This window comes from Apium graveolens, chromosome 3, assembly GCF_009905375.1.
Source record: "Apium graveolens cultivar Ventura chromosome 3, ASM990537v1, whole genome shotgun sequence".
Lineage (NCBI taxonomy): Eukaryota > Viridiplantae > Streptophyta > Magnoliopsida > Apiales > Apiaceae > Apium > Apium graveolens.
Window position 1 is genome coordinate 278,884,184 of NC_133649.1, and position 72,089 is coordinate 278,956,272.

The window sequence follows — 72,089 nt, forward strand, 5'->3', positions numbered from 1 at the left end:
TGTCTCCTCCATCTCCAGTATACTTGTTCAATCTTCCTTTTCGAATCAAAAACTCAATTTCATCTTTCAACTGCCTACACTCATCGGTGTCATGGCCAACATCTTTGTGAAACCTGCAATACTTGCCCTTATCTAGCTTGGCGGGATCAGCCTTCAAGGGCTTAGGCCAGCGAATATCTCTATCTTTCTCAATCTCCATCAAAATCTGACTTCTGGGAGCATTCAGCTTAGCGTATTCAGTGAACTTTTGCCCAGGTCCTCCCTTCTTGGGGGTTGAATCAGGGTTTTGTTCGGTTCTAGGATATTTGTCCTTAGCGATATACTCCAAATCAGTTTTTCGTTTCTTGCCTCCAGTGGGCTCATTACTTACTATGGTCTTCCTCATACTTTCTTCAACCTTGATATACTTCCCTGCCCTCTCTTGGAGCTGCAACATGCTCTCAGGGGGTCGTTTGGCCAAAGACATCTTAAAAAACTCATCCCTAGTTCCTTGTTGCAGTGCTATCATGGCTACCTTATCATCAAGGTCTGGGACTTTTAAAGCCTCCTTTGTAAAACGATTCAGGTAATCTCTTAAGGATTCCTTAGCTCCCTGCACAAGACTCATAAGAGATGCTGAACTTTTCTCATGGACTCTTCCACTGATGAATTGCTTAATAAAAGCCTGACTTAATTCTCTGAATGATCCAATAGAATTTGGGGGTAGGCGACTGTACCATCTTTGAGCCATACCCGACAGGGTTTGAGGAAAGGCCCGACATTTTATAGCATCATTCACGGGTTGCAGCAGCAGTGCATTAGAGAATGTCCTAACATGATTAGCGGGGTCTCCCGTGCCATCATAGGCTTTGATAGTGGGCATCTTGAATTTCCTTGAGATATGGGCATTCATTATCTCTTCTGTGAAGGGTGGAGTTGGATCATCAGGATCTCCAAGGGGAAGGAGATTGCTTGGATCAGTTCTTGGGACAGCAGCCCTTCTTCTTACCGGACCATCCAGGTCTATGACAGGAGGAGGATTTCTCCCCCTAGGTGGTATGTGGGTTCTGGTGGCTTGGTGAGCCTCCAAGTCACGCCTCAGCCTTTGGATTTCAGCCTCATGAGCCCTGATCTTTTCCTGCACTTCTTGGGGATTCGCCCCTGGGGTGCTTTAGGGGCGTTGCCTTCCATCGGCCATTGGCTCTTTTCCAGGACGCCTCCTTCTCGGGGCCACTTCATCATCCGAAGATTCGGAGTCTCTCTCAGTGTATGGACCAGAAAATTCCCGATCCTCAGGGATAGGATCCAAACCTCGTATATAGGGGGGCGACCGCCCTCGTGCTTCACTTCGCCCAGCATATCCGCTTCCTCCAACCTCAGGGTGAAGGGGCATCCCATAAGGGGGGTTAGTAGTAACAACAGTTGAATATTCATACCCGACGGGTCGAGAATTCACAGGTATATGTACTTGTTGAACTTGAGGATTCGTACCTTGAATAGTCGGGGGAGTTGTCCCTTGTGGCTGAGGTTGAGTTGCCCCTGTCTGGGCTTCCCCCTGAGTAGATGCATAAGTTGAATGGGGAGGAACCTCCACGGTTGATGAAATCACCTGGGTTGTCCCTGATGGTGTTCCCTCCTCCAGAGTGCTGGTTGTTCTCCGTGTTCTCGCCATGGTTGTTGTTCCGTTTTTCCCACAGACGGCGCCAAATGTTATGGATTAAAACTACTATATATAATTGCTGTATTTAATACTAAGGAACGTGAGCTCCAAGGCTCGATTTGACTGCTCTTGTGTTTCGTGACTCAATCTGCCTTAACAAGATGCCTACGTACCTTGCTGATTGCCAAGGATCAAGTCAAAAAACGTAGTTCTGATTTGTGGGGTGAGACCCCTTATATAGATGTTGGTGGTCCTTGAATTGGACTTGGTATAGGAGACTTGGTGGACAAGCCTCTGAATTAGGATAGACTTAGGAGTCCTAGGAAGTAGGAAGCTGATTCCTTATCCTTTTAGGTCCCCTTGAGGCTAATCTCTAAGGATTTATATCCTTATCGGGACTCTTTTCAGCATCTGATTTCTCCCTTATTAATTAATTAATAATCAGGGCTTTTGGGCCTTTTTTATTCCACCAGGCCTGATCTGGTCCATCAGGCTTAACCTTTCTGGTCTGAATATCATATATCTTTTTATTGGGCCTAGCAGCCCACAGCTTGTACAATTAATGCAGTATTTAATTATACAATCATAATTTATTTATCCCTATCATTATTACTTGGGTTCCCCTCACCTTTCTCAATATTTTATATTCCTTTTATGATCCTCTCTTATAATCCTTGAATTAAAATCCTTTTAATCATGTTACCTTATACTCAATTCTGTCGGTATCTGGTGGATTTTTGGGAAAAATCAAAGTGTTCGAATTTGGATTCTGACGATCTTTAGATACACTAATATACTTTATGGAATACTAATATGATCTTAGAATTTCCATAACAAAACTCCTATATAGCGGGGTCTGATAATTTTCTAAATCAGCATCATCAGCAAAAGTTACTATTCATCAGGGTTTTTAAAAATTTCAAAAATTGGGGTTATTACAGATACAAATCTCAGAATTTCAATGGGATGAAGAATATGATTTTATGGTATGGTGGGGGTTGTTGATGGCAGCTACAAATGGAAAAAAATGAGTTGAAGCTATCACATTACTGAAACATGTGGAGATCGCGAAGCGACAAAGTTTGGAACTAAAAAATATTAACAATTACAACAAGGCAGTATATTACACAATGGAAAACATCCAATGTTGATTTTCTACTGCTCCTCTCCAATCACAAGTCGAAGGTGATAGAGCATTTTTTTGGGTTAAACCTTTTGTTACGCCCAGATCTTCTTCAGAATGAATGAACAGGCTTCTACCACTCAGGAACTGCGTTCGGCTGCGACCTGAAATGAAAGAGAATGCGAGAGATTGTCCCCCCGATTCACCTCCGTGTGAGAATGATAATCTGGATGTAAAGTAGGTTCAAGAAATAAAAGAAAATAGAGAGTGTTTGAGAGAATGAATATGTTTGTCATCGTCTCGATATCTCATTAGTAATTCTTGTATTCCCATAGATGGCGCCAAATATTACGCCCAGATCTTCTTCAGAACGAATGAACAGGCTTCGGATACTCAGGAACTGCCTTCAGCTGCGACCTGAAATAGAAAAGAATGCGAGGGATTGTCTCCCCGATTCACCTCCGGTGTGAGAATGAGAACCTGAATGTAAAATAGGTTCAAAAAATACAAGAAAGTAGAGGGTGTTTGATAGAATGAGTATGTGATTTTCTATTTCTTACTTTCCAAGGTATTTTATATCCGATATTTCCATTAATGTCTCATCCGTTACACCTTCGTCATCAAGAGGAGCGAAAAAGGGAGCGCTTTGATTGAGTGATCCCAACGATTGGAACAGAAGTGGGCCTCAGTCTGTTGGGCTGACTAAGCCTTCGGTTCCTGGGCCTGTTGGACCTCGGCCCAACACTATAGTTTCCAAATGGTCCTTCACTCGGTGGGCCGTATTGGGCCCATAGTCAACACCTTTAATAAACGAAGTTAAGATATCAGTTGACGCAACAGTTTTTGAAGATCGTGATGGAGTTGATTTTGATCTAATTACTCGTAATTCTTAGAGTTGGTTAACTTGAAGTCAAGGCTCTATTCTACCATCATATAGTTTCTCCAGTGATTGCTGAGACGATGGAGGTGATAAAGGCCCAGTGATCTTATACTCGATGAACACATTACAATGGAATTTGACTGCTTGGCATACAAGCAATCAAGAGCTCAAGCAATCAAGAGCTCAACTCCTGTGAGGTCTCACCTGGGTTTGATCATTGAAGAGTGTTGTATCCTTTTGAAATAACTTAACAAAATTTCTTTGTTTTTTGTTAAATAATATGCGAATATGAATGTTTATAGACTTGTTAGGAATCAAATATTATAAGTTGTGTTCGTCTTGAAGTTCAAAAGTGTATTCAATCGAATTTGCGTTATTAATAAAACGGTTTGTCTAGTGTGTACTAAGAAAGTGTGATTGATGAGTTGTAAAAATATTATTGATGGAGATTTTTATACATGCAGGGAGGTCCAACATTATTAATGAGTTTTTCACCAATATTTTGCGGACACCTATTAAGCACTAACTATTATCATGGACACGTATTAAAAAAATCGTTAATAAAATTACTGGCTTTTCGTTAAAAAGAAAACCAACTTCTAAACTTCTAAACCAAACACGACTTTCTATTGCCTTAAAAACCAAACACGACGTATGAATACACTTCATCATCCAAGCAATTAGTACAGTAATTTAAATTTTAGCATATTTTGAAGCACGTAAAAATTAAAATAATAGTAAACCAAAAAGAAAAATTATTCCGAACAGCGACTTTATTGAGAGTCGAATTCGTAGAAGCAATCGGTACAAAATAATCGCACTAAAAATCAAAACCTCTTGTCACTCAAAAGCGACATTTTAGATATTTATTAATACCCACCAAGATAACACCGAACACGTGCCCTCATATTACTGGTTAGCACCCCACCTACCATTCTCATACGTTGCCAATATAAACACGACTGTATCCGATACCAAATAAGCCAACCACACAAACAGATTCTTCCTAATGGATCACTTATTAACTCTCTCTCTACTCTCTCTCCTCATATCTTTCGCCGCCGGCGACTTTTCCGACGATCAATTAATCCGTCAAGTAGTGCCGGGGGAGGATCACAAAGCCGTGAATCTCCTCAACGCCGATCATCACTTTTCGCTGTTTAAAGCTAAGTTTGGGAAGACTTACAGTGATGACAAAGAACGTGATTATAGATTCTCGGTTTTTAAGGCGAATCTGCTCCGTGCGAAGCGTAATCAGCTGCTTGATCCGTCGGCTGAGCACGGCGTGACGCAGTTCTCCGATTTAACGCCGAAGGAGTTTAGGGAGAGGTATTTAGGTTTGAAGAAGCCGGAGTTTCTAGAAGGTGCGCAGAAAGCTCCGATTCTTCCGACTAATAATTTGCCGGAGGATTTTGATTGGAGAGATAAAGGTGCTGTCACTGGTGTTAAAAATCAGGTATTTTACCTCGAGTTCGGATACGGTTTTAATAATTGTTGTCACGTATATTTAAGGCTCGATTGGATAAAGGTTTCAATATATTGTTGTCACACTTGAGTTAAATATATTCAAGGTTAGCGGTGTGAGCTAAATATAGTGTTGTCAAGTTAAATATATTTAAGGCTCGCGTTTGAATAATAGTTTTAATATATTGTTGTCAGCTTTTAAGGCTCGCGTTCGGATAACTGTTTTAATTATTGTGATCATGCTAAGATAACTAATTTTGATATGATTTGATTGTAGGGATCATGTGGATCGTGCTGGTCGTTTAGTACCACTGGTGCACTAGAAGGAGCACATTATCTGGCAACTGGTGAACTTGTTAGCCTCAGTGAGCAACAGCTCGTTGACTGTGACCACGAGGTTTTGATCTATTCTCGTGTTGAGTTTTTTTATTCATGAGATGTTTTTACCTTTTTTTAGCTAGTGATGATGATATATGGTAAATATTTGATTGTAAATTGGATGTTATGCTTAATGACTTAGATAATAGAAAGGCGTAGACTTAGATATCCCTATAAAGAGTACATAGGCACCTTGGCGACGATTAATTATTATGTTGGCTAAAGTTTGAATTTTTACTCTAAAGAGCTTGGATTTATGAAACCAACTTTGGAGTGTTGTTTAAATTCAGAGATTGACTCGATGTCAACAATTAATAACTCAAAATTTAATTTTGATCACATACACTAAAAATTCTGTCTAGGTAATGACTCAAACACGGTGACTGTTAATTTTAGCTATGGGCATGTTAATATCAAGTAACCACAACAAAGTGAAGAGACCTTGCCATAGACAGTATTAACATGAGTAACAAGTTAGAAGAACCTAAATTGACATATTTTGTTACCTCTTGGTGGAGGTTCTTCTAGAGATTATATCCTATATTACTATTTATTACATGTATAAAAAAATATGGCCTTGTTAAGTAAAGTTGCTTGACTTCTGATATCATTGCAGTGTGACCAAGATGGAGTGTGTGATGCTGGGTGCAATGGGGGGTTGATGAATACTGCCTTTCAGTATACAGTCAAGGCCGGTGGACTTCAACTTGAAAAAGATTATCCTTACACAGGGAAGGATGGCAAGTGCAAATTTGACAAGAATAAAATTGCAGCATCTGTAGCTAATTACAGTGTGGTTTCCGTCGATGAGGATCAAATTGCTGCAAATTTGGTGAAGAATGGCCCTCTTGCAGGTAACAGTTACCCCTAAAATATTTAATTTTGTAATTTCTTAGGTTTGGGGAACTAAATCTGAAATTAGGATATTTGAAGTTAATCTCCTTTTTTTAAATATATTCAATATCCTTTATGCTAATTCATTTACTCTTGTGCAGTTGGCATCAATGCAGCGTGGATGCAGACTTATGTCAAGGGAGTTTCATGCCCATACATCTGTTCAAAGAACCGTTTGGATCATGGGGTGCTTCTGGTGGGGTATGGAGCTGCCGGATATGCTCCCATTCGTCTCAAGGACAAGCCTTACTGGATCATAAAGAATTCATGGGGAGAAAGTTGGGGAGAAGATGGATACTACAAGATCTGCAGAGGCCAAACACATGATGTTTGCGGGGTAGATTCTATGGTGTCCACAGTAGCAGCATTTCACTCTACTTCAGAGTAGACTCTAAATTAAACCTGCATCTGGCACTTATTATTGCTATGTTGGTTCGTTTAGGGCCTTTCTTGTATATACAAATTGTGTTATCTGTATCTCTGAGATGAATGATTCCAGTCATCACTCTGCTTCAGAGTAGACTCTAAATTAAACATGCATCGGGCACTTATTATTGCTATGTTGGCTCGTTTAGGGCCTTTCTTGTATATACTAATTGTGTTATGTATATTTCTGGGATGAATGATCTCAGTAATGTCAGTTTTCAGACTATTTGTAAACTGGTTTAAAATACTGAAATGTTAATGGCATATTGGCCTTGGTAGGAATTAGCATGCTTGTTTACCATCTCTGTTTCAGTTATATAATTTTTCATTTTTTTACTTGACAGATTCAGATACAGAACTAACTTATAATTTGTTGATTAATAGGCTAAAATTGGGTCATCTTTAAATTTGTGTATTGTCCTTGTAATTTTTAAGTTGTTTCTGATTTTTGGTAATTGATGCTAGTCGTGGCAATTCAATAATATCATCTTGGTACAAGTACTTGGTCCTTGAGTAGCATATAGTATTAGTTTGTAACAATATCATTGTACATCTGGTATATATTTCTCACTGATACAAAATTTTGACTGCGTTTACATGTATACAAAGCACTTTACAAATAAGCAACAAGTACGTAAAAGAGGATGATTTTATTCCTAACATTCCTAGAATTAGTGGTATTTGCAGCAGCAATAAAAAAATTATGAAGGCGGTGTCGTGGGGAGCACACCAAATCTCTGGGGCATTACTTTCCTTGCATTCTTGGAGTCCTCTATCCAGGTTGAATAATTGAACAAGTTCAACCATGATTTCGATTCATGTAACATAATAAATCAACTCGGCCAAGAACTATATCAGTCATTCCTCGTCTTCACTGATTAATGCAAATGAAAAGGGATAGAATTTGTACCCATCACCCTCATAAAACTTGTTCTGAAATTCCACCCAATGAAGTCGTAATGCATGCAGGAATGCACTAAGGGTTTCCATAATTAGAAGAACTCCAACCGTAGCAAAGATAAATACTATAACACCAATCGCTAGGACTATGATATTGTTGAAACTGCAATCACATACTGCACATTAGCTTTTCTTCGTGTATTTTAGCTATCTTGCTTGCGACTTAAAAAATCACAAAATCACAAAAGGTAAGATAGAACGTACCCCCAAGCTAAAAGCAGCACCTTCTCGTAGAAAACACTGGACAACTCGGAATGTGCAAGACTGAACAAGAAATCACATTATAAGTTTTTCAGTGACCTAAAACTAAAGAGAGGCATGTGGCATCATAATATTCATTAAATAATTTAAATACTATTCATTTATTAGTTAAAAAAACCATTAGCAATAATCAATTTAATCGTAGCCATTAACCCAAGGGTTAACCCATTTGCCAGCTTTATGTTTTATTATAAAGAGTAAAGGAGATAAGATCGACCTGTTTTTGCAAGTCCACGAGTTTCAGTGTAACATGAAATTATTGTAGTTATAGTCCATAATTAATTAAAATATGTGAATACCTGAGGGCCCACAAACGAAGGTAAGAAGCTGTATTAGAGACTGCTCCAAGTACAAATTCAATGGTATGTATAAGTTGGTGTACAAAAATCTCGCTGAACTCAAAGTCTCCATGCCCATGAGAACCCTTACTTTTTGATTCCAATTCAGCAGACTCATCCATATTGTAAAGTTGTGTGTAGGATTGACCACGATGTCTCTGCGAATGAATGATAAATATATGTTTAACATATTGAATAAGTAAATATTACACACACACATTTAAATAAAATAAAATTACAGGACGATAAAATGCTATGGACATACTTCCTCATGTTGCTTCTTTAGAAGAAGCGGCTTAGGGAACAGCATCCAGGGTACAGCCACAAGTGCCAACAATAGTAATAAAATCTGTAAATAAAAAGAAATCCCTGGAATTTGTTTTCTAGAAGCAGAATGTTACATATGCACGTCAAGTTTGAAAAGATCAAACCTGAAGGTATTTCTGGCCGATAAAAAGTTGATTGTCACCCAAATCATCAGTAGGGCTTAGGAACATGTAGATCATCACATGATACAGATCAGCTTGGGAACCAGTGCACCATTTCACAATTATGAGAAGTGAAAGGTAACCAAACAGGCTATTTAAAAATATCATCTGTGGAATAAATTGGTACCTGAAAAATGTAGTACTAACGATGACTACAGGAACCAGCATAAGTTGAACAACTAATAACATATGAATTTTATTTACAAACACGTAAGCGCAGATGATTTTGAACTAAATGCTGAAATTTCATAAAAAAGGCAATTAACATATCCGCAAACATTTTCTTCTAAAAGAAACAAACATATGCTAAGGCTCTAACTTGAACATTTGCATGTATAAGTGCATTTCACATTCACTATAAAGAGTGTTTATGGAAATAAGGATTTTCTATCTAATGGTAGTTTTTTTATGTTTTAGCGAATTTCTAATGGTCGTTTCTTTATGTAATAGGGTTTCCATATTACAATGCAGAATTAACATGGACAAAGTCTACTTATCATTAGCTGGAACAAGGGTGCATAATGCTCATGTTTTGAACTACTTGATAGAATGAACGACATCCATATGGAACATAAAAATTGGTGCCTCTATGTGATAGCTGGTTGAATTCTTACCAGATATTTATTTCATTACGGAAGAATTTGGCATTATAATAGCTCAATAGAATTCCAAGATTCATCTGAGCTACACCTAGTAAGATTGACATTTTCATCTTCAGTGAGTTCAGGAATGGCAACTCACTGCGGGTACCATGCCACTTGGGATCCAGGCCAAATGGGTAAGTGTCACGAACTTTGATCAGGCCTATTGTATAGGCCTCGCTGTAACAAAACAAGAATTTAGAGTCTGAGTGAATATATGTAAATTTAAGGTTACTTGGTGAATTAATAAACAAATGTATCACTCCAATACCTGCAAGTAGAATCACGACAGTCGTAGGCAGATCGTCCAAAGAGTTCAAATGGAACAGAAAAAAATTCATTATAAATCAAGCCAGTGTATATCGAGAATATGGACATCATCAAAATAACATAGCGACCACCAAAAGTCATATCCAAGATGTCTCCAAGCTTCTGCACATGGAATGAAAATAATTAAGGCAATTCCGGTATTGCAAAAGGTATAAATGCAAATGAGTAAGAAATCGTGTGTTAGAGGAGACTTTAAAATTGATTATATGTTTAATCTCTTTTGTTTCACCACATGTGATGGCTTCTATACTAATCAGCAATACATATTTGTTTAAAAAAAAGATTTAATGAAACATATACTAGTAAGCATATCTACCTTAGCATACCCGTTTTTCTTTTTCCATTTTTAAACTTTTCTACAGACAAGGCCGCTAATTTGCAATTACTTAGGCCCTATTTGGCAATTAGCGTTTAGTTGTTAGCGGTAGCGGATTGAATTATCTATTTTGACTAGCTGATTGAGTTAACTGTTTTGACTAGCGGATTGAACCTACTTGTTTTAAATGAAACTGTTTGGTAATAGATGTTTCAATTAACTTTATGTATTGTCACTAGACACATGGACAATCATCTAATTGAAAAAACTCCTATAAGTAGCCTTTTCAACGTTAGCTAATTGGGTCCAAACCGCTATTTCAATCTGCTAACTACCAAACACTAATATTAGAGGTTTCATTTGGTCAAACCTCTCTTTTGGTTCAATAAGCTAATTTCTTCCCAAACTGCTAGCTTCCAAATACGGCCTTAAATATGCAACCAGGAAATGAATACCTACATTATCTAATCTCAAAAAAGCTACACCCATTTGCAAATTCAGAGATCATAAAATATGCACCAATGAAGAAAAATTAAGATTACCTGACCAGAAAGTTTCTTCTCTTTCACGATGAAATATAGCGTGGCAAGAAATAAGCATATACCATGACCCCAATCTCCAAACATGACTGCAAAGAGAAATGGAAAGGTAACAATCGTGTACACGCCAGGATTTGCTTCCTGATACTTGGCCACCCTGACATAACAACAACATTAACTTCATTAGAACTGTTCAGCTTGTAGATTCATTTTAAAACAGTTAAAAGAATCATTAGAACCTGTGAAATATTAAACATGTATTCTTTCTTGCAAATTAGAAAGAGTTTCATGTTTAGAAACCTCTATCCCCAATTCAAATAATTACTGACCAATGGCAATAAATTCATGACAGCTATGTCAAGGTCGGCTTGGAGTAGGGAAAGTGCAATAGAAAACAAGTAAAAGAGACGGAGATGGCTTGTATGAAAACAATTTATATACAAATTTCTAGCCTATCCTTTGAGTCTGTTGCTCACCAGTTGAGTTCAGTGTTTATGTGACTTAAAGCTCTGTACAGTCCATTATATATGATAAATGTCATATTAAGTAGGTTGACCTTTTACATTATACTTTTTACTCAACTAAGAATTGCAGCAAGTGCAGAAGTGAGCAAGAGAAAAAATTGAAGTTAAACAAAGAGCAAGTGTACAAAACTAAGTATATATCTGTAACTATTCGCGCCACAGTTAAATTTTACAAAACATTTTCATGTTGCACTTACATATTAAAAAATGCAGTAGGTGCATTTCAACTTCTCTCACTCATGGTTAAAATAACAAAGACAACTAAATAGGCAGAATGAGATATTTATATTTTATACTATAAACATAACATGTATTTATTGCAGCAGCATCAGTTATCCCTACTATTCGAGTGAGAATTTAGGTTAGTTATTAGGGAAAATATAAATTGAGATGCTCACCCATATGCATCTACAATTTCTTGAAAAGCGGAAGTGACCTTGTTCGTGCGAAAAAATGTGGGTGGGGGTTCCTCTGTATGCAAAACCTGGAATATGACCCCTACTTGTGAATTGCTGTCAAAGATTGCTCGGTCCAATACACTTTGAATCTGCACTTTCAAATTAGTCTATTCAAATAACTCCCCACAGGTAGGAAAGGAAAACAAAGAGAAAGTAATACCTGATTTGTAGCGAAAACAGGACACCAGCCTTCTGCCACGAGGCATTTCTTTGTCACATCGATGCTTAGCATGTTCAACACATGATAAATGGACTTCTCCTTCTTCACCTGTAAAAGTTTTATTTTAAGTTAAATACAAAACTTGAATAGTAACAGATCAGCAACAGAAACGCGAGATTGATTCCATGAACTCACCAGAAGGTTCCATTTCTCAAAGTCATATCCAATAGTCTGTAAAAGATTTCCTCGATGCATTTGTCCAACATCTATGGTAGTCTTCAGCTCAGAAAGTTTTGCAGATACCTTTTATCATATATCAACAGATCATAAGAAATACAGTACAGTATTTGCTCATATCTATATCTAAAAAGGAAAAGAAAAAAAGTTGTACATATATAAATCTGTAATGTATGAGTATGCAATTCATTTAACCAGAAGATCCGTGAAAAATAAAGTTGTAGCATTTCCCTGAACTATTGCATTATTGTTATGATTGTAAAAGAATAAAAACAGTGAAACCAAATATTATGTGGTTATAAACTATCCTGGCACAAGTTCCATAGTTTTTTTTGTTCAATGCCTCTAAAAAAACTTTTCCTATTTTAATAAAGAATATACAAGAAATTGCTAAAAAAATTCAAAAAAATAAGATTAGTCGAACTTCTTTGGAAAAATTCAATTTAGACTGTGTTAATTTTACATATCGTATATGAGATATCTTATGGTAAACTAATGACACTTTTAGTGTACACATGTATATACTACCATATATGTAATTTTATAATTCTGATAGAATTGAATATTTTATTAGGCTAACGTTGTTTATATGTGTAACGTTTGATACTTTAATTATTTTAGTGTTTAGATAGGATACAGTATAATTATAATGTTTTAATTAAATACATAGCTGATAACCAATTTCATTATAGATGATTTTAGATTTTTAATAATTTAGTACTAGTAACAAGTTAATGTAACCTCGGTTATATGGCTCATGGTTAATATTTAAAAAATTCAATATTCTAATAAAGGGATTTATGAGATTTTAATTTTCTAAGAGGATTTGGTTAGATTAATGTTGCTTATATCTCTTATGATTGATATTTTAATGGTTTTAAGGTTTAGCGACATCTAGTAAAATTATGTAGGAAAATTATATATAACAAATAAGTAGGTGATAGTGTAAGTTATATATATAAATTTGGAATTCTAATACAATTTTCCATTTACTAGGTTAACATTAGTTTTACGGATGATCATTGGTTTTAATTTTTTTATAAATTATATAAAATCATTGTGTTATAAATTATGAACAAATAGGTGATAACAAAAATCTGGCACCATAGCATTCTAGTTAGTAAATTACTATTGAAAAGGGTTCTGGCTTGAGAGTGAGAGAGAGCAATAAAATCCAGCCTCCCTCCAACCCCCGGCTCCCAAGTATAGAATTTGTATTTGTAATTTATACATGCTTTTGTATCTTCCTGGGGTCCTGTCATCAGAACACATACCTCTGTGATCATCTGAAATTGTTTGCCGACATCATCTGTGAATGGATAACGGTTTGCTCCAAATGCGTCACAAATTTTTAATATTTTGCTCTTTGCTCGTTCTCCAGAATAGAAGACAACAAAGACGTTTTTCTCTGCCTGCAAGTACACAACCATTTCCTCTCAGAGAGAAAAAAGTATATCTCGGGAATGAAGTAATAAACAATAAAGAACATAGAGTAAAGCAAGAAGGCATCTAACGTCAAAAAGAAACTAGAATAAAGTGATCAACAGTCCAAGATTAAACAGCACCACTCAGAAAAAAACCACATTGACAGTGGTGTAGCCACCTTAAAAACAACAGGGGAGATTGGCCCCACAGAATTTACAACTATATTTATCAATTTAACATATGAAACATAGTGAAATCATTTCACACAGAAAGTGAAAATTTATAGTAAATATTGATTTTTGAACCCAATAATTAATTTTCTGGCCACGCTTCTGGCCCTCTGAAAATGAACAGAAGGCCTGTGAGTTAATATACTTATTACACATTTAAGTTCAAATCAACCCATTAATTTAGCTGCAAATTTTAAGATTCTGCATAATTTACCTTCTCTCCAGATACAGGATCTGTTACAGAATCTTCAACAACTGCTTGCTTAAGAAACACATTACCCCTCGTTGCACGAAAAAGAATTTTCTCAAAAGCCATTGACTTTTCTCTAGGAACTAGGCCACTGACTGATCCCAGCTTTACATGGCTTGATAAATCTGTGGACATTTCCTAAAAAAAAGCAAAAGTTTAACCCAGGGATAAAGTAAGAAAGTTTTCATTCATCTTTAGGAATTTCCGTAACTAAAACTTTACTTGTTCTAATAGCAAAGGACTGTCCATTGATCTATCACCAACACGATATTCATCAATGTCTCTTGGCTGAGATACTGCCTTGCTCTGAGCAGAATGGAAAAATTCACCAGCCTAACGTAAAAGCACATAATTAAGTCAGATATACAAGCTCATGCCAACAAACTTTGTCTTTTTGTAAATATTAATGCCCAGGTATATACCTTCTGCAAAACAAGCTTATATTCTAGAAGTTCACTGTAAGCACGTTGTAGTTTTTCATTGTTAGTATTCATCTCTGTCAACTCAGCTTCATAAACTCCGAGGTTCATCTAGACATATTAATTAAAAGATTGATAAACTGAAACGAAGTATGAGAATCTTTAGAGGCAAGGAAATTTAAGCAATCAAAGTGCAGTACCTCCAAGACATCTAAATTGATATCAGTACTCATGTCATATCTTCCTGAGGGTAGGAAACCTGTCTTCGACATTTGTTCCCTAAAAAAACGTAGCTTGCGTGCCATTTCCCCACATCTTTTAATCTAAACAAAAAAAGCGCAAAGATCAAACTGAATCTGATATTCTGGTTACAGAACACATATTTATAGAAGTATTCTTACACTGATAATTTAAGACAGCCTACAACTACCAAGTCTCTATTTAAGTGATGTTTTTTTGTAATTATAACCAAACAAAAATGTCCATCAGTTTGCTAGTTTCTACCATCTATCAAATGGTGTGTCTTGCAGAAAAAACACCACATAACTTCGTGCTACAACATATCTTTCTCTATAAAATTCACTTCTGCCCTACCCCTACCAGATATAAAGAAAATATTGGTTTCAGTTTAATATTTAAGTATTAGACATTTATGGTTCACCATATTTATATAGAAGAATGTACAACCGAATCTAGAATTCTCCTAGTAAGCTTTTCCAGTTATGGTTAGTGGTAAAACAACAATTAAGATTTCAAGTATCCGCATAACCACAAGGATGTAGTTCAGTTATTTACATTATATTATGTAGCAGAAACACACCTGAGCAGCATATGTCCTCTGGAACGGGCTCTTATCAGTATTTAGCTGTAGAAAGAACAATACAACAGTACTATTGCAAATCAGATTCAAAAAAATAGATATTCAATCACATATGCCGTTTTCATCTTTAAACAGAAAAAGGATCAACTTCAATTATTTAGCTCAAAATTAATCATCAAACATAAACATTCTGTTCAATGATGAATAAAAAAACTTGTTTAAACTGAACTTCTAAAATAAAACATAACATTACAAATTTATAGCGTACATCTACATACAGAACAAGAGAAAAGAACACTTTAAACTATAATTAAAAAAACAATGTGATAGCTGTACAATGAGCAAATTGCAGTAAAAAGATGACATGAACCTATATACAATCACAGCTTGGAATATGAGACTTTACGCGCTAGCTTGTACAAATAATGGGAAAAACTAAAAGTTGTTCCTAATAATTCTTAGACAGGACTTGGTAGTAATAATCTACAAACTCTAGGGCCATGTTTGTTTGATGGGATTATAGTCCTGGGATAATAATCCGGGGATAACTAATCCCATCAAAATTAGTTCTATGGATTAAATAATCCTATCCTAAGTTTGTTTGAAAGGATTAGTGTAGGATTGAAATATAATCCTTTAAAATTTTATCCTATGTTTGTTTTGTGGGATAGTACTTGGGATTGGAATATAGTCCTTTAAATTTTCCAATTCTATGTTTGTTTCATATGGGGTAACAATGAGGGGATTATAATCTTTTAAAAAATGACTTGTAGAAGGGGATAAAACAATACCTCCTCCCACCAAGCATTAGATGGGATTATAATGTTAGAAAATTAGGATTTTAGAGCTTAATTTAATTATGTTCTTGATGTTAATCCTAAAATCTAATGATTGGAAATTGTTCAATGATATTTGAACTTAAATTTTCATGTATGGTTTTAAGAATTTTCTTAATGAAATCCATATGAAATGAGAGATGAAAGTAGCTTGGAAAAGCTTGGAAAATTTGAGAATGTTTGTCCCACATTGAAATAAATAAAGGGGGTTGTGTGCTTTATATGGTATTACCCACATGAGTAGTATACAACTACTAAGGTGTGTGATGGTCCATTGTGTTGTTGTGTGCTTCACGCGCGCGCCCCGCCACGCACCGCACCGGACCGGGTCGGGTCGAAGGGCGATTTGGGCGAATGTCTCGGCGTCTCGCGTACGCGAGGCGACCTGGGCGAGGAGTTTATTTATTTGAGAATTATTTTAATTCGAATTTATTTATCGGTGACTGGATTATTGGGCTGGGTACTGAAATAGGCTAAGTCCTGCAAATAATCTGATCTGTAACAAGTTCTGATATAAGAATCAGAACTTAACAAGTTCTGATATCAGAATCAGAACTTAAGAACTGATGAATAAAATCAGAACTTAATAAGTTCTGATATCAGAATCAGAACTTAAGTACTGATGAGTCAAATCAGAACTTAACTTAAGTTCTGATATTAATGTGGGTGTTAATGTGAAAAGTGTTACAAATAATTTAAATTCAAAAGCTGTTCAGTTTTGATTTTTTCATTTATGAATTCAAAATCTGATCAGTTTTGATTTTTTCATTAATGGAGCAGTTTAATTCAGACATTAAGTGTGTGGACAGTTTCATTTTTCCTCTCCTATAAATAGAGGCTAAACTGAATGAATACTACACACTACATTCTCATCTCTTCTCTTCAACCTCTCTGCATTTCTCTCCCATAAGTCCTGAAGTGCTGATATTTTCCGGTGACTGAGGTGCTGGTCGAAGTGGAGGTTTTGTTGCTGCTGTTAACATAAACTCCGAGCTGTTTTATCCTGGTGGAGATATTGCGCACATCCCAAACGCAGCAGGTAGGGGGCAATAATCTCTTCAAGAGCAGCCAGGACTTCGAGCAAGGCCTGGTGACTCAGCTGTAATTATTTTCTTGGCATTTTGTATCTGTAAACCTTTATTTCAGTCACTGTTGAAAGCTATGGTTTCGGGTACATCTCTCTTTCTCTCTTCGTTATTTCAGTTACTGATTTTGTTTACCTGCATGTTTTGTTTTGTTAACTATGGTCTTGGCCTAAACTTGTTAAATTCTTTATACACTTGCCTCTATGTTGCTATACTTGTTAGTAAGTTTCTCAACATTCTTGAAGAGATTATTGGTTATATAGAATTTAGCATAATGGTTAACGAAAGTGAGGTTATCGTTGGTGGTGGTAGCAGTTCCGGTGTAACTGCTGGGGCCATTGATTGGACCACCTATAGTTTCCCACAAGCTGTTGAACTAACCGGTTTACCGGAGAAATTCAACGGTGGCATTGGCTTTTCTCGCTGGCAGAAAAGGATGAAGTTGTGGTTGACTATAAAGGGTCTGTGGCCGGTTGTGGAATATGAGAAACCAGTAGTGGATCAAGAGAAGGCTGACACAGTTAAGGCTTTTGCGAAGTGGGCTGAGAAGGATGGAGTGGCTAGGGCGGCCATTCTGGCGGCACTAACAAACACTTTGTTTGATGTCTATTCTTCTGATGCCTACTCTGCAAAACTCTTATGGGAGAAGCTGGACCAGACACATAATACTGACTCACAAGGTCTAGAAAAGTATTCTGTGGCAAGGTTCCTCGAGTTCAAGCTGGTGGACAATAAGTCCATGACTGAGCAGGTGCATGAGTTCGAGATGATAGTGCATGCTTTGAAGGAGTCTGGAATGAATCTCCCGGAGAAGTTCAAGGTGATGAGTGTGATTGAAAAGCTCCCGAAGTCTTGGGAAGAGTTCTCTCTCTCCCTGAAAAGACAGAAAGGAGAGATCACCTGGACCAACCTTATGCTGGACATCTCGGTACAAGAACAACACAAGTCCAAACAGGGACATGTGATGCCAACTGAACAAGGTACCTCGAAGGTAAACATAGCAACTGTAGGACAAAAGAGGAAGGCTTTTGCTAAGAAAGCTAATAGTAATAAACCTAAGAGTGACAAGGACAAGGCCAAGAAACCCAAGGCAAACAAACCATGCTGGTCTTGTGGGCAGGTTGGGCACTGGAGTAAGGACTGCCCTACGAAGAAAGCGAAGAAAACCGAGGTAGCACAAGCAAATGTTGTGCTTGGAACCGCAAGTGGGCCTGTAGTGAACATGGTTGTTGGTGAGGCTACGGCTTCTGAAACCAACGTTGACCGGTATGTATCCTACAACCCTGTGATATTTTCTACCTATCTGTCAAATGAATGGTTGATAGATACTGGAGCTAATGTACATATTTGTGCTGATATTAGTTTATTTGTATCTTATCAACAGAGTCATAGCTTGACTGTGAAGATGGGGAATGCTAGTGTTGCTCAAGTACATGGAGTTGGAAACGTGGATCTGAAGTTCCCTTCAGGACGTATTCTATCTCTGACGAGAGTGCATCATGTTCCCGACATGCGTAGAAATATAATAAGTGGAAGCTGTTTAGTTTCTAGTGGTTTTGAAATTTCGTTCAAGTGTAATAAAGTAGTTCTTATTCACACTGGTACATTCTTTGGCAAGGGTTACTTGTCAAATGGTTTATTTGTTATTAATGCGGATCCCGTTTTGGGAAGTTTGAATAATAATGTTATTCCTACTGTTAATTGTATTGAATCCTCAAATATATGGCATGCTAGACTAGGTCATTTAAACTTTGGTGCTCTTAAGAACATGATGAACTTAGAGTTGATTCCAAAATATACCATAGAAAAGAATTCTAAATGTCAAGTATGTGTGTCTGCTAAACAGATAAGGAAACCTTTTCATAACGTTGTTAGGGATTCAGACTTGTTAGATTTAGTACACACTGATATTTGTGAATTTGGTGGTGTGTTGACCAAGGACCAGTTTAGATACTTCATTACTTTTATAGATGATAGTAGTAGATATTGTTATGTTTATTTACTTAGACATAAGGATGAAGCACTTAGTAAATTCATTATATATAAAACTGAAGTAGAAAAACAAACTAGTAAGTTACTTAAAAGATTGAGATCTGATAGAGGAGGTGAGTATACGAGTAATGCTTTTAATGAATTTTGTGCAAACAATGGTATAGTTCATGAAGTTACTCCACCATACACACCTGAGTCTAATGGGGTTGCTGAGCGAAAGAACAGAACATTTAAAGATATGATTAATAGTATGCTTATTAACTCTGGGTTGCCTAAATACATGTGGGGAGAGGCCCTAAATACGGCTTGCCATATTTTGAATAGAGTCCCTCTGAAACACATGGATAAAACACCCTTGGAGTTATGGAAAGGCAGGATGACTAGTCTTAAGTATCTTCGTGTGTGGGGGTGCCTTGCTAAGGTGCTTGTTCCTGAACACAAGAGAAAGAAACTAGGTCCAAAGACTGTTGACTGTATCTTTCTGGGCTATCTTGAAACCACTACAGCTATGAGATTTTTAGTGTTAAAATCTGACATAGATGGTATAGTGGCAAACACGATAGTTGAATTTCGAGATGCGACATTCTTTGAGGATGTCTACCCTATGAAGACTGGAATACCTGAAACGACTTCTGAGGAAGATCCTATTCACACATCAAGTTCTATTCCTGATCATGTGGAAAAGATGACAAATGTGGGGGCGGAACCTAGTAGTAGCTCTATTCCTAAGGAATTAGAGAAACCAAGGAGAAGTAAGCGTGCAAAAATAGTCAAGGATTTTGGAGGTGATTTCATCACTTACAATATCGAGGACGAACCTTTAACTTTCCGGCAAGCTATGGATTCTTCTGAGTCAAGGCACTGGAAGGGCGCTGTCAAGAGTGAAATTGACTCTATTGTTTCCAATGGAACATGGGAGTTGGTTGTTCTCCCTCCTGGGTGTTCTACTATTGGGTGCAAATGGGTCTTTAAAAGGAAGTTGAACCCTGACGGCTCAATAGATAAGTACAAAGCTAGACTGGTAGCTAAGGGTTTTAAGCAAAAGGAAGGAATTGATTATTTTGATACATACTCTCCGGTTGCAAGAATGGTAACAATCCGAATGCTTATAGCATTGGCTTCAGTCCATGGTCTTATCATTCATCAGATGGATGTAAAGACAGCTTTTCTTCATGGTGAACTTGAGGAAGAGATTTATATGGATCAGCCTGATGGATTTGTTGCATCAGGCAATGAAAGGAAAGTATGTAAGTTGATCAAGTCCATCTATGGCTTGAAACAAGCTCCCAGAGATTGGCATAAAAAGTTTGATGAAACTATATTGCCTTTCAGTTATAAGATTAATGAAAGTGATAAGTGTGTCTACACTAAAGTTAAAGGTAATGAGTGTGTTATCTTGTGCCTATATGTGGATGATATTTTATTGTTTGGAACCAATATTGAGATTATTAACGAGACTAAAGAATTCTTGAAAAGGCATTTTGAAATGAAGGATATGGGTGAGGCAAGTGTGATTCTTGGAATCAAATTGATTCAGTCCACTGAAGGAATAACCTTGACTCAATCTCATTATATAGAGAAATCTATACTTGAGAAATATGGTTATTCACAGTGTAGAATCGCTAGTACACCTTATGATTCGAAAGTTGCCCTTGTCAAGAATACTTCAGGAGTGCCTGTGTCTCAGTTAAGGTATTCTCAGATTATTGGGAGCTTGCAGTATCTTGCTAACTGTACTAGACCAGATATTTCATATTCTGTGTCTAAATTGGCGAGATATACAAGCTGTCCAAACAGAACTCATTGGGATGCTCTTGATAGAGTACTTAGATATCTAAAAGGCACAATGTACCTTAGTTTACACTACAGGAGATTTCCTGGTGTGCTTGAAGGGTACAGTGATGCAAGTTGGATAGCTAAGAAGTCTGGTTCCAATGGAGTGACTGGATACGTGTTCACCTTGGCTGGTGGAGCAATATCCTGGAAGTCAAGCAGACAGACTATTGTTACTCGGTCTACTTTTGAGGCTGAGTTGTGTGCACTTGATGCCACAGGGACGGAGGCTGAATGGTTACATGGACTTATGTCTGCAATACCTGTAGTAAGCAGACCGCTTCCTGCTATTGCTATTCACTGTGATAGTCGAACAACTATCGACAAGATTAGCAGTAAAAAGCATAATGCTAAAACTAAGAGACACATCCAAGTTAGACTCAAGTCTATAAGGGGTTTAGTGACTGATAGGATCATAGCTATAGAGTTCATAGGAACTCAGAATAATATAGCTGATCCTCTTACTAAAGGACTGGAACCTGCAGTGGTCCTTAAGTCAAGGTTGGGGATGGGATTGTCAACCCATCATAATTCATCAACAGTGGGAACCCAATACACATGAGAGGAGATCCCTCGAAGTGTATTCAATGGGTAATAACAAGCTGTAAGGATGAGTTGGTAGTATCTTTGCTACATAGATGATACTATAGTATCTAAATCTATCCCCTGTAAACCTAGAAGGTACTGACACTGCCAGAAAAGCAAGAGTGTTAAAACTCTGAATGGGATCAAGTCATTTGACGAGATAGAGGCAGTATATCTCTGGAGATGCCCAACTAAGCGAATGTAATTGTGTGGTCGCAATTAGAGGATAGGGTTAATCCTTGAAGCATTCGACGAACAGGATCGAGACATGACCATTAATGTCTCAAAGCCGTAGATTGGCACCATAACCTTTGACTTGTCGTCGTCTATGGAATATGGTTATACTAAACGGATTAAGATTCAAGGTGAAACATTCCATCTGAGTCCGATAGCCATTGAAGTAGAGGAATTAGGAGGGTTCAAACCCGGAAGGGTACCGACTCTGAAAAACAAGTCATGATGGAAAATTGATCACATTTCTGTATGAATTTGTGGGGGATTGTTAGAAAATTAGGATTTTAGAGCTTAATTTAATTATGTTCTTGATGTTAATCCTAAAATCTAATGATTGGAAATTGTTCAATGATATTTGAACTTAAATTTTCATGTATGGTTTTAAGAATTTTCTTAATGAAATCCATATGAAATGAGAGATGAAAGTAGCTTGGAAAAGCTTGGAAAATTTGAGAATGTTTGTCCCACATTGAAATAAATAAAGGGGGTTGTGTGCTTTATATGGTATTACCCACATGAGTAGTATACAACTACTAAGGTGTGTGATGGTCCATTGTGTTGTTGTGTGCTTCACGCGCACACACACACGCGCGCGCCCCGCCCCGCCCCGCCACGCACCGCACCGCACCGGACCGGGTCGGGTCGAAGGGCGATTTGGGCGAATGTCTCGGCGTCTCGCGTACGCGAGGCGACCTGGGCGAGGAGTTTATTTATTTGAGAATTATTTTAATTCGAATTTATTTATCGGTGACTGGATTATTGGGCTGGGTACTGAAATAGGCTAAGTCCTGCAAATAATCTGATCTGTAACAAGTTCTGATATAAGAATCAGAACTTAACAAGTTCTGATATCAGAATCAGAACTTAAGAACTGATGAATAAAATCAGAACTTAATAAGTTCTGATATCAGAATCAGAACTTAAGTACTGATGAGTCAAATCAGAACTTAACTTAAGTTCTGATATTAATGTGGGTGTTAATGTGAAAAGTGTTACAAATAATTTAAATTCAAAAGCTGTTCAGTTTTGATTTTTTCATTTATGAATTCAAAATCTGATCAGTTTTGATTTTTTCATTAATGGAGCAGTTTAATTCAGACATTAAGTGTGTGGACAGTTTCATTTTTCCTCTCCTATAAATAGAGGCTAAACTGAATGAATACTACACACTACATTCTCATCTCTTCTCTTCAACCTCTCTGCATTTCTCTCCCATAAGTCCTGAAGTGCTGATATTTTCCGGTGACTGAGGTGCTGGTCGAAGTGGAGGTTTTGTTGCTGCTGTTAACATAAACTCCGAGCTGTTTTATCCTGGTGGAGATATTGCGCACATCCCAAACGCAGCAGGTAGGGGGCAATAATCTCTTCAAGAGCAGCCAGGACTTCGAGCAAGGCCTGGTGACTCAGCTGTAATTATTTTCTTGGCATTTTGTATCTGTAAACCTTTATTTCAGTCACTGTTGAAAGCTATGGTTTCGGGTACATCTCTCTTTCTCTCTTCGTTATTTCAGTTACTGATTTTGTTTACCTGCATGTTTTGTTTTGTTAACTATGGTCTTGGCCTAAACTTGTTAAATTCTTTATACACTTGCCTCTATGTTGCTATACTTGTTAGTAAGTTTCTCAACATATAATCCTATCATCTACTCCAACAAAACAAACATGGGATAGGATAATTTAAAAGATTATAATCCTTGGATAACCCTTCACTAATTTTTTACAAACCGAACATGGGATTGAAAAATTTAAAGGACTATAATCCTATCTCCTACTTAATACAATTAAACAAACATGGCCTAGAGTTATACAAACTGAAACTCAGATAGATGATCCATGTCTATAACAATTATCAAAAAGCGAAAAAACTTTTACGCAAATAACGCTACTTAGTTCACAAATGCAGGTAACTTCAAAATTCACATAACAACAAAATCGCATCACAACAATTAGAAGCTGATACGAAATAAATAGATTGAACAAAAATGTATTTAGACGTGAAACATACGTCATTAAATTGAAAAAGGCCGAGATCACCGAGATAAGAAATGGTGCGATGAGCCGATTCAATAGGAATAATGAGCTGAACCAATTGCATTGTCTCGGAGCGTAACAGATCCATCGTTGCGGAACTATTTCTCTCTTCCATTACACAATTTCACTTCAATTTACAAAATGCACATGTGTTGATGATTATTTTTACTCCGACGTGATTCCGGCGAGATTTGATCGGAAAGTTTGTTAGATGGATGTGAACACGATCGGGTACCGACAATGTGTTCAAGTTTTGCGTGCTTTGTTCGGCGTCACGTCGTGTTTTAAATAACACGTTTTTGATCCAGCTATGAGCTAACTAATTAGAACAATATGATTCTTTGAAACGACGTCGGTTCACTATTTCTACGCTGAATAGATTTTATTTTTTTAACTTTACGAAATAGGATTGTGTAAATATAGCCCATTAAAAAATTTGTGTCGAAAAGCCCACCAAAGGTTTCAGACAAACGGCCCAAGTTATATTTAACTGGGCTCAGGCCTCAGAATAGAAACCAGCTGTTTTTTTCCCGAGAAATGTAGGCAACTTTAGCCGGTTAATTTTGGAGTGTGTTAGAGTTCCTAAATTGGGTATCAAAAAAATTAAATGGCGTGGCACATGTGATGTGACAGTATCAATTATTTTAATTGATCTTTTTAATGTGAATCCATGAAACCATCTTTTTTTAATTACATTTTAATTAATAAAAAATGCCACGTGATATTTAAGAAACATTTTGAAATCCAATTTGAATACTCTAACATTTTCCTTAATTTTAACCCTGCACTCGATATTCTATATTTGTGTTTTTTGTGAATAGAAAATAAATTAACTTACTTCTTTATACATGCCACGGATTATTACACGAGCCGACAGACAAAAAGAGGGAAAGATGACAAATAATAATATAAAATATATAGATACATAACAATAATATCTTAGTTCATGAGTTATAGACGAACAAGTTTCACGCCTGGTTGATTCTTCTGAAAAATCAGAAGCGAACCGCTATGCCGGGGTGGAAAGACAGGAAAAGAAACCTATTAAGGAAGTTAGGAGCTAGTCTGTCAAACTTGAGAAAAAGTTCAAAGTAGCAAGGTTGTCATGATACATCGAAGCGTTTTCGCGGCTGAATCCACTTTAAATTCTTTAAATGCATTGCTTGGGCTCCTATACTAAAAATTCAAAAAGTTTAACTCCACTAATAAAAATATAAGAATTTGTATGATTTAGGTATATTAAGATCTCATAAACTGATTTCGACTAGGACCCCAAATTTCAGGGTCGGTCATGTCTCAGCCCATACCGGAACCGATAAATAATTAATATCGATATAACACATACCCGATCACAAAGCTTACTATATTTTGCTTATTTTGATACTGTACTGTAATTTATATATTTAACATTGGATTGACAACTCATATTATTGGGCCTCTAAACCTTTACAACAAATATATTGTCAATGACTTCACAATATAGGGTAAGTCTAAGAACTCATTGGCCAATAACATAAGAGAGTATTCACTGATGATAGGTCAGTAGATTATTGGGCTACTTCAAAAGAGTATAATGGGTACAACGACTTTATATCAAGACAACGACAGTTCAATGACGAAGGCGGTAGAAGTATCCAGAATTCCAATAATATTATGTTGACTTGCCGCCAAAGCATTGTCTCTTTCATAATATAATTACTTGCCGCCAAAGCATAGTAATGGGATGGGTTTAACGTCAATTATTACATAATGCGATGGTGGAAGCCAACTCGGCTAATAGGTGCCAAGTCAAGATCAAGTCAACAAGTGTTACTTAGAAATAAGGCGGAAAAAGTTGTTAGGAGTGTGTGTAGTCATTCTGTTATATATACTTGAACATTTTAGTTTTCAGGGTATTATGAGAGTTATGACTTAAGATCTCTCTCTCACTATCTTTCTCCCTCCCTCCCTCTCTCAAAACTCTATGAATGTGTACGAGTTTCATAATGTAAATACAGTTTGATTTATTTCTGTCAATAAATCTACAGTAAGTATAGTCTGATTATAGTACTACTGTAGAATTCAATCTTGTGACATGGTATCAGAGTCAAATCGATCTGAATCTACGCTTAAATCTTCATTATCGTCTTCATCTTTGGGGCTTTGAGCTCAATTTTTAGTGTAATTTCTACAATCTTCTTCTCATCTGTATGTTTGAGATTAGTTTGTGTACTTGATGCAATCTCTTTATTGTTCTTGTTAACATACTGCATCGTATTCAATGTTGTGATTTTTATATGTCGCTCAACTGTTTGTTAATCTCTCTGAGAATACATCATTGTAATTGTTCTTAACATGTGATAGATCTATACTTTTATGCCTAGACAATCTTATTTCGCTGTTGTTTTTCATCTCCTATGGCTAATCAAACAAACAATACAATAAACAATACAACATCTACAAGTAACATAAACACAACTGCTGTCATTGATGCTTTTCATCCATATTATTTACAAAGTTCTGATGATCCTAGAATTGCATTGGTTACACAACCTCTAATTGCTCTTAATTATCAACAATGGAGTCGAGCTGTGAAATTAACATTATCTGTCAAGAATAAATTGGGATTGATTGATGGCTCATTGGATAAACCTGTAACTACTTCACCTCTGCACAATATTTGGCATCAATGTAACCATATGGTGTTGTCCTGGTTACTCAACTCAATTTTAAATGAAATTAGATACATTGTTGTGTATTTTAGCAATGCTAAGGACATCTGAGATGATCTCTCTGTTCACTTTTCTCAGAATAATGTTCCTTGAGTGTTTCAGTTGAAGAAAGATCTTGTTACTCTAAATCAGGGTACTCTGTCAATTACTGCTTACTTCACTAAGATGAGAACATTAACTGATGAACTCGATGCCCTGACTCCTCTTCTTACATGTGTTTGTGTTCAAAATTTCTGTACTTTTGAAGTGAATACGAAACTAGAGACTTATGAGCAACTTAACAGCTTGAGTCTTTTTCTTATGGGTCTCAATGAAGCTTTTACTGGAGTTAGACGACAAATGCTCATGATGAATCCCCTACCTACACTGAGTCAAGATTATTCATTGTTGCTTCAAGAAGAAAGTCAAAGAGTTGCTCATTTGAGTACTGTTTCTGACAATATGGCCACGAATGCCAAGTTTAGTGGACAAAAGTCGAGACCATTTTCTGAGAAAGTGTATGACTATTGTCATAATACAGGATATTCTCAAGATAAATATTTCTTCCTTCATGGATATCCTGATTGGCATCGGTTATATGGTAAACCTAAACCAAAATTGAGATCACCATGTGCTCCTGTCAAAAAGGCTGCTCAAATTACTGTTAAGGCATCAAACTCTGCAGACAAGTCTAGTGATTATGGTTCTACATGAATGTTTTCAGATGCACAATGTGAGCAGCTTACCAAGATGATTCAACACACTATACAGAGTATGAGTAACTGGAATACTGCATCACATCTTTCTGGTAAGATAAACAGTGTTTCTTTTTCCTATACAATATATACAGTTCATACACGGTCTAATATCACTTGGATACTAGATTCAGGTGCCACATATCATATAGTATATGATGAGGCCCTGTTACACACTCTAAACCTTTAAATGATGTCTTGCAGCTACCTAATGGAACCACATCCCCTATCACTCATATTGGTGACTTGTCGTTACATTATCTGAGGTTTCATGTGTTCCTTCTTTAAAGTGTAATCTTGTCTCTATATCCAAACTAACTGCAGATGCTTCTGTTTCTGTTATCGTTTCCAAACACTCTTATTTGTTAAATGACTGTTCAGTGAAGAAGACGGTCGATATTGGTAGCATTGATGTCGGTGTATACACTCATAATGTGTCCTCTTCTCATCATTGCTCAAGCATTTATACAGAACCACCTCTTAAGGCTAAAATCTGGCATACTAGATTAGGTCATCTTGTAGCTAGTGTTCTGAATATGTTGTTTGTTTTTCCTTCTGTCTATTCATATTTGTTTATATGTTGTGATGTTTGTGTTAAAGCTAAACAACAGAGGTTACTTTTTCCTTCCAGTGATATATCTAGTTACAAGTTGTTTGATCTTATCCATATTTACCTATGAGGTCCTTATAAAGTGTATAATCATGGCAAGTGTAATAACCTTCTTACTATAGTGGAAGAATATTCTAAATGTACTTGGGTAATTTTGCTCTCTGACAAGATTCGAGTTCCTACTCTTCTGTAAAATTTTATTCAGTCCATTAAGACTCAATTCAATGCCACAATCAAGACCGTTAGGGTCTGATAATGGCACTGAATTTACCAATCGCATCTTACATAATTTCTTTGCTTCTGTTGGTATTTACCATCAAACCTCTTGCTCACACACCTCTCAACAAAACGGGGTGGTGGAACGCAAGCATCAACATAATTTAGGTGTTGCTAGATCCCCCATGGTACAAGCTTCTGTTCCTAAAACTCTTTGGGGAGACTTTATTTTAACTGTTGTCCATCTTATCACTTTACTTTCAACGCCTCAACTTCAGTATAGGTGGCCATATGAGCTTTTATAGCATAAAAACCCTGATTATCACCAGCTGAAAGTATTTGGATGTTTATGCTATATAGCTAATGTGTCTAGTCTAGCTGACAAGTTAAATCAGAGAGGACTTAAATGTATCTTTTTGTGATATCCAATTGGCAAGAAAGGATACAGAGTCATGCACTTAGATACTAAGAAATGTTACACTTCAAGAGATGTAATATTTGTGGAGAATGTATTTCCATTTACCACTATTGTTCCTCCCTCTGTTGAGCCTGTGTTCCATGTATCCCCTATCTGTTATTTAAATTCTCCTTTTGTTGTTGATACACTTTATTTGCCCTGTGAGACATCTATACTCTCAGATAGCACTTCTGTTGATGTTCTTTCATCTTCTGAGATTGTTCCTTTAGTCGGGACATCTAGACAAAAGTTTTGTCCTCTAAATTCAAGGATTTTACTGGTCTACCTGGCCTAATTTTTAAGCAGGGTCTATTTCTTCCCCTTCTGCTAACCTGTGTGTGCATCCTTTGCACAAATATATTTCCTACCATGTCTTCGGATCACCTCATGTCAAGTTTTTGGCAAACATAAGTGCAGTTCCAACATTTTACACCTACAAACAAAGTGTAACTCATATACCATGGGTTGATGCTATGATGGCTGAAATTACTATACTGGGAGATAATCATACATGGGACATAGTTCTCAGGCCCCCTAACAATAATATAGTTGACTGTAAATGGCTTTTTAAAGTGAAATACACTGTTGAAGGTAATTTGGACAAGTGCATGGCCAGAATTTTCACTAAGGGGTTCACACAAACTATTGGTATGGAGTTTTTGAAACGTATGCACATGTTGCTAAAATGACCATTGTTCGTGTCATGCTTGTTTTGGTAGTAAAGTTTAATTGGCATTTACATCAAATGGATGTTAATAATGTCTTTTTACTTGGGGTATTTTACTGAAGAAATCTACATGAAACTTCCACCGGGTTTTTAACAATTGTCTCCTAGTCCACATAAGTTTCCACCTGGAGTTGAACTGGTCCGTAGGCTGAGAAAGTCTATTTATCGGCTCAAACAGGCACCCGGGGTTTGGAATCACAAATTGGCAACCTCTTTGATCAGGTTTGGTTTCTCTTAGGCTGATTGTGATCATAGTTTATTTAATCTGAAGACAAGTGTTGGTTTTGTGGCTGTTATTGTGTATATCGATGATATTTTAGTCACTGGGAATTCTGATGATCTCATCTCCCAAGTGAAATCTTTCTTACATTCATAGTTTAAGATTAAGGACTTAGGTCCTATGAAATATTTTCTTGGACTGGAACTTGCTCGTTCATCTACTTGCTTTTTTTCTTAATCAGCACAAGTATGCACTTGACATACTTGCAGATACGAGATTGACATGTGTTAAACTTTAGTTGTGCCCATTGAGCAAAATCACTAGCTGATTGACAACACTTCTCATTTGTTGTCTTCTAATGATGTGGCTATCTATCGTCGTCTAGTAGGTCGCTTATTGTATTTGACTATAACTCATCCTGACCTGTTCAATGGAGTATATATGTTGTTCCAATTTATTTCTTGTCCTCAGACTGACCATCTTCTGGCTACTTACAAAATGGTGAAGTTTATTAAAGTCACCATTGGTCAATGTTTATCTTTTGTTCATGATAAACCTTTATAGCTAGTTGTTTACAGTGACTCTGATTGGGGGGGGTGTGCTGAATCTCGTATATCTTTCACCATGTATTGTGTGATATTTGGATCCTCCCTAATCTCTTGAAAGTGTAAGAAATAAGCCATTGTTTCTCGATCTATTCATGAAGCAGAATATTGTGCAATGACTGATATGTCTTGTGAAGTTATGTGGCTTGTTAATCTGCTGAATACTTTACAGTCTTCTACTTCTTTTCTTATGCCTCTCTATTGTGACAATAACTCAACTTTGCACATTGCTTTTAACCCCGTTTTTCATGAGCAAACAAAATACATCGACATTGATTGAGATTTTGTGTGACATCAACTAGAGGCTAGTCTCATTTCTCCTGCCCATATTCATATTGCTATTCAACCTTCCGATATTTTCACCAAGACTCATACATCTTATTAGTTGGCATCTCTACAGTCCAAGTTAGGAGTTGTCAATCTTTGTGACTCTCCTAACTTGAGGGGGGATGTTACAAAATGTGATGATGTGGAAGCTAGCTCAGCTAACAGGGTGCCAAGTCAAGACCAAGTCAACAACTGTTAGTTAAAAATAAGGCGGAAAAAGTTGTTAGTAGTGTGTGCTGTCATTCTGTTATATGTACTTGAACATTTTAGTTTTTAGGATATCGTGAGAGTTATGACTTAAGATCTCTCTCTCATTGTCTCTCTCCCCCTCTCTCTCAAAACTCTATGAATGCATATATGTTTTATTTCGTAACTACGGTTTGATTGATTGCTTTCAATAGTGAATCTACTGTAACGCCCTCCAGATCCGGGGTATAAGTCTGGGGGTTACTAGCTAATCACCAAGCCTGTGCAACTTGAATAACAAATAATTAAGAAATGTATCTAAACCCCTTGAACACTAACCATGATCTTTTTAGGTTGAAGTATGAAAGCAAGAATCACTAACTACTTTATTATAAACCAAATTCAAAATCTTACAAACTCTCTTTATTACAAACTATTGTCTAACCAGTTTTAAACTAATTTAATCTGTTATTCAAACACACACACTAACTATCTACACTCCACCTGTTCGGTAACTCAAAACTTTCTTCTTGGATTGGGATCAACACCTTGGGTATGAGAGGATCCCGAAACTTGACCCGCTTCTTTACCACTCAAGTCCTGATGAGTTTCATATTCCTTCTTAACTGAAAACAATAAGGTGAATAACAACAAAAATGGGTGAGCCAAAAATTGCTCAACAAGTCCACAAAATATAAACAGTGTTAAAGCAGTATAAATGAATTGGTAACCTAGGTACATCTGCAAAGATATAACCCCGCGAGAATAGAAAGAACGTCACTGCTGGCGAATACAAACGAACTAAACTGGACACAAGTTCGCATCTATACCCTGCTGATCAGCCAGGATACAGTGTAGATCTATATCTCACTATATAGATCCAGTCGGGCACCCAGGCACTACGGCCCATCTCAAGGATCCGGTTATGTCCCGGTCCTTAGGATTAAGTAAAACTTAATCCCCAAAATATCATTATCCAGTCCATAACATAGCAACCGGAATAATCAGTATGCTTTGCCATATTCTAATCACCAGAATATATCAATCTATGTGAGTAACAATTGGAATATGAATAAGGAATTCAAAGAAAAAGGAGAAATCAAGAATCGAAATGAAATATGAACAAGAGAATAACAAGTGGGTATCAATATTTATGAACAAGAATTAAAAGAGTGCAAACGTGATAAGAATCTGAAGAAATATCACTATTCTGAAATTAGAATAGGGGAAAAACTTGCCTTCTGCGCGACTCACCTCAAATATGTCTCCTTCATCTATTACCGACTCAACCTGCCTTGCTGGCTTAGCTTCTGTTAGAGAAATAGACTGGCTTAGTCAATTCGTACTTCAATTGCGTCTTGAACCGACTTCACATCGTTCCTATTGCCTACCCATGCGCTTATGACTGACTCGTATATTATATATTAACAAGTAAGACTCGATTAACCACATAATACACATAAGCACATTATCATTTTTATAGTTAAAATAAATTTTAGAATCAAAATTGACTCGCTGATCGCTCAACTGATCATTATCTGACTCGTTTCCTATTTTTCAGAATTTATCGGACTCGTCTCGGCACGCGATTCGGCTGATAATTAAACAAAGAACAAAGTCAACTAATTTCTAGAAGAAATTAGGTTCTAATGTTATTTTTAATGAAATTATTTCATTTTTCTGAGTCAAAGGGCTTTCGTTTCGCTCGAATCAAACTAACGGTCTAATTAATATCAATTAAACACAGACAATTCAATTTATTATTCAATATAAATATTTATCACTAATTTTTAAACCCTAAAATAATTTTAAAATAATTATTTAAGAAAAATCAGAACTAAAAAATGACCTTTCTATAATTTTTGGAATTAAAATGAATTTATTATGATTTATTGAAAATTATTTGATTAATTATAAAAATAATTAATCATTTTTAAATAATAAATAAATAATAAATAAATAATAAATAATTAAGAAAATAATTAAATCTGATTTTTAAAAAATATTTCAGAATTATTTATAATATAAATCAGTTAATTAAATAATTAATTAATCAATTTGTAAAATAAATAAAACTGATTTTTAAAATTAATAAAAATAAAAATAAAATAAAAATCCAGAAACACCTGTCAGAATTCAAACTCTGACAATTTAGGATCAAAGCCGGGTATTTTATACGGGTCAAACGGGTCAATTCCGGGTCATGAAGAATATGAACAAAATTTTCCCAGAAACTGGCCACCGGAGCAGATTCCGGTGAGCCAATTTCAGGCAAAAAACAACACCGTTGGGTGTGTTTTTCACTGGGTTTTCATTCCTGCCAACTACAACAATCTATTCCCGGCCAAAATAAACCAAAAATATCACGGAATCTTCATCTCCGATCACAACCGACATCAACTCCGGCCAAATATCGAACTTTTGATTCTGTACATGAAACTCGATGATTTATAGTGCAAATCAAAGCTAAAGAACAGTATAATCAAACCCCTAACATTACACATACCAAAGATTCACAGAAATTACAGAGTTGTGATTTGAAAATCGAACATAAACCCTAATAATCGAACTTTGCTATCCAAGTATCGTTTGTTCGATTAAACACCATGAATCGATTGCAAATAACATCAGGAAGCTATATCAATCATCAAAACATCATAATAACCCTAGAATCAAAAAGCCCATAGTTCGAACATAAACCCTAGAAATCGAAAATAAAAAACGAAGCATTAAAACATGAAATTGATGCTAGAAACAGAAAGAACAGATGAAAACCTTTGATTTGGATACTCGAAGTGCTTGATTTGATGTTGTATTCAATTCAAAATCACTGATTGATTCTTCGACCCACAACTGTTCTACCCGACCCGGTTTGCAGAGAATTTGTGTATTTTTTGATTTTTAATTACTTAATTAACAATAATTATATAAAAAATTAGGCTATTTATACTAGTAAAATTAATACTCCTAATTAAAATTAAGGACCTAATTCTACACTTTTTAAAATTAATAAGCCCCTATTTTATAATTTTTGAGTATTGAAATTTAATTTATAAATATTTTATATATACAATATATATGCCAAAATTTCCCAAAAATTATGAATAATACAAAAATACAAGAAAATGGTATAAATGAAAGTCCTATAATTTTATAAAAATAAAAATGTGATTTTTGTGAGGCTTTTAACACCCAATGGGGCCCAGAAAAGTCATTTTTCGCGAAACGAGAAAATTTATAAAATACCTAGATGTTCAGAATAATGCGATGGTAAAAGCCGTTTGATGAAAAATAAGGTCCATTGTTTTATTTGAAATACCTGCTTTAAATTCATGATTCTGGTCGTAAAACTTTTGAAATGAAAGCTATGAATGCAAAAATAAAGTATTCGAAAAATATCTTAAAAATACCGGGACGACACAGAATACACATAACACATAGCAATTAGGGTTTGACAGTTAATTTCCCATAAATGACACGTTAACACACATAATTTATTATAAATATGATATTATATAAACGTAATTTTCCCAGACGTTACATCTACAATAAGTATAGTCTGATTATAGTACTACTGTAGAATTTAATCTTGTGACACGGTCATAACCAATATTAAATATAATTACGTGGACTTGATCCTCGTAAATAAGGGTACATAAACACCTTGAGAGTGATCCGAAAATTAATATTGACGGACCTACTCTCAAGAACAGTCCAAATTATCCCAAAATCCCGATCGTATTCTTATTAAATATACTAGCTTAAATTCTGTGCGATGCACGGGTTTCGTTAAAAGTTAAATTTTATTATATTTATATAAATATATAATAATTATAAATTTATAATATAAAATAATAAAAGAATTAGAAGAAACCGTTATCGTAATTTAGTATAATAAGTTTTTGTTGTAGTTTAATGGGATAATGAGACTAAATCTAGAAGTTTAGCAATTTAGTAGTTTAGTAGTTTAATAACTGTATAACACTATTTATTTTTAATAATTAAAATAGAGAAATAACCGTTGAAACAAAATATACCCTATTTTAGTTATTATAATATAGTATTGATAAATATTTTTTTTTTCCTTATAATCTCTAAACGAATATCCGGCATAAATTTAATATTAAAGTTTAGTGCTTGACAAAATTGGCTTCAACGGTTATCTGATTGCTGCAAGTAGCTTCCTCTATTTTTTGAGTACGTAAATAGATAATATGGTCAAACGTGACATCTCTGAAATAGCAAGTAAACAATACAATACGTTAATTTGGTAGGGGATATAAACATGCAAAATAATTAACTAGTAGTACGAAACATTCTGGCAGGAACAGAAAGTAAAGCATTACATAGAATTGTGGAAGACAAAGGGATTGCTTGTCCCAGAAATCCAGTTCTAATTTGACCCTCTTATCACCCGATCAATAAACTATTATATCTTCTGCCATCAAGTATGCAGATTGTTTCCGTATCAAGACAACTCCAGAATTTTTCCATGTCATCTTGTTAGTAGCATCTATCTACACAAAGGTGCTACCATTTCACATTCCTTGGTTACGATGTTGCAAAATAAGTATATCGTTTTGACTTCACGCGTAAAAATAACAATTTTACTGACCTTTGCTTCTTCATTTTTCAAATAAAAAAATGTACACACTTTGTTTCCATTGTCGGTTTTCCTATGATGGAACTCATGGGTAGACAACAAGAATTATAGCAAATTTTGTTTTTTTCTTAAATCATAAATACTAATGAATCCCATGTATTTAATTACATTAATAAAATTAAGTAAACTCGTAGTATCTATTGTAGGCTTATAGGGGTGTTCAAAAAATCCATCAAACCGTGAATTCGAATCGGACCACGGCAATCTGAACCAAGAAAAACCGAAACGGCTAAAACCATTTTCAATGGTTTGGTTAACCGGACCGTTCACACATAAATGATTTGGTTATGGTTTCCAATAAATTAAAACTGTTTAGGCCAAACCGGACCTTTATATAATAATATATAAAAATTCTATTATATACCTGCAAGTTAAGATTATAAATTATGGTTTTGTTTATGTGTGGGTGTTTATTATATTAAAAATATCAAATTATTTTTTAAATAAAAATTTCAGTTAATATGTTGCAGTTATACTCTAATTCATATACTTAGTATTATTTAAATTAAATTAAAGTATATGAAGGTCATATGTAAACTAAATATTTATAAATATAAATCATAGTACTTCTATGTAATATATAATACCAATATATGATAAAATTTTTATTACATTTACTTCAATAACTGTTTCCATGTAAGTTTAACAAAAACAAGTAAAAGATTAAGTTCAAAACGTGGTTCAAAACCGAACCAATCTGTTATTTTATGGTCTGTTTTGACTTGGTCTCGGCGTTTAATTGGTATGGTTTGGTTTTGATTTTCAAAAAACCGTTTTTACTGGTTCGGTTTGAAAAAAACAAGAATCCGGACTAAACCAAACCATGAACACCCCTAGAAGATTATGAGCACATATTACAAAGAGGCTTGACAATGCATACATTTTAATGTGATTACAAGAATTAATATTTTTTTCATATTTTTTTGAGTAATTAGATTTATATATCTTATAATTGAATATATTTTTCTAACAAAATTCGGAAGTGAGTAAGGATATGACAAGTGATAAGTTTTTAAACACTCAATTGCTCAACTTTTTTTCATATCTTAATATACTTGTAAAAAGTAAAAAAAATGAAAATAAAACTTATAAATATTACGTTTGTATATTTTATTAAAATTGAGTATAGTATAGCGAAAAAACATATCATTGAACTGCTCTCTAGCGCCAGCAGCAGCTAGATATATAACCCTAGCTAGCTCCACAGTTCCCATATAAAGCTTATATGACGTTGATTAAGGATGTATGTTGTTCCCCGCTAGTTGAACAAAAATTTGCGTCTCAAAATAACTCAAGATCAAAATTCATCTACATGCGTAGCAACAAAGAAATCATAACTAACTAAGCTTTTTTAATCTTTACAGTTATGAGTAGGAGTAACTGGTGCATAGTCTACGATAGATACAATGCCCATGTTTTTATATACAAAACTCCTGAATTTCATGTACAAAGCAATTTCACAATAATCTGCAAAGCTACTATCTTTGCCGAGGGAACGTGTAACTTTCATCTTTTCCTATAAAGTTGTTTTTCTCCTATTAGGCACCATAGTCCAACTCGGACGACTCTTGTTTCATATAAATATTATTCTGAAAATAGCAAAATAGTATTCAGATTATAATCTCGGTGCTCAACTCAAATGTTAATCATGACGATTACCATATTGTGCAAGAAAAGAAAAGTAATCCTACTAGCTGAATGGAAGAATGTATAGGTTTCGTATTATTGGGGGGTGAATATACTTGTGCAGGTCCTGGTAATCGTTTGCTGTAACAATTTCTCTGTAAAAATATTTTATAGGCTAGATTTATTGCGAGAAATTATGTTAATGCAGACGTTACATCACTATTCACGATAAAATTGTCAATTTTAGGATTGATCCGTAAAATTTATTTTACGGGATAAATGGCTTGTTAATAATTGATTATTGTGGACCAGCATGGGTGAGTATATGTGAACCGGTGAGTGTACATGTGTATATAACGCATGCATGTTGAATAATGAAGATATAAAGTGGGTAAATTTGATAATAATGCAAGGTCTCAATCTATCAAAGACAGAGAGAAGTTGTAATATAAATGAGAACTTTCAAACTAGGGAAAGATTCTAAATCCTTCTGTTCTTCTTTCACATGTACCAAATCTAGTAGCCTATAAAAGTTACCATAAAACCTTTAATCTTATGATATCTAATCTATGAACATATAGTATGGACCTTAACCTAAATACATACAACTAACTCACCACTATTGTGAGTATGGTTTGTTAATGTTGTCCACTCACCCAAACTCCAACTGTGTGTTTTTGTTACACTCCCATGAATTGAGATCACATGTATATTCATACTTGCAGAAGGCATTAAACATTTGCAGCTTCTATATCTCCATGCATGTCCATTTCATTCCCCTTTGTTCGAAGTATGAAAAAAGGCCCACCAATTAATTCTTATGCAAAAGCCAGGTGCATACAGTAACACACAAGAGAGAAAGAGAAAGAGAAAGAGATTCAGGGATAGAGACAGGAGGAGGAGGGAGACAAGGGTCACAGTTATACTTTATAGATTGGAAAATCAAAGTTTGATCTGGCAGTGCATAAAAAGCTTTGCAGACACCAACTGCCAGAACCCTCCTTTTATTATTTCTTTTGTCAAACATAATCAACTAGATTTCTCATAACACAGTCTTGAGTCTTGACTGGAAGCAAGCAAAACACGAAACCTAGCTATCTAATCACTTGAATGTCCAGCAACTAAACGGGTGAAGGGGAAAAAAAGTAAGATTTGAGTTGGAAAACCCAACCAAAAAGTAGATTTTGAATCAAATCATATCAATCAATAAGTGAGCAGTTCCAGAATAATATTGACTGCATCAAGACAAGGTACTAGTAGTTAATTACTGAATTATTTTAAGCACATATCCAAATGTAGCATAAAACTCTCTCTAGGAATAGCACAATTACAGACTCATCTGCTGTAGTAAGTATAAACAGCCCCTACTACTAGTAAACAATTACTACTAATAAAAACAAATAACAATGTAATAACAATAGTATCTTGATTGAAACTTGAACAAATATTCAAAAACCAACATCTAATCAGCCTCCAATACATAATGCCTCTTAAAATTCCCCTTGTCTAGCTGCAGTGCTAGCTAGCTCCTAACGTTAACATCATCATCATAAGTATTAAGTAATAACAACATGTAAGGTAATGTAGTGAAGTTGGTTTTTAAAACTCAAGCGACCAAATGAAAATTTTGTTAATAATGCTCTAACAGAATAGCTAGCTAGAGAGAATTTTTGTAGTTGGCTTGTGCTGTTTGTCAAGATCTTGGTGGTGGGAAAAATTGCGTACCAGCCATGAAAGCATTGAGAGGAGTTGGATAAATGGAAGGATCAATCCATGTAACACCGGGCGGATTGTTTGATGTCGGTGCTCCTCCGGTGGTGGTTCCAGAAGTGATCAGATTAATTGGTTGTTGAGCAGCAACAACACTCGATGAGCTCTCACCAACGACACCGTAACGGTTGCTGCTGCTGCTTTCCAGGCCTTGATCATATAGAAGGCCTTTGAAAACATGGCCGCCAATGTTAACAGCTGTTTGATATGCAAACTGCTCGTCTGCTTCGTCCATGGCACTCACTTTTACACACCGAAACACTGCTGGAGAATTCACCTCAGCCGGGAAATTACCCACTTCTAACCCTAAGACAACAAAAAATCATCAAACAAACAATGTCTATATTAAGTCTAAGTTTATGCCTTGTGTGCTAGTAACATTATTAGACACCTCACAAACCACTAGTGTGACCTTTTTGTCAGTTTTACTAGCCAACAGTATTATAAAGAATCACAAACAATGGTTTAAATTTCAACATATCTTTAGATGAAATCTGTCATAGAAAATGTAACGGAAATTGAGGGGAGTGTTTGTTTGTAAGTATAGTAGAGAACAAGAAGAAGACTAATACCTGATGTATGAGTGGACAAACGAGTGCAAGCCAATGGATTTTCAGCCCTTGGCCTTTTAGGAGTAGTCTCAGTCTCTCTAATCAAACTCAGGTGCTGGTAATTTGGGGTTAAAGAATTGGTAGATGCACCAAGAAGCTGCAACTGTTGTTGTTTCTCGCGGCGTTTAGCAGCAGGAACCCAGGTGCTCTTGACATGAGTTTGGCACTGAAACCCTCGGCTCTTGCAACAAGTTCTGCACCTCATGTGCATACAATCTTTCTTAGCTTGGTTACCACAATCTTGGCAATTTATACTACCAATGCTACTACTACTCCCCATATTATTGTTATTATTTCCTCCTCCATAACTTCCTCCATAACTTCCTCCAGATGGCCTCATCATCACCTCAAATCCTGATGATGAATGTGTCGATGATCTATTATTACTAACCCTATTATTGTAAACTAAAGATTGGTGCTCATCATGATCTGTAGTTATACTAAAACCATTGATATTATTGTTGTTGAGTGTAGATGATCTTGTATTAGCACCAGGATTAGAAGAACCTGAAGAGCGTGAAAGATCCACATCTTGGAGCTGGTGCTGCTTCGGCTGATGATGCAACTGATAGTATTGTTGCCATAGCTCGAAATTCTTGTCGTAGATCTCTTCGTTTCTGAACAAAAACAAGCTGCTGTTGTTGTTGATGTTGTTATTGTTAGACTTGTGATCTTCTTGTTCTTGACCTCTCCCAGCTAGTGTGAAAAAACCTGACATTTTTTAATTTTGCTGCACAAAGAATCCATAACCAAAAAACAATTGTTCAACACTTATGGAGAAAAGGGGTAGCTTGGATCTGTGGATTTAATTAATGGGGGGTGTTTCTATTTTTGGGATTATGTAATTTTTGCAGCTTTTCAGGGACAAATTTGAAGGTTAGTTTTTGGGTAGGTTAAAGCAAGATGAAGGAATGAAGATGTGTAGTAGACGTAGTAGCAGTAGCTAGTACAATACTCTACTTTCTTTTTTCTCTCAACTCAAGACTTAATTTATTTTCTTGACTTTCTTCGAACAATTAAATTCTCTGTGTTTTTACTTGATGCATTAAAGTCACTGCCCTGCAAACGCCGCCATGGATACTGCTGCTCCAGCTCTGCAACCTCAATTTAAGACAATCCCCACATATACTAGTACAAATTACTTTATAAAATCTTCTCCCTTCTCAAATCTCAATCTCCTCTCTGTATGTATATCTTGATCAACAGCTGGTTGCAGCAGAGAGAAGATCTCTATAATCTCTCTCCTCTCTCTCTCTCTTACTCTCTCTCTCGGACGCTCACTGCCCACTTGATTTACACTTCTCTTGCAGTTGCTAATAAAATCTCAACAACAAAGACTCAATCACAGCCGTTGCATGTCAATCACACGGTCACTTTCTCGGACACGTGGCAGTGATCCAGCTTTTGCTTATTCATGCTGCACCGGAAAACACGCTCTACTGTTTTCTTCCCTTTTTATTTCAATTCTGACAATTTACATATTTAATTACATAAATGAAATAAAAAGGTGTTACTTCTACAGTCGCCTGTATATGAACATTTTGTATGGACGATAGCAAACTGCCCACTAAAATAGTAAACACGTTCTGATTTCATGCAACTTTCGTCACCCAATGGTCCAAAATTTGATTAGTTGGAAGCATGGTCAAAATACAAATACGTAACTTTTAATTCGAGTTGAGCCGAACAGAATGTTAAACTCGAACTCAGATGGTCATTTGAATGAGTCAAGTTCGGCTTGAGATTTGAACTCGCTTAATATAAAAATGAGCTATCCGACTCGTTTAAAAAAATTGTAATACACAATTATTAATTTTATATCTGATTCGACTCGATTTGACTTACGGTTCAGTATAAGTGAATGGGTGTGTAAAATATTTGAAGTCATATAAAAAAAGACACTGCAGCAGAAAAAATTGAGCGTCTCGAGCTTATAAATTGTTGTAATAACGAAAAGGAAATAATCAATTGTCTGAATTTGGGTTTTTGAGAAAACTCCTCGAGTTCTTCTCTAATTCTTTGTAATCATTCCTCGGAGACTTTTTACTTACTCTACATTGGGTTTTGCATTGGAGAAAAATAAAGGGAACAATGAATGGAGAATAATTATATGTGTACAGTACAGTTGCTTCTGTGTTAAGGTCAACACCTTTGATAGCTACAGGCTTGATGTAACTCACAATAAGACCCGCTGGTAGAGGTCCCGGAGGATATAACAAGGTTACTCGCTCGGTTTCTTTCCACCAAATTTATCAAAAGATATGGGTAGAGACATATGAAGCGATATTTTTAGGTCAGGGAAAGTTATTATTTAATATATTTTTAGTTTGTGTCTGATTAAAGGGATCACTTTGATTAGATATTTTTATTTTGTTTCCCTGAAGTTTTATCACTTTAACCTTTTTGTTATATATTTTTACTAGTATCATGTTCTGTGCCTGTTAAATTTTATATAACATATTACTTCAGGTTGGCATGTTGGATATATATTTCAAAGGTCTAGATTTAAGAAAAAAATTCAGTTACGCAGAAGGGCTTCGCTCAAAGAAGAAAAAACCCTTCCGCGAAAAATATCCACGAAAGGCTAAAAAGATTTCTTTACATATGATCCCTCGAAATAATGATCTAAGGATTCTGGATCAGTATGTTACATATAACTTATATAACACACGATTGTTAGGGATTAACATACTTTTTACTTTGTTACTTTTAATTTTATTACTTTTCTCATAGTAAGATCAAATTTTGTTACTTCGACTTTTATTACTTTTCTTAAGAATAATATAGTAAGATAATATACGTAGACCTATTTTATTTAACGATTATTTTTCTTTTCAGGAGGAATATTTTGGAGATGACAATTGTAAGGTCAATGCTTTGAAGTTCTTCTAGTTGTATTTTTGTTTGACATTTAATTTTACTAGCCGGATATTTTCCCCTCATAGTTTAAGATTTTATCGTCAAAACATTTAACTGACAACTTTGTATCTTTTAGTTTGATAATAATTTTTTTTGGATGAAGAGAAATCTTTTTTTCCAATATTTTATTTTGATATAATTTATGTACGTAAATTTTTCCTGACAAAAAAAATATTTCAAATCTTGTATGTCTCTTCAAAGGAAACTAATGCTAAGAATTTGTTTGGGTTGCAATGTTGGGGTTAGCTACAGGGGTTACCAACTGTTATAGCCTGCAACTTAGCACTTTGTTGGTTAGGTAAATCATAAGTCTCATGAAGCCTAGTAATTAGCAAGTCCCTGGAAATCACTTGCAACCTTAAAGGAGCTAGAGCAATCTTTTCTGAATTTTTAGAAATAAGATCAGAGAAAGCTCTCTTGGTGAGCTTATAAGCTGACACAATTTGGTTAACAAGGATTGGGGTATCAGAAAAACAGACATTAAAAAATAATTGACAAAATGTAGCATAATATACTATATTCCTATCATCTTTTAATCTATCCCCTATGAAATATAAAATTACTCTACCAAAATCATAGTGAGTACCATGAATTAGAGAGTACCCAATTTGTTGTGTCATTATTGAGAGGGCATCGAAGTTTGTGCATTTGTTGTTGAATACCTTCGTAATGCAATTAAAGAAGAAGCTCCACTCCTTCCTTAGCCCATTTCTCTTCAGTTGACCAAGATTCTTAATGTCCTTGTCATAGCCAATTTCGGTAAAGAACCTTCTCATTTCAGTGTCTCCCACAAATGTTGTATAAGAAGTGAGAGTTGGGAGTTGAAGAGCATCACGCAATGTCTGAAGGGTTACAACCCTCTGCTTGTTATCAAACTCAAAAATGACGTTTAGAGTGCCTGCTTCACCTCCATCATCATACAGACCAGTTCTCCATAAAGCAAGAACCTGATCGCCAGAAATAGTTGCTGGAGCTGTGAGAGCATCCCAACTTCACTAGCTCTTAACACTATCAATTATTACATCCAACTCAGATGCTCTCGTGGATTGAAGATTTGAGAGAGACACCTGTAGACACATGTCCAAACCACAATCATTGACATTGGGCACTATCCTTTTCTCCAAAAGGTTTCCAACCTTTACTATCATCACTCTTAAAAAATTGATGTTGTTGGCCAAAGTTCTCTTGTATGTGACGTAGTTATTGTGAAGAGAGACCCTTAGTATAGTTAACAACTCATTGAACTCCTTTTCTTGACAGGTCCTTCTGCAGCTTTGTGAAGTTTGTCTTTACTAACATCTTGAGAAATTTTTACTTGTGTAGAGCTTTGACCAGAGTGGGATGTAGATTTTCCAGCTTCCTTTGATTGTTGAATCCTAGCTTCTATCTCCCCCTTAGTCTTGGTAGCAGGCAGGAGTAGAGGAGTTGGAATTTCTGGCCTAGCAGTTTCAAGCAATGCAGGTAGTGGAACATTTAAGGCACCCATAATAGCTCCCAAAGAGACATAATTTGATATTTGGAGATGTTTTTGGGAGTCTACTAGGGTCCATATGTCATTTTCTAGACTCTGCATTAGAGTATTGAGAGCTGTGACCTGAGCTATGAGTAAATCATTTGAGGCTTGAAGATTGGAGACTTGTTATTGTAGAGACTAAATTTGGAGATTTGTTGAGATAAAAATTGGTTGTTGTGAGCTTGATGAGAGAGGAGCACCAAAAGTTGAATAGACTCTTTGATTCCCTCCATCAATATTGTCGAGGGTTCATATCTAGCTTTGTGGAGTTGATCCAATTTGACCCTTGTGTCATTGTTACTTGTGATTTGATTTTGGACAACTTCACGAAGAGCTAGAAATGACTGCTTTAGATTTTTGATGCTCTTCTCCATATTGGTCACATCAAATCTGGCCATTTGATCAGCAAATTTGTTGAACTTGTTCTTGATTTCTACCTGAGTTGGCACAAGGTCATCAAGTTTGTCTTTCACCAATCTCCTGATCCTGTCTTGATGACTATTCAGTGCATATTGTAGTGTTTTACCAATGAGGTCAAAAGCCTTGGGCACTACTAGAAAAATGCCTTTAGACATCGGTTATAAACCGATGTCTTTTTTTTTTTCAAACCGATGTCTTCGCATGTGTAGAGAAAGGTAGGGGTCTTTAACATCGGTTTTTAGCCGATGTTAAAACTGTACATAGACATCAGTTTTCTTAGCAAACTGATGTATAATTAGCCCTTTTTTTAATAACATGTTAAAACTAGATTGTGAAAAATGGTATTTAGGAGGTTAAAAAGCACTATAAACATATAACAGGGAAGAACTTTTAACTGATAGACATCAGATTCTTAAAAAAACTGACGTCTTACTCTGTATTTTACATTGGTTTATTTACTCAACCGACGTTAAACATAACTTATAACATCAGTTTTACTTGAGGAATCGATGTTAAAATTCTACTTTAACATCATTTGCGTAAGTTAAACCGATGTACAATGTTCTGGAAGACATCAATTTTCTTTTGATATACTTTTATATACTTGCACAAAGCGATGTGTTTTAACATTTTAGACATCGTTTTCATTCCTATAATTCGATTTATTTTTCTAGTTTAGACATCATTTTTAGTTTAAGGAGGTGATGTGTTTTTAGTTGCTTCACATCAGTTTTATAACAAAAGCACAAAAAATACTAAATCAACATTAAGAAGTAACACATAGTTGTTTACTTATATAAGATTATACTTAACATATAATTATAACTAGTATACAATACTCATAACATACGCATCACCGTGCCAGTCCCCTGAGTAATGCCGTAAAACAACCATCAGTAAAGAACTTCTTACTTGTTTGAAATATAAGCTAATGTGGTTCGACTCAAATACTTCAAAATGCTTACTAAAACTTTTAGATGTATTTTCTCATCTATGAATCCATAGATAGCTGTTGCAAGAATATCAGATCCCTTTTGTTCTTCTAGTCTCCCAATAAAGCCTATAACAGGGACTTCACTGTCTCCTGGAAATCCAACCTCAACCAGCAGGGCTTCTTTTTGCAGAGATTTTGCATTCATTACCTGACAAGGTCGAGATTATATATGTAAGATGTAAGATGTTTGAAAGATTTTTTGCAGAAATGGATGTCATGAAAATACTTACCGTTGTTGTATCATATTTGACATTGGTTTATTTATCTGTCAGTAGGTCCCACTCTTGCACATCCATACCATTCACAATTCCCTTAATACCTGTTCTCCGGAGAATGTTATCCAATTCCACTCCCTTGGTATCGTCAGAAGTAAGCTCTTCAGCATAGTATGGGCTAACAATGATAATCGTGTCCGATTCAAGTATTCAAGCCTTCATCCAATTAATTAGTAGTGAGAAATCAGCAAATGCAAATCTGCCTTGGTAAGCTATGTTGTTAATGCAAAAGGCAACCTGTACCATTTAACAAGTAGTCAGCAAGTAGAAAGTTACCAGACAACTGGAGAACATGCTAGTAACCTCTGATCCAGAAAGATTAGACCTGATGTGAATTGCTTCTCTTGGTGAGATACTTCAATCAGACTGTAGAATGTCCGTATTCTGAGAACCAGTAGACTGGAAAAGTTTTCCTATCCCAGTCCTTTTTGAGTTGCTCCCTTTATCACCTTCATTTGCTTTTTTTTTTTGTGTTCAGGAAGCGACCACCACAGCCCCTGGGTCGATGCATAGCATGAAGGTGGCGAGAAATGTGCAGATAGGGCTGCATAGACATTACCGCAATTTAGTTTGTTACAAACTAGACGTTAGCTTTATTATAGAGAAAATAAGAAGAAAAAAACTTGCAGAGTTCTACACTACAGAATACTTTTAGATCTTCGGGTTCATCTCATGATCAAGTAGAATGTTAATGACTTTGAGATCTCTATCTATGATCCTTAGCTTTGAATCTTGATGAGGATACAAAAGTCCCCTAGCAATTCCATTTATTACGTCGTATCGTTTTGGCCAGTCCATTATGCTGCTTCTTTTATCATCTGTTTATTGTTCAACAAATTAGTCCATAGTTCAGTTGTGTATGCACCCACATACATGATAAACCTCAGGAAAATTACATTAACATTTGTCACATTCATTATAATCATACGATATTACCATTTTTCTATGATGAAGTTTCGCAATAAATGATACTTCATTTTTGATCTCATCTAGTCCTTGACATGAATTTTTTGAAAGTCTTTTCACGGCTATTTCTCGTCCATCATCCAGAATACCCTGAAAAGAATGTTTTTATGATTCCATATCTTTGATACAATATAAATTTATTTGGTGTTTATATTTTAGTGCATTTATACCTAAATGCTACCATATAATTTTTATTCAAGGGGAGCCTTCTTACAAGATATATGTAAATCTAGTACTAGTGCACTTGTTTGTAACCTGAACGAATTTTTTAGCAATCGCGTGAATGCAATCCAATCCAACCCAGCATTTCCTTCCTCAACCCTCTATCCAAACAAACCCTAAATATATGTGCAAGAACAATTATGCTCATATAAATGTTATCTGCTATCCATGTATATTACAAGCACTTCTTGCTTTATATTAATACATGTATAAATGAAATCACTTTTTGCTTCCAGTTTATTTATGTAATAACAAAATAGCTATATTATGCTAGCATATAGTGAGACAATGTTGGTTCCTTCGATAAATTGTTTATATCTAAGCACATGTTGTGTATGAATGTACCTTGTATACAGGTCCATAGCCACCATGTCCAAGTTTGTTGTCGTTGGAGAAGTTACTTGTGGCATTTGCAATTTTTCCAAATTCAAATAATGGCAATTCCGTATCTTCACTCCCAAGTTCAGGGGCAGCATAACCAGGCCCTAGACATTGTCAAAAAATGAAATATTATGCAAGACCATAAGAAGAATAAAGATGTTGAAAATAATTAAATTGTAATTCTCATGAATTATCTCTAATATACCAAATTATGACATAAGTAGTAAGTATTGCATGTTGAGGAGTTATATATTTAGTGTATGTAATCAAAAATCTTATGATCGTATTCATGTACCTTATAAATGATGCAGACTGGTCTTCTTAGTCTATGTAGATAAAGACTTGAGTTGCAACACTTGTAATAAAGTAGGGAAAATTAGACATTATATATAGTAATACTAGATTGAAAGTTAGTTAAAATTAGACAATTAAATGATATTGATATTATATTCAAATGACCTTCAAGTTTGTGGTTATATGTAAAGATAGATAACTAGGAGCAGAGGCATTACAACCAGTTAACTAAATAAACTATCTGGCAAGTGTCCACTAAAGTAAATACTATCACATAGATCATAATACTCACTTTGCTCGCTGTAAGCGTGGGACTGTGGATTACAAACTCATATGTATTGGAATCAAACGTGGAAGTGGTTTCAAGACCTTGTATGTTGGATCCATGACCAAGTTCAGTTTGTGCATAACAACCGATAATTTGCATTTTTTGTGCAAGTACCAACCATTTCTCTTGTTGGTCCTCAGTACCTTGTCCTTTTATAGCAGGAACAAACATTGCCTGGCCAGGAAAAAAACAGTAAATATGAGCTATGGTCAAGAAAGTTCTGTTCAGACTAACATGATACATGTCTGGCTAGTCTACAATCCCATACGAACCATGAGATGAAGAATTGAAAGTTCAATCGAACTAGACAAATCACGCAAGGTCTTAATGATATCAGAATCACCTGAAATTTATATCAAGGATAATAAGTATACAAGTATCAAAATCATTCCATTATGTTGCAAGCGTGAATATATATGTAAATTTATACCTGGATCCACAATGCTAAGACATGACACATGGAAATACTTTCCACATGCTGTCCCCAAGTCCACATTGTCTGAAGGAGTAACAAGCAAACATAAAGATAATTAAAAAAAATATCGGACGCACAAATACAATAGATAATGTTCACAAACTTAAAGCACCACGCAACTGCATAAATATCTAAACAGATGAGGTTTCTTCATTTTGAGTAGAATGATAGTGAAAATATAACCACCATAGAGTGTCAAATACAAAACAAAAATAGGAAAATCTTCGACCCCTGAGAGTCTGAGACGGATTGCAACAGTCACTATAGTAAAATTAACACAGATCTAAACAATTTAAAATTATGAAATTGTTACAAAATAAATTGTTATACGTACTAAATGAGTGTATGTAAAAATCGTTCGTTTTCGAAGAAAACCAACAATTCAAATGACATTATTTTACGAGCCATCGAGGAATAAGAGAATTATACTACGACCAAGAAAATCATGAGAATTAGAATTTCATAACTTATAACCAAGTACGAGTACTGGAAATGGTAATGATTTACGATATGCGGAATTATTCGACGTAGCATTTACGGGAATTGATTTAAACGTACGTGAACGAATGTGAGATAATGTAGGATGACAAGCGACCGAGTGATAACCTAGGAAAATTAAGTATTTATAAATTAATCCAACAATTAATAACTTAGGAAGCTAGTTACAAAAATAAATAAATAATAAATTTCAATAAACATAAATTCATGGAGATTATCATGCAAGTTTTGACAAATGAGACACCTAGCTAAGCCTAGCCTTTGAAAATAGGATGCATCTTGTCCTACACACTTTCTATATTCACAAGAAACCTATTTTCCACCACACTTCCAAGAATCAAGCCAATAAATCCTCTCTCTCTCTCTCTCTCTTCAAAAACACAATGCTGATTTTCAAGAACACCAAGGATCGAAAAATTCAAATCTCATGTTCTACTCATTCAAAAATCATCAACTTTTAACCAAAGCTTCCTCATATCATGTAAAAGGTACGTTCAAAATTTCATGGCCATTGGATTAGTATAGCATAGTCAAATCCTTGCTCAAAATTTGTGATGAATAGTAATTCCGAAAATCTCTTTTTGTTTTCTTGATTTTCATGGCATGATTTAAGATCCTTAAGCACAACCAAGCCCTCCCAAAGTTCAACCATCAAGAAGAGAACCTCCCAAGCTACCAATAAAAGTATAAACCTTCATCCAAAACATTTTTTAAGCTTTAAGTTTCAAGAAAAGTAAGGATCTTAGATGTAAGTATGGTTTTGATGATTGATTTGATATTTTCTTGATGTTTAGTTTGTTCATTATTCAGGTTGATGTTATGGTCTCAATAACATGATGTTCTTGAGAGGATTAAGAGTTAAAATGATGGTATGATTATTGATGGTGGTTGATTAATGATTTAGAGTGAAAACGAAACCCGATTCGCGAGCGTAACGTCAATAAAACGAGCTAAAAGTAACCATAAGTTTTCTGCAGAAATACAGAATGTATAAACTGTGATTTCTTGAAAATTAAGACCTTAAAATGATAGAGATTATTGTAAGGATCATTTAGGCGCTTGAATCTCTTGATTTCGATTTACGGTTTAAAAGTTAAGTCCGTTTTAGTGAAATCGATTTACGCGAAAAAAAACTGCTAGGAATTATGAACTTTGGAAATAGAAATGATCGACTTACAGAGAGTAAGAAATAGAGTTTATTAACTGCCATAAAAATTTCAAGTAAAAATATTAATTTTTTAATTTTTTAAAAATGTCGGAGCCAAGGTCACGCGGAGTAAAAACACCAAACGCAACCCACTGCTAGAAAACTGGTGCTTCTGGATTTTCACCCCAGTTACCAGAAAACCATTTTCAAATAATCTATTCTAAATTTTGTCTAGATCGCGCAGCGAAACCGGTGCGTCAATTGAGTTAACGGTTTGAAAGAAATCAATGTTTTAGTGAAAACGGCGTGAATAGTAAAACTCCGTAGTTGACCGAACTTTTAAAATATTTTTCACCTATTTAGATTCATTTTACCAAAATGAAAATTTTATGATAAATATTAAAAGCACTCAAGAAGCTCCTCGAGGTGGTTTTGTATTAAAATATTAATTTTTCAACTTTTTAAATATGTTAGAGTGTGAGTCGCGTAATAGTAACATTCGATAAAGTCAAGTCTAGAATACCACTTTGATCGTCCGTTTCGACCAAGGATTGATACTTATTTCGAGTCGGTCGAATATTGAAAATTATGAAGTATTGTACTTATTAGAAATATAAGTTGGTGATGGGATTAGAAATAATGAGTAATATTATGATATTTGTTGATTAGAAAATACGGAACGAGAGGAAGTCGGGAAACATATCTTGGACTTCAGGCAAGTTTTCAAATCCTACATTTTTAGAACTGTTGTGTTGTGATTGCTTTTAAACACTGCGATATATGCATGATGAATATTTTACGGTGTTTTATAAATTATTATATATTGAATCATAATATATGATGATTTTGGTACAAAAAGATACCGGATTTGAAATATATATTTAGACCGAGAGTCGGTCGGTGTAAGTTTATAAAAACCCGGAAGTATTTCGGAGGTGTTTATATTTGAGAAATTTTAACGCTATAGAGTAGCGTGACATATATATTGTAGACCGAGAGTCGGTCGATATGTATTATTTAAAAACCCGGAAGTATTCCGGAGATGTTTTGGACAAGTAAAGTTCGTATTTATTTTATTCCAAGGGACTCGATGTCCACTTGCGAAGTATTAAATACCTCGAATTTATTTAAAACAATTTCCAAAGATCGTATTCTCTCAACTATATTTAATCACTCGAACAATGAATATTATTTTAGATATTCTTTTTAAATAGGACAAGTATACTTCAACAATTATTTATTTCAAACTCGATTACTTATATCTATTAAAGATTACTTTAATTATTTAAACATATTTTTTTTGAGGAATATTAATTCAAATATTCTTTTAAAATATTATTATTCGAGGTTTAATTATTAATAATTATTATTTAATTATTAAATATTTATTAAATGATTTAATATGATTTAAAATTTATAAAACCCATTTTAAAATATTTTCTGAAGATTCAGAAAATCATTCTAATTATTTCGGATCGTCGAAAATATTATCTTGACGTATTTTAAATATTTTGAATATAGTTTCAAAAGAAGCTCCCCCTTATTATTTATCTGTTGACCACGGTCAACTCATATTATCTTAGTACTTCCTCCGAAAAATCTCGGAAGTACATATATATATATATACATACATATATAAGATAAGATGTGCCTATCAACAAGCAAAACGCTTGGGGAAACTTTGATATAGTTTGATGGGAGGGGTAGAGATCCAGTACTTCGTGAACTGGGGAGACTACCATTTTAATTTCCGTATGCGAAGGTACCATGTGTACTGAAGGAAATACAGAGTCTGCAAAACATACCCAGGAGAAAGGGGAAGCATATAAAGCCCGAATGCGGCTAGGGTGACAACCGGGAATAAGGAAGTCGTCCTTCTACATGTAGAGAACAATAAATATTTACCGTTATACGACTGATCATCGTATCTCGGGGGCTCCGGTGAATGTCATATTCTTCCAATTAGAATTGAGATGCAATACCGTAACCCAAGCCTAGGTTCTGGGTTTACCATTAAGGTATTTGCAGACTAATAAGTCAATCAACGAATTATTTTGAAAGAGGTGTGTATCACCAAGAAAACTACTCTGAATAAATACATATCCTTATACGGATTAATATAATTTCTGTTACAGTCTTTTCATACTATTGATTATTATGGCTGAGCATTATTGCTCACTCTTGCTTTCTTTTAAATGTCACAACACAACTGATTACCAGTATGCCAGCGTGGGACTTAGAGCAAGTTCAATAATGTCCTAGTAAATGTCTTATAAATATAATAAAATATTGTGTCCAAGTGATTTAAGACAATTTTATTGTATATCAACTCCAACAATATGCCTTATATTTGTGCCTTATTACTAAAATAATAATATATTTGAATTATAATGAGGAGGGAAAGTAAATGATGAGAGGAGAGAGATGTGTAAAAAGGAAGGGAAATAATTTTTTAATTGAACTAAATGAGATAGGACATGCTTAGTGGTGCCTTAAAAATGAGGCACATGATGAATGTCCTAGTGTTTTAAGGCACCACTAGGACATTGTTGGAGCACCTTTTTATCCAAAGTGCCTCAAATTTTAACTTATGACAAGTTTTTAGGGAACTCTTGAACTTGCTCTTAGTCACTTGTAATCGTGGGGAGAATTCTTTACAACCTTGTCTCAGGTGGACAAGAGTATTCAGATAGGTGTAAAATGTTGGTAGTAATTATTGTAACTTCATGTAGAGGTTACGAATAATTATTTAAGATCCTGTAAAGTAAATTTGAGTTGTAATAAAAGAAGATTACATGGTGTACATCATTTCTAAGACTATAACTTGTGTGTGTGTGTGTGAGATTGGGGGTCTGTGAGATAGAGTTATTGTATTATTGAGTTAATACAAGTTACACATGATTGAAGGATTGCATGACGACCCAGATTCCTGACCCCAAATTTGGGGACATTACAAAAATGGTATCAGAGCAATAAGTTATAGTACTCAGAGACGAGAGTGTTAGGAGTCTGTCTAAATGCAAGATTGTGTAAGAGCTCATATAGAGTTCATCATTGGACTACCGGATGTAGCCCCAACCTGTAGGTTAGGATAAGTGTATATTTGAGGTATTAAAGTGTGACTAATAGAACTATTAGAGATTATCAGAATGATGAGAAAAAAATATAAATCATATATGATTCGGCAAGGATGTGGATGTAGAACTCGGAGCTGAGTCTCCAGGGCATTTGGGGTAAAGACGGTATTACCAACATCATATGTTCATTTTGATAACACGAGTTTGGTTACTCGTAGTTCTTTATAGGTTTCCCATGAAGGGGCATCACATGTGAAAACCATGAAGTCTAATTATTAATATACAATTGAGGTTATTGACCCAAACTAGTTGAAAGTGTCATTTTACCAATGAGGATTTGAATACCGTATGAATAACGAATTCAGCAAGGATAGTGTATGATATACCCTTGAGGATTTTTATTTCCATTAAGGAAAAATTGAATATAATATACGAATGTCATCATAAAACAAGTACACTACATGATATTATTAGTGCGCTTAACATGTAAGGTTATGATGGTTTAGCTCAAAAATTAAGAGCATCGAGAATCGATGACATGTCTACAATTAAATGGCGTAAGATTACAACGAGCGATGGTTTGATCTTAGGACCTTCTAAATGGATAGACCAGTATTTTTAGAGGGGAATTCTTCATTATAAATGATGTCAGAGACTGCGTATATATACTCGTAGACCTCTAATATATTCGCTAACATATGTTCAATTACACACACATGCCACTGAACTTATGAACTGCATTGAGATCCCTGAGAGATTTTTTTAATCTGTTCCCATGGGGAACTGACCACTTGTAATTAGTGATGGATGCGTGTAGCAGGCCTATATTTCCTTAATAGATGCTTCTGGAATAATTCTAAGTAAGGTCTTCGAGGTAAAATACCGGCATGACAGATATACTTGCGAAAGTCAAGTTAGTAAGCGATTCTAAAATGATGTTGAAAGAGACACTAGTTGAAATATGGAATTACAAAGATGAAGAGGTGGGATCATCCTCAGACGGATAATGACGAGAGTTAGGATAATCAGTGAAATATTTTGGCACCTACTCACTGTCACACTACTCCCTCCAAACTGTTGATCATTCGTATTGCCTTGATAAGTCATATCAGGCAATCTTTTTATTTCCCTACTTTGAACTTCTGATGTGACGATCTTGAATAGTCTTTCTCCGCATCAGGACTTGTTCAATTCTTTTAGTTGATCCATGAACTTTCATTCATATATTATGATCTTCTTGTTCGGCTCAAAGCTATTTATACTTTATTTCAATTGTCCAAGTAATTTTTAATAAATTTTCCTCAATTCATCGACGAATATTCATAATGAATATCTTCATTTGATTCTTCTTTCATACTTACTCTTCTCAGTCAAGATTGTAAATATCTGGAAAATTATTAAAAATATGGATGATCTAATATCCATGGATTCCTCGGGAATCCTTCTCTTCAATTCGGGATGAGATTGGATATTGAACTTTGAAATTATAGTAAGGGTATTAATTTGATATTGGTATTCCGAATTCAATTCTATTTGAGAATCTGATAAAATATGTGAACGAGGGCACCTTTGAGTGTACCATTTTATTGGTAGGAAATATTTGATGAGGGGCTATCAATTGTTCCGATGCCAAGGCCACTCGATTTAGAGTTATAATTGCCTTTTTCGGCCCAAATTTGAAAATTCTTTATTTTGAAATCTTCATCCAGGTAGCCACAATTTCTTTAGAGGTTACGATATTGAGATTTTTTTTTTCGAATAAACTGAAATATGTTTAGTTGCATATGTTCTCATGAATGACTAATTAATGTCCTAACTAGTCAAAATTTTAATCAATACGATAGAAGCCTAGCTAATCGTCCTCGCTAGTTGCTATGGGCCAAACCGATTGAGCTGGCCATTTTCTTAGTCGGTTGATAATATTGCTTGATATAGACTAGTTATTATTTTTTTAGTTTCACTTCTAATCATTTTTTTACACAATGCATTATATATACAAGATTAATCATTGATGAAATTTTTAAAGAATGATTTAATTGAGACCTAACTAGATCGCCCGCTCAAACGAGAATTCATATTCAGTTTTATGAAATATTTTGTTCATGAAATGTTTTATTCTTTCGTTTATATAACGAATATCCAATTAAAATTATAAAGTTATTGAAGAACAATATACTTCTTTATTGTTAATCATTGAATAAAATTCCTTCAAAATAACATCATTTTGAAACCTCAATGGTCAACCTTTGGTTGATGATGTTATTCGAAATTTCTTTCATTATTCGAAAAGAAAAGTATTCTTTCAATGGAAAATCTTACAAGTATCATTCATATGATGTTATAATTCAGCAATCATTTCTTTCAAGGGATATTCTCTATAATATCATAATATAAAATTCTAAGGACATGAAAGGATAATTCTTGTTGTATTCTTTCTTCCAAGTTACAAATCTTTTAAGTGTTACGACTCTTTTATTTAGAGATAATTTTTTTGTAGATATTAAATTTTGAAATCTTGATTAAGATTTTCTAAATTGCATCGATATCGTGTAATCATTTTTTCAAAGCTGATTGTCTTCCGAACAAAGAGAGGTATAGTTGAGAACCGATTGTTGTAATATAAGACTGAAAACTCAATAATATGATGGTGCAATCGGAGCATCGTAATGAGTAATTTTTTTTAAAAAGGGAATACCATGTTTAATTATTATCAGAAGGATCTTTAATATGGTTATAGAAGAACGATAATAGAGATACCAACCTAATTAGTAAGGTACGCTTCTATGAAACATTATCGGGATAAGTACTAATAAATTCGGGAAGGACCAAGCATGTATGAATTCGAGGAATAAGTTCTTCAAAAAGTGAAGGTAAGATTAGTAAAAACCCCGTGTTAGAAATACTCGACGATAAAAAACAGGATTTTGCGTGAAGTATAATGATACGTCTACGTAGCTTGAGGACCATGATATAAGGCGTCTTAATGATGATCTAGTATAATCGCGATAAGGTTCGCACTGAAAGGGGCAAAGTGTTTAACTTATGAGGAAAATTTGGATTTTTTTTCTTACACTAAACACGAGGTAAAGGCTACCGTCAAATTGATCAAGAGTTATAATTGAGAAATCTATTATCAACAAGGAAAGGCCAATGTTGTGGCTGACACCTTAAGTAGGGAAAAGATAGACTGAGAATAACAAATTTTAGGGCAACTGATGAGGAGGCTCACACGAATGAATTTTCAAGTTAAGACAATATGAAGAGAACCCTTTATTATGTAACAGGAAGAATTAATGATGCCTAGAAACTTAAAAGGATGTTAGTCGTGACCGAATATGAAATGGGATGTCATTGACGTGGTTGAAAATGAAAATGGAATGACCAGGATTAAAATTTTGGTGGTTACGGTTTGTAAATGACCCGACTGGGAGTAAAAGTTTATTATAATAAATTTTGAAGGAGGATTATCAGGAACTAAGTAAGCCATCATGCTATTTGGGGATTTTGAGTTATAGGTTAAATAAGACCGCTTATTTTATTATGCAAACGACAGGTCTCCACCCGACGAAATTGTAATAAACACGGAAGATATAATGGGTGAAAGAAAGACCTCGTGGAAATTGTGCCAGGCAAGAACCCATGATTTAATTTCATAACTGGATTATTTTCCAAGGTATTTAAAAAAATGAATAGAGGCACGACTTAGAGTTCTCAAATCGAGAAGGGCGAGAGAACTATCTAGACCATTGAAGAAACGTCTAGCGGCTTGCCTTTTATTTTAAACGGTTAGGAGAATCGCCTATCGTTGACAGAAAATTTGTGTAGATATATTTACCACGCGAGCATACGGAAAATAACCGTTGATATCCCTTACGAAGGACAATATGGAAGAATGAAGGATGTCATTTTTAGAGCTGACAGAAGGCAGAGAAGATCGTACACGCCCTTTAAAGGCTACTGGTAGCAGTTCCCGATACACGCGAATATGTCCAAGGTGCTAGTGAGAATAAAGAATATGACCTGGAAGGTATCGTAGTACTATAAATATTATACGAGAAATAATTAAAGAATTCTGACCGATAGCGAAAGCTGAGCGTTCCACGATTCTGAAACGTATTAATCAATTGTGTATGAAATGGTGCTTCCTTCAAGATGGAAACAGGACCTGACGTGCCTTACGTTACTACGAGAAGAAATGTTAAAATCTAAAGCTAAACGTGTAACAGGAGACGAGCATGTAGAAATGCAACGAGAACTTCTTACATAAAACAATCGACATAGATGATGCGCCAAAATGAGCAAATGTTAAGAAACGAAACTCTAGCACTAGTAAGAGTGATGGAGGGGAATGAATTAGTTGAAGGACCATTCCAGACACTAGAAGATGCGCTAATAGCCCATATTATAGATTCTTAAGGGAGATGAAGTGGCTAGTTGACGTTAATCAAATTTCTGACAATAACGAGTTATCATGCGGGCATTGGAACAACTACAAAGCGTTATACAGAAGAAATAATCGTTCTCCCTCAGGTTGGGAAGAAATTGGTAAGCGGAGGATACTGGACCATAGTTGAGTCAATAGACCGAAGAAATTCCTAGAACTTATCACGACCCGAGTAATGGCAGCCCTTGATGAACAATAGAGATATGCGGACCAGAACTATAAAGACGGAGAGTACGAAGTAGCAGACCAAGTATTGTTGAAAGTGTCTCCCGGGGAGGGAGTGATGAGATTCGAAAGGGAAAGAAATGTTGAACCCAAGGTTTATTGGACCAGTTGAAATTTTTGAAGGAATAAAAAAGTTGGCTTATAAATTAGCACCATCGTCGAACGGTCGCCAAGTTTATAACGAGTACCACGAATCGATGTTAGGAAATTTAATAATCAATGCCCGACATATGATTGAAAATGAGCTAATAAACTTGCAGCCATACTTAGCGTATGTGGAGAAACATGTAGAGATCATAGGTCTACAGGAACGAGTACTCCGAAATATATTTGACGAACGAGTGAAAATTTTATGAAGAGATCGAATACTGCGAAGTCAATATGAGAACTCGAGGTGGTCATGGGAGAAGCGTATCCCCGCCTATTTCTAAACTGATTCTAGGACGAAATCCTTTTAAGAGTGGAAGACTGAAAAAACCCAAATTCTTGACATCGGTAAAAGACCCTTATAATAGTAAGCTTGCGAGTTATTAAAAACTTTTGCGACCACACCATATACGAGTATTTAATTTAAGTTTCTGAGTTCATATTGTGGTTATACGTACTACATGAGTGTATGTAAAAGTCGTTAGTTTTCGAAGAAAACCAATAGTTCAAATGACATTATTTTACGAGCCATCGAGGAATAAGAGAATTATACTACGACCAAGAAAATCACGAGAATTAGAATTTCATAACTTATAACCAAGTACAAGTACTGGAAATGGTAATGATTTACGATAAACGGAATTATTCGACGTAGCATTTACGGGAATTGATTTAAACGTACATGAACGAATGTGAGATAATGTAGGATGACAAGGGACCAAGTGATAACCTAGGAAAATTAAGTATTTATAAATTTATCCAACAAGTAATAACTTAGGAAGCTAGTTACAAAAATAAATAAATAACAAATTTCAATAAACATAATTCAAGGAGATTATCATGCAAGTTTTGATAAATGAGACACCTAGCTAAGCCTAGCCTTTGAAAATAGGATGCATCTTGTCCTAAACACTTTCTATATTCACAAGAAACCTATTTTACACCACACTTCCAAGAATCAAGCCAAGAAATTCTCTCTCTCTCTCTCTCTCTTAAAAAACACAATGCTAATTTTCAAGAACACCAAGGAAAGAAAAATTCAAATCTCATGTTCTACTCATTCAAAAATCATCAACTTTTAACCAAAGATTCCTCATATCATGTAAAAGGTACGTTCAAAATTTCATGGCCATTGGATTAGTATAACATAGTCAAATCCTTGCTCAAAATTGGTGATGAATAGTAACTCCGAAAATCTTTTTTTATTTTCTTGATTTTTATGGCATGATTTAGGATCCTTAAGCACAACCAAGCCCTCCCAAGGTTCAAGAATCAAAAAGAGAACCTCCCAATCTACCAAGAAAGGTATAAACCTTCATCCAAACTTTGTTTAAGCTTTAAGTTTCAAGAAAAGTAAGGATCTTGGATGTAAGTATGGGTTTGAAGATTAATTTGATATTTTCTTGATGTTTAGTTAGTTAGTTATTAAGGTTGATGTTGTGGCCTCAAGAACTTCTTGAGAGGAGTAAGTTTTAAAATGATGGTATGATGATTGATGGTTGTTGATTAATGATTTAGAGTGAAAACGAAACCCGAGTCGCGAGCGTAACGTCGATAAAACGAGCGAAACGTAACCATAATTTTCTTCAAAAATACAGAATGTATAAACTGTGATATCTTGAAACGTAAGACCTGAAAATTATATAGCTTGTTGTAAGGATCATTTAGGCACTTGAATCGCTTGATTTCGATTTACGGTTCAAAAGTTAAGTTTGTTTTAGTGAAAATGATTTACGCGACCAAAACCGCAAGGAATTATGAACTTTGGAAATAGAAATGATCGACTTACAGAGAGTAAGAAATAGAGTTTATTAAATGCCATAAAAATTTCAAGTAAAAATATTGATTTTTCAATTTCATAAAAATATCGGAGCCAAGGTCGCGCGGAGTAAAAACACCAAACGCAACCCACTGCTAGAAAACCGGCGCTTCGGGATTTTACCCCTGTTACCAGAAAACCATTTTCAAATAATATGTTCTAAATTTTGTCTAGATTGTACACGCAAAAACGGTGCATCAATTGAGTTAACGGTTTGAGAGAAATCAATACTTTAGTGAAAGCAGTATGAATAGTAAAACTCCATAGTTGACCGAATTTTTAAATTTTTTTTCACCTATTTAGATTTATTTTATCAAAATGAAACTTCTATGATAAATATTAAAAGCACTCAAGAAGCTCCTCGAAGTGGTTTCGTATTAAAATATTAATTTTTCAATTTATTAAATATGTTAGAGTAAGAGTCGCATAATAGTAACATTCGGTAAAGTCAACTCTAGAAGATCACTTTGACCGTCCGTTTCGACCAATGATTGATACTTATTTCGAGTCGGTCAAATATTGAAAATTATGAAGTATTGTACTTATTAGAAATATAAGTTGGTGATGGGATTAGAAATACTGATTAATATTATGATATTTGTTGATTAGAAAACACGGAACGAGAGGAAGTCGGGAAACGTATCTTGAACTTCAGGCAAGTTTTCAAACCCTACCTTTTTAGAACTGTTGTGTTGTGATTGCTTTTAAACACTGCGATATATGCATGATGAATGTTTTACGGGGTTTTACAAATTGTTATATATTAAGTCATAAGATATGATGATTTTAGTACAGTAAAAATACCGGATTTGAAATATATATCTAGACCGAGAGTCGGTCGGTGTAAGTTTATAAAAACCCGGAAATATTCCGAAGGTGTTTATATTTGAGAAATGTTAACAATATAGAGTAGCGTGGCATATATATCGTAGACCAAGAGTCGGTCGATATATATTATTTAAAAACCCGAAAGTATTCCAGAGATGTTTTGTACATGTAAAGTCAGTATTTATTTTATTCCAAGGGACTCGATGTCCACTTGCGAGGTATTAAATACCTCGAATTTATTTAAAACAATTTTCAAAGATCGTATTCCCTCAACTATATTTAATCACTCGAACAATGAATATTATTTCGGATATTCATTTTAAAGAGGAGAACAATAAATATTTACAGTTATACGACTGATCATCGTATATCGGGGGCTCCAGTGAATGTCCTATTCTTCCAATTGGAATTGAGATGCAATACTGCAACTCAAGCATAGGTGCTGGGTTTACCATTAACATATTTGTAGACTAATAATTCAGTCAAAGAATTATTTTGAAAAGAGGTGTGTATTACCAAGAAAACTACTATGAATAAATACATATCCTTATACAGATTAATATAATTTCTTTAACAGTCTCTTCATACTGTTGATTATTATGGCTGAGCATTATTGCCCACTCTTGCTTTTTTTAAATTGTCACAACATAACAGATTACCAGTATGCCGGAATGGGACTTAGTCACTTGAAATCATTGGGAGAATCCCTTACAGCCTTGTCTCAGGTGGACCAGAGTATTCAGATAGGTGTACGATGTTGGTAGTAATTATTGTAACTTCATGTAGAGGTTACGAATAATTGTTTAAGATCCTGTAAAGTACATTTGAGTTGTAATAAAAGAATATTACATTGTGTACATCATTTCTAAGATTATAAATTTTGTGTGTGTATGTGTGAGATTGGGGGTCTGTGAGATAAAGTTATTGGATTATTGGGTTAATACAGGTTACACATGATTGAAGGATTCCATGACGACCCAGATTCCTGACCCCGGATTTGGGGGTGTTACAGAAATTATATCAGAGCAATAAGTTATAGTACTCATAGATGAGAGTGTTAGGAGTTTGTCTAAATGCAAGATTGCGTAAGAGCTCATATAGAGTTCATCATTGGACTACCGGATGTAGCCCCAATGTGTAGGTTATGATAAGTGTATATATGAGGTATTAAAGTGTGACTAATAGAACTATTAGAGATTATTACAATGATGAGAAGAAAAAAAATGGAATCATATATGATTTGGCAAGGATGTGGATGTAGATATCAGAGCTGAGTCTCTAGGGCATTTGGGGTAAAGACGGTATTACCAACACCATATGTTCATTTTGATAACACGAGTCTGGTTACTCGTAGTTCTTTATAGGTTTCCCATGAAAGGGTATCACATGTGAAAACCATGAAGTCTAATTATTAACATAAAATTGAGGTTATTGACCCAAACTAGTTGAAAGTGTCATTTTACCAATGAGAATTTGAATACCGTATGAATAACGAATTCAGAAGAGATAGTGTCCGATATACCCTTGAGGATTTTTATTTCCATTAAGGAAGATTTAAATATAATATACGAATGTCATCATAAAACAAGAACACTACATGATATTATTAGTGCGCTTAACATGTAAGGTTACGATGGTTTAGCTCAAAAATCAAGAGCATCGAGAATCAATGGCATGTCTAAAATTAAATGGCGTAAGTTTACAACGAGCGATAGTTTGATCGTAAGATTACATGTAAGGTTATGTGGTTTCTAGCTTCTAATGGTAGAAAATGAAGGGTCTCAGTTTGGGAAGGCCTTTGTTGGTGTTCATATGTTTGTTTTTCCACAAGCACATGAGCCATAACTGTACTAGATGTTATAGTAGGCCTCATATCAGGCATAGGGTAAAGGTAAGTCCCGAATCTCTCCAACATAAATGGAGTGATATTAAGACTTACAGGTACCTTATTCTTTGTAATAAGTGAGCCAAGTAGTATTTTGGACACCTGTTTACAATTTCCTATCTTTGTTCTATTAATACCCTTAAGTAAATGAATGTTTTAAACTTTATGATTTAAAGTAGAAATTATAAACCTAGGAAAGAAAATTTCCTTACCTCTTGTGGTCAAAGGAATTGTGAGCCTTGTGCTGAGTTCCTCCAGAATCAAGAGACCCATATTTATATGTCTGTTGTGAGCCATGGAGAACACCAGCTTCTGGAGCACACCTGAGATATTGCCATACCCTATCTTCCTTCAGGTGAAGGCCCTCACAATTGAATCAAACAGCAATGACCATCCCCTCCTTAGATGCTTCTTATTTAGGCTAGCAAGGTTGATTCTTTCACTGTAGTTGAAGAATTCCATAAACTTGGAAAGCTCATGTTGTGTAATACCTCCACCATCCTATCAGTAGGGATTCGCAGAGACAGGTTGACGTCATTCTCAGTGAATTCCATCTGTTGGCCTTGGATTGAGCAGTTAACCACCATGGATACAGTTTGATTCTCATGCACAATTGTCCTAACTACAGCTGAGTCCTAGAAATCATTGAGAATATCTAGGTACAAAATAGGATTTGCAGTTAGAGCACCTGCAATGTATGTCTCAGATGGAAACTTGACAAAGCTCTTGAAACTGTCAGGATCTTAGTTAACATTTGTGAAAGCTAGGTAGTTGGTTCCATCATTAAGGATAACAGCTCTAACAGTGTTTGATGCCATTTGATATGTTTGAATTTGAGTGGGTAAGAGATTTGAAGAAGAAAGAGTTCGAAATGAGAGAGAACGATTAAGATTTGTAAAAGCTAGGTCAGTTGAGATCTCGAAAGCGTAAAGAGGGGTTATGTCGAGATGTCTGGGTATTTATAGAAAAAGGTAAGTGACCTGTCGAGAAGTAGATATAAACGGTTGGGATTTTCTTATTGAGAAGTCACATGTGAGAATAGATACATATCAATATGTCACTTTCTTGACTCTTATCGAGAACTATATAGTGATTTATCGAGATGTCAAATAAATACCCAGTTTATCCTGAATGGACTGAATTTTTCTAATTTTTATTTGAATAAATCAAAATAAAATTGAATAATTTTATATCAAAAGTATTTTACTAAAATAATTTATTAAATTAAATTATTCTAGTTCTAAGTTATTTGAGAAGTCTAAAATGTATACTTGTAGAGATATCTATGATTTAACATATATCAAGATCTCTACAAGACTTATCGAGAAGTCATAATGAGGCTTGTCGATAAGTCCTTCGAGAAGTCAAGAAAATGACTTATCGAGAACTCTATCGAGAAGTCTCAAAATGACTTTTCGAGAAGTCAATTAGACTTATCGAGAACTCAGTTCTTATATACTTTTGTTGCTTTTGATTCCGCCTTATGCTAATTTCACATATTGAAAATATAAATTAACAGCTAAACAGTTTTGCTTAGAATTTGAAATATTCCAAGATGAATTTTGAATTTTGAAAAATAAATATACAGAGAATTTTGAAATATTTGTAAATCATATTTCAGTTAATTTCCAGTTAAATCAAATTAATTTTGATTCACTAGAAATTAATATGCTACAACATATTAGCAGAGTTCTTGCCTTTATGATGAAGAATTTAACATTCCAATTTCACCAACAAGTTTAGTGAGAAAGTTGCTCCATCTTGAGGTTTAGTGAAAATGTCAGCTAATTGTTTCTTGTTGGAACAAAAATAAGCTCAATAGTACCATTTGCAGCATGTTCTCTAATAAAATGGAACCTTACATCAATCTGCTTTATTCTAGAATGATTAACTGGATTAGAAACAATAGAAATAACACTAGTATTGTCACACATTATTGGAATTTTGTGTAATACTAGGCCATAGACCATTAGCTGATTTCTAATCCAAAGCATTTGAGCATAGCAACTTCCAGCAACTATGTATTCAGCCTCAGCTATGGAATTTGACACAGATTGCTGCTTCTTATTATATCTGGATACAAGTCTTTGTCCAAGAAATTGACAGCTTCCACTAGTACTCTTTCTGTCAACCCTGCATACAACAAAATCTGCATCTGTATATCCAACAGCTTCAAATCCAGTTCCCTTATGATACCATAATCCCAAGTTTGGTGTTCCCTTTAAGTATATGAAAATTCTCTTCACAACCATCAAATGTGATTCCTTTGTATTAGCTTGAAATCTTGCACACAGACATGTTGCAAACATAATATCTGGTCTACTAGCAGTCAAATACAACAAAGATCCAATCATTTCTCTATGACCTGAAATGCTATACTTTTCCGTTTCTTATATTCATCCAACTTTGTAGCTGTAGACATAAGTGTTGATGTAGGTGAACAATCAACCATTCCAAACTTTTTCAATAAATCTTTAACATACTTGGTTTGGCTGACGAAGATTCCATCACTTCTTTGAATGACTTGAAGTCTAAGAAAATAACTTAATTCTCCCATCATGCTCATCTCATATTCACTTTGCATGAGTCTTGCAAATCTTTGACATAATTTTTCATTAGTAGAACCAAAAATGATATCATCCACATAAATTTAAACTAGGATCATATTACCACCATGTTGCTTGTAGAATAGAGTCTTTTCAATTGTTCCTCTTGTAAATCCATGTTTAAGCAAAATTTTTGATAATGTGTCATACTAAGCTCTAGGTGGTTGCTTTAATCCATAGAGAGCCTTGAGAAGTTGGTAGACAAAATCTGGAAATTCTGGATCTTCAAAGCCAGGTGGTTGTTGCACATAAACCTCTTCTTCCAACTCATCATTTAGGAATGCACTCTTTACATCCATTTGATACACTTTAAAGTTTGAGTGTGCAGCAAATACAAGAAAGATCCTTATTGCTTCAGTCTTGTAACTGGAGCAAAAGTTTCATCATAGTCAATTCCTTCTTCTCGTGAGTCGCCTTTTGCAACCAACCTTGCTTTGTTTCTTGTTACAATTCCATTTTCATCCATTTTGTTCTTGTACACCCACTTTGTTCCAATTATAATTCTGTTCTTTGGTGCATAAACCAACTTCCAAACTTTGTTTCTTTCAAACTGATTTAGCTCTTCTTGCATAGCAGAGATCGAGTCAGTATCAAATAGAGCTTCCTCAGTTTTCTTAGGCTCAATTTGTGAAAGAAGGCATGCATGTAGACATTCATTAGCAGTTGCACTTCTAGTCCTCACTCCAACATTTGGACACCAATAATTGCTTCTCTTGTGTGACTTCCATCCCACTTTCTGGTATGAGTTTGTTGACTTAAATTTTCTGCATTTTCTTCACCATTGGCATGACTTGCAGAACTTTCTCCTCTTTCTCCTCTTGAGTTTGTGCTATCAAATTCAGGTGTTTGAGACGAGCTTCCATTCTCATGACTCACTTGCTCAGTTGACTCTTTATTCATTCAGTTGCTTGTGTTGATTTCAGCTTCTTCTTCAAAATCACTATCAATATTCAAAATTTTAAACTTAAGGGCTTTAGCTTCATTTTCATCAAGGCATGCCAAGCCTGGAAACTTGTCATCATCAAAAGTCACATTTGTGGTTTCCATAATTTTCTTTTATTCAAGTACATAAACTCTGTAGGCAGTTCTTTCCAATGAATATCCTAGAAAAATTGCTTCAAAAACTTTAGAATCAAATATTCCCACATATTCAGAGTTGTCTTTTAGAACATAACACTTACTTCCAAACACATGCAGATGCTTTATAGTAGGCTTCCTTTTTGATAATATTAAGTAGGGTGATTTGCCAAGATTTTTGTTAATGGGATATCTATTTTGAGTGTAGAATGCAATGTTGAAAGCTTCTTCCCAAAAACTTGTTGGCAAATTGGTTTCTTGCATCATTGTTCTCGAAGTCTCAACTAGAGTTCTATCTTTCTTTCAACTACCCCATTTTGCTGTGGTGTCCTTGTTGCTAATAATACTTGAACAATACCCTTTTCTTTGCAGAATTCAGTTAAGATTGCATTTCTAAATTCTGTGCCATTGCCACTCCTTAATCTTTTTACACATTTATGATCTTCAGCCTGCTTCTCAATTTTCTTGATGTGTTCAATAATGATGTGTAGAGTTTCATCCTTTGAATGCATAAACTCTACCCATGTATATCTTGAGTAGTCATCCACCAGCACAAGTGCATATTTCTTTCTTGAAATTGATAAGACATTAACTGGTCCAAACAGGTCCATGTGAATAAGTTGCAAAGATGCACTTATGAAATTCACAGCTTTCCTTTTATGACTGGACCTTTTTATTTTGCCTTTTTGACAAGCCTCACAAACTTCATCTTGAGAAAACTCCAGATTTGCCATGTCTCTCACTAATTCCTTTTTAACCAAGGTATTAATTGCTTTGTAATTCAGGTGAGAGAGCTTCTTGTTCCACAGTTTGCTTTGCTCAATAGATGCTTTGGTGTAGAAGCCACATATTCCATTCTTATTTGCTGAGTATAAATCTGCAACAAATAAGCTTCCCTTTCTTGCTCCTTTCAAAGAAACTTCACCAGTCTTTTTGCTGATAATTGAGCATTCTCCTTTATCAAATGAAACCTTGAATCCTCTATATGTGAATTGACTAACACTCGTGAGATTTACTTCAAGACCAGCTAGCAGTCTTACATCTTCAATGCCAACATTTCCAAAAACTAACTTGCCATATCCTATTGTGAATCCTTTGTTGTTGTCTCCAAAAGTCACCAATGGGCCAACCATCTCCTCAAACTGTGATAGCAGGGCCTTATCACCTGTCATATATCTGGAGCATCCACTGTCAATGATCCATAGACTCTCTTCATTTTGCCCTGCACACAATGAGGATTAAGTATGTTTAGCTACCCAAGCAGTGTTAGGTACTTTCTTCATTTTAACAGAAGTTACAGAAGTAGAATTTGATGATTCAGAAAGAAGTGTGTTCAGTGATTGATTTGCATTTTCCTTCTTAGCTGTAGATCCAATTTTAACTTCTTTGATATCTACTCTCAGTTTATAACAGCTTGTCATCACTTTCATATGGCAAGGAATGCAATCACATTTATCACAGAAGAAGTAGGGATCTTCAGCCTTTGCTTCATTGTATTTGCATGCTCCAACTTTTGGCTCACTAATAGCCTTTTTACAAAGGTGAGTTAGATAACTTGTAGAGCCACACTTTTGACATTATTTCCTAGGAGCATCTGCATCAAATGCAAAGTTATTGCTCTTGTTTATTCTAATCTTCCCATTCATGTTCTTCTTTTTCTTTCCTGCATTCCCGGTCTTGATTTCTTTGATTGGTGTCTTAGAAACTTGGTTTGCCATGGGCTTTTTTTTTTATTTCAGCAGTAGGAGTGGTTTCTTCATTTTTCTTTTCAGTATCTTCATCTGCAAGTTCTTGCATGATGACCAACTCTTCTTAATTGAAATTGACTTTACATGCTTTGAACAAAGGTGTATCAACTTTTCTTTGGGACATCTTTATTTGCAATTGCTTTACCTTTGCCACCTTCATTTTTCTTATTGATGTTCAAAGCATCATAGTCCAAACCAATAGCTATGTTTGCACATGGTTTATTTTTCTCGTGATATTGTCCAACCAACTGAGATGCATTTCTGAAAGACTTCAGCTTCACCACATTCTTCTCTAATTTTTCCCTCAACACAACTTCTATTTCAGTTGCACACTTGAGCTTGTTTGTCAAATATTCATGTTCAAATATTCATTTTCAAGCTCAACAAGTTGCAGTTCCAAATCTTGCTTCTCAATCTCAAGCTTCTCATTTATCTTTGACAGTCTACTCACTTCCTCAGTAGCTGCCACCATGCTTGTGTGGATATGAAACATTTCTAAACTCATCTTTTCAACAGTTTCTTTATATTGACTTGTATCTAAATCAATAGTGGTTAGAGTTGGTACCTCTGATTTTGAAGTGGATGATTCTCCATGCTCAAGAGCCATAAGAGCATAATTTCCAATTTCTTCTTTGTCATCATCTTCATCAGTGTCATCCCAACTCTTTTATTCAGCAATATAAGCTTTTCCCTATTATTTCTTCAAGAGAGCTTCATAATTTGCTTCCAATTCCAGATAGGCTTTATCCTTCTTCAGTTTCATTGGATTCCTGCACTCAGTAGCAAAGTGGCCCAACTCATCACAGTTGAAGCACCTTATATTTGACCTGTCAACAGATCCAGTCTTGTAGCCACCTTTGCTAGGTGAGTTATACTGAGCTTTTGGTTTCCAATTATTGTTGTTGAAAGATTGTCCCTTGTTCTTGAAAAATCTTGGCTTTTTGACCCTAATGTTAGAAAATTTTATAGCCAGGTATGCCATAAATTGGTCCATCTCATCTAGCTCATCAAGGGTATAGTACTCATCTTCCTCTAGCTCTAAAATAACTTGTTTTTGAGGTCCTTTGTTCTTTTGCTCCACAGCCTGAATGGTTGGAGTTTGTGCATCTTGTTCATTTTCACTTGCTTCACTATCATTGACAACCAAGGCACTGGATCCATCAACTACATGTCCTTGGTTTGACCTTAATGACTTTCTTTGTAACATTTCAAGTTCATCTGTCTTCAAGATTCCATATAACACCTCCAGTGTCATTCTGCTCAAGTCTCTTCCTTCTCTTATGGTTGATATCTTCTGATCAAGGTGGCCAGGAAGAGCTAGCAATAACTTTAATTTAACCTCTTCAGCTTCATAATATTATCATGAAGTTGCAAGTCATCTATCAGTTTGTTGAATCTCTCAAAAACTTCAGTGATTCCTTCCTAAGGCTTGGCCATAAAACCCTCATACTGAGACACCAGTATCCTCTTTTGATTTGACCTAACTTCCTCTGTTCCCTCACACAAAATCTCTACCTTCTCCCAGATATGTTTGGTTGTGTCACAATTGTAAATATTGTTGTACATCACATTGTCAAGTGACTCAATTAGATTTATTTACAAGCCACTGTCCAGAGAGACTTTCTCCTTTTCAGTTTCAGTGTATTTTGAGGGGTCTTTAGGAGCATAATGAGATGGGATGACCATGTCTCCATCTGTAGATTCCTCAACCCTTTCCATGGGAGTAAAGGGGCCATACTTGATAATCTTGATATACAAAGGATTGGCCATCCTTATAAACAGCATCATCTTCTTTTTCCATAGTGTGTAGTTGACTTTGTCAAAGGCTAGTATCTTGGTGTTACTTAACTCTTTTGCACTCTTATTTCCAAGATCTTTATCTGTTTACTTTCAAATTTTTCCCTGATACCACTTGTTAGCTACTGAGTACAACACGGGAGGGGGGTGAATGTGTTTTCTGGATTTTTTAGCCTTTTGAACAGTTTGGATATTGGTGAACAAAGCAGTTTCTAATTTGCAGAGATGTTGTATTAAACATAAACAAAATAATAAGCATAATATTTCAAAACTCACTTAATTTGTATTAATTCATTTTGTCTTGCTACAAATTATTTGTTCTTAAAAATATAAGAACTTAGCTTCTTCCTTGAGAGAATACAAGAAAATTTAGATCTGGTTGTTACAACTAAAAACAAAGGATTAATGTTTACTTTATAGATTAATAAGCACGGGTTTACACAACATGCAATAAGATGTACTAAACCCTTTTCTAAGCAATCTCTGATTCTTTCTATTTTTAGCTTAGTAAATTTTTGCACAATCTTGTAGGTCTGTGACCATCCTTTGTCAGTTAATTTTGGCCCTTCATCTTGTATTCTTCCAGCTACTTTGTACATTTTTCAATCTAGTGAATAGATCATTTGTTGATTGATAATCTTGAATATTTAACTTGTCTGCATTTTATATTTGAGAGACATACCGAGATCTCCAGTTTGTTCTATAGAGAACTGACATCTCGATAAGTATAATGACTTATCGAGATCTCTGAGTTCTCTATAGGTATAATTAACTTGTCGAGGTCACTTGATCTTTACATGTTAAATGACTTGTCGATATGTCTGATATCTTTAAATATAGAATTGACTTGTCGATATCTTTAAGATCTCTATAAACATTTTAACTTGACGATATCTCTGAGATCTCTAATGAGAAATTGACTTGTCGATATCTCCAATGCTTCACATCTTCATTTTGGCTTGTCGATATCTTCAATGCTTCACATCTTCATTTTGACTTGTCGATATCTATGAGTTCTCTATATGCAGAAATGACTTGTCGATATCTCCAATCTTCACAGCTTCATTTGACTTGTCGATATCTATGAGACTTCTCTATAAGCCATTTTAGACTTCTCGATAAGTCATTCTGGACTTCTCAAATGACTTGATATGTGACTTGTCGATATCTTGACTTAGAATATTTTTCATAAAACAAATTTATTCAACTTCAAGCTTCTACACTTTTCTCCGAGGCATGATCATGGCTTGATCTTCATCCAGAGTTTATTCCTTAGCTTGAATATGTTTACAGAAATATACTCTAGTCTAATCTTCTAACCTTTTTACAGCCTCAAGTAATAAAATACAAAATACATAATTGATTATCAAACAACTAAATCTCAGGGTTGTCATGTGACTTAGTTTTGTTATTGTATAGGCATGTCTTGCACAATATATATATATAAACTACCTAAATAACTATAAATATTTACAACATTTAACTTAGAGATCATATATAACCAAAATATTTTTCATCACCCAAATCATCAAAGCCTTGAAAAAAGAAGCCGTAAACATGGTATGATACATCATCACTCAACAGGCCGGATACTGATTGAGAATATATTATTTTCACTGAGATTTTTCGTATAATTTATTTTAAATTATTATGGGATATACACTTTATTTTCTAAAAAAATCCACACGAACTGATATTTCAAAAATTCTTCACTCTGTATTTTGTAAAATTGCTAGATAATGTCATGTGCCCAAAATGGTGAAAGATTGAGACATTTAATTAGCTACTAAATTCATGTGACATTTTATTCAATTTCAAATGACAATTTTACCCACGTTTAATAGTTATTAAAAAAGTTTTTATGGGAATCGAACTTGAGACTGCTAATTGAAGCATATGTGTCTTTATCTAGACACATAATACTTATATGTGACATGAATGAATTAATATTTGAAATTTTATTATTGAAACCATTTAATTATTTTTGTCATATTTTTTTTGACATTTACAGATTTTGATGATACAGTATTGTAATCTGAATTAATATTGTATCATATGCAATGCACTTTTATATTTCTACATAAATCGTATCAATAAAATTATATCAATAGTTTTTTTTAATATATAAATAATTTTAATGTTACTTTCAGGATTGATACTCAGTTAGATAAAATTATATAACATTTGTCATTAAGTGTATAACAACTGGATCACACGACAAAATCATGTATTCGCAATCATATACACGATAATATCCGGTTTATTTCAGATACGAATATTATCCGTTTTTTCTCAGATACGAATGCGGATATTTCGGACGGATATCGGATTTTTTGAATTTTTTTGATGACCCTGCCGTATTGACGATGATTTTAGAACATTTTTCATGATTAAATTCAAATGATATATTTATATATGTATAAAGTATGTGTACAATCATGTAAAATTTGTATAAATATATTATTTAATGCAAATACACACACTATAAACTAATAGAACAAATATTAAATTATATATAATTATATATTTATATAATTTAAATATCATATATATATTTGATTCCGGATTCGAATATCCCGAATTCAGATACGGATAATATACGCTTTATTTCGAATACGGATAATATCCGCTTTTCTCGAATACGAATTTTTCGGATGGATATCAGATTTTTCGAATTTTTTTGACAACCCTAAGGGTGGTGAGTTTTTTCTTTTCATTTTTTTGTGAAGTCTAAAGAGGATTATT

At 34.9% G+C, this 72,089-nt stretch overlaps 4 protein-coding genes across 5 annotated transcripts; 2 read left to right on the top strand and 2 right to left on the bottom strand.

Moving 5' to 3' along the window:
• Nucleotides 1-4,612: 4,612 nt before the first annotated feature.
• LOC141713422 (cysteine proteinase 15A-like) lies at nucleotides 4,613-7,086 on the top strand. The gene is made up of 4 exons (XM_074516843.1): nucleotides 4,613-5,098; nucleotides 5,384-5,503; nucleotides 6,101-6,338; nucleotides 6,480-7,086. Exons 1-4 carry the CDS (start codon nucleotides 4,652-4,654, stop codon nucleotides 6,764-6,766), a joined length of 1,092 nt encoding a protein of 363 aa, XP_074372944.1. The 5' UTR covers nucleotides 4,613-4,651; the 3' UTR covers nucleotides 6,767-7,086.
• Nucleotides 7,087-7,306: 220 nt separating this feature from the next.
• LOC141713420 (V-type proton ATPase subunit a3-like) lies at nucleotides 7,307-24,091 on the bottom strand. Of its 2 annotated transcripts, none has more exons than XM_074516841.1 (18): nucleotides 23,771-24,091; nucleotides 15,201-15,245; nucleotides 14,581-14,703; nucleotides 14,384-14,491; nucleotides 14,184-14,294; nucleotides 13,926-14,099; nucleotides 13,331-13,468; nucleotides 12,015-12,122; nucleotides 11,820-11,927; nucleotides 11,600-11,748; nucleotides 10,681-10,834; nucleotides 9,764-9,924; nucleotides 9,466-9,672; nucleotides 8,795-8,978; nucleotides 8,629-8,712; nucleotides 8,325-8,521; nucleotides 7,969-8,028; nucleotides 7,307-7,867 (listed from the first exon to the last, which is right to left on the bottom strand). In XM_074516841.1, the coding sequence occupies exons 1-18, from the start codon at nucleotides 23,909-23,911 to the stop codon at nucleotides 7,663-7,665; spliced, it is 2,457 nt and encodes an 818-aa protein (XP_074372942.1). In that variant the 5' UTR covers nucleotides 23,912-24,091; the 3' UTR covers nucleotides 7,307-7,662. The 2 variants fall into 2 exon arrangements, with proteins under 2 accessions (XP_074372942.1, XP_074372943.1); XM_074516842.1 differs by having other exon boundaries at nucleotides 15,176-15,245.
• Nucleotides 24,092-26,192: 2,101 nt separating this feature from the next.
• LOC141715070 (uncharacterized) lies at nucleotides 26,193-27,200 on the top strand. The gene is made up of 2 exons (XM_074518555.1): nucleotides 26,193-26,429; nucleotides 26,610-27,200. The coding sequence occupies exons 1-2, from the start codon at nucleotides 26,193-26,195 to the stop codon at nucleotides 27,198-27,200; spliced, it is 828 nt and encodes a 275-aa protein (XP_074374656.1).
• An 11,012-nt stretch (nucleotides 27,201-38,212) lies between these two features.
• Nucleotides 38,213-40,698, bottom strand: LOC141713423 (protein SHI RELATED SEQUENCE 1-like). Its single transcript, XM_074516844.1, has 2 exons — nucleotides 39,221-40,698; nucleotides 38,213-38,954 (listed from the first exon to the last, which is right to left on the bottom strand). Exons 1-2 carry the CDS (start codon nucleotides 39,975-39,977, stop codon nucleotides 38,572-38,574), a joined length of 1,140 nt encoding a protein of 379 aa, XP_074372945.1. The 5' UTR covers nucleotides 39,978-40,698; the 3' UTR covers nucleotides 38,213-38,571.
• Between the last annotated feature and the right edge of the window lie 31,391 nt (nucleotides 40,699-72,089).

Coding starts and splice junctions, on each gene's coding strand:
- LOC141713423 (XM_074516844.1), bottom strand. CDS start 39,977: ATGTCAGGTTTTTTCACACTAGCTGGGAGAGGTCAAGAACAAGAAGAT. Junction 38,955..39,220: donor TTTGTCCACTCATACATCAG/GTATTAGTCTTC, acceptor TTGTTGTCTTAG/GGTTAGAAGTGGGTAATTTC.
- LOC141713420 (XM_074516841.1), bottom strand. CDS start 23,911: ATGGAAGAGAGAAATAGTTCCGCAACGATGGATCTGTTACGCTCCGAG. Junction 9,673..9,763: donor TGTCGTGATTCTACTTGCAG/GTATTGGAGTGA, acceptor GTTTTGTTACAG/CGAGGCCTATACAATAGGCC. Junction 8,713..8,794: donor TCGGCCAGAAATACCTTCAG/GTTTGATCTTTT, acceptor TTTTATTTACAG/ATTTTATTACTATTGTTGGC.
- LOC141713422 (XM_074516843.1), top strand. CDS start 4,652: ATGGATCACTTATTAACTCTCTCTCTACTCTCTCTCCTCATATCTTTC. Junction 5,099..5,383: donor TCACTGGTGTTAAAAATCAG/GTATTTTACCTC, acceptor ATTTGATTGTAG/GGATCATGTGGATCGTGCTG. Junction 5,504..6,100: donor TCGTTGACTGTGACCACGAG/GTTTTGATCTAT, acceptor ATATCATTGCAG/TGTGACCAAGATGGAGTGTG.
- LOC141715070 (XM_074518555.1), top strand. CDS start 26,193: ATGGCTAATCAAACAAACAATACAATAAACAATACAACATCTACAAGT. Junction 26,430..26,609: donor ATGGCTCATTGGATAAACCT/GTAACTACTTCA, acceptor TGAGTGTTTCAG/TTGAAGAAAGATCTTGTTAC.